Here is a 59,348-nt window from a genome sequence, read left to right on the forward strand (position 1 = left end):
ATGTCCACAAGTCAGTAGCCTTTGTATACACCAATAACAGTCAAGATGAGAAGCTAATTAAGGACACAACTCCCTTCACCATAGTTTCAAAGAAAATGAAATACCTAGGAATATACCTAACGAAGGAGGTGAAGGACCTCTATAAAGAAAACTATGAACTCCTCAGAAAGGAAATAGCAGAGGATATTAACAAATGGAAGAACATACCATGCTCATGGATGGGAAGAATCAACATTGTTAAAATGTCTATACTTCCCAAAGCTATCTACCTATTCAATGCCATTCCTATCAAAGTACCTACATCGTACTTTCAAGATTTGGAAAAAATGATTCTGCGTTTTGTATGGAATCGGAAAAAACCCCGTATAGCTAAGGCAGTTCTTAGTAACAAAAATAAAGCTGGGGGTGTCAGCATACCAGATTTTAGTCTGTACTACAAAGCCATAGTGCTCAAGACAGCATGGTACTGGCACAAAAACAGAGACATAGACACTTGGAATCGAATTGAACACCAAGATATGAAACTAACATCTTACAACCACCTAATCTTTGATAAACCAAACAAGAACTTACCTTGGGGGAAAGACTCCCTATTCAATAAATGGTGTTGGGAGAACTGGATGTCTACATGTAAAAGACTGAAACTGGACCCACACCTTTCCCCACTCACAAAAATTGATTCAAGATGGATAAAGGACTTAAATTTAAGGCATGAAACAATAAAAATCCTCCAAGAAAGCATAGGAAAAACACTGGAAGATATTGGCCTGGGGGAAGACTTCATGAAGAAGACTGCCATGGCAATTGCAACAACATCAAAAATAAACAAATGGGACTTCATTAAACTGAAAAGCTTCTGTACAGCTAAGGACACAATAACCAAAGCAAAGAGACAACCTACACAATGGGAAAGGATATTTGCATATTTTCAATCAGACAAAAGCTTGATAACCAGGATCTATAGAGAACTCAAATTAATCCACATGAAAAAAGCCAACAATCCCTTATATCAATGGGCAAGAGACATGAATAGAACTTTCTCTAAAGATGACAGACGAATGGCTAACAAACATATGAAAAAATGTTCATCATCTCTATATATTAGAGAAATGCAAATCAAAACAACCCTGAGATATCATCTAACCCCAGTGAGAATGGCCCACATCACAAAATCTCAAAACTGCAGATGCTGGCGTGGATGTGGAGAGAAGGGAACACTTTTACACTGCTGGTGGGACTGCAAACTAGTACAACCTTTCTGGAAGGAAGTATGGAGAAACCTCAAAGCACTCAACCTAGACCTCCCATTCTATCCTGCAATCCCATTACTGGGCATCTACCCAGAAGGAAAAAAATCCTTTTATCATAAGGACACTTGTACTAGACTGTTTATGGCAGCTCAATTTACCATTGCCAAAATGTGGAAACAGCCTAAATGCCCACCAACCCAGGAATGGATTAACAAGCTGTGGTATATGTATACCATGGAATACTATTCAGCTATTAAAAAAAATGGAGACTTTACATCCTTCGTATTAACCTGGATGGACGTGGAAGACATTATTCTTAGTAAAGCATCACAAAAATGGAGAAGCATGAATCCTATGTACTCAATCTTGATATGAGGACAATTAATGACAATTAAGTTTATGTGGGGGGGAAGCAGAAAGAGGGATGGAGGGAGGAGGGTGGGGCCTTAGTGTGTGTCACACTTTATGGGGGCAAGACATGATTGCAAGAGGGACTTTACCTAACAATTGCAATCAGTGTAACTGGCTTATTGTACCCTCAATGAATCCCCAACAATAAAAAAAAAAAAAAAAAAAAAAGAAAAAAAAATAAAAATAAAAATACTGAGGTATTTCACAATGTTGAAATGTTTTGCCTTTGGGCTTTTTACCTAATGCGGAGTCCTAGAAGAGGAGGAATTGTGACATAAACTACCTTTAAGTGTAGTTTAAATGGAAATTTTAAACTGATGCCAAAAATTTTTTTTAATTTAGAATTAACAAGTAAAGAAAAAAAAGTAATTACAAGTAATCCAGATGATTAGAAGTATACAGAAGGATTTGACCCTGCATGCACCTCCCCCAATCCTTTCCAGGTTGTGCCCGAATCTCCCTGTGGAGCTATGGGAGTTAGTTGGCTTTAAGAATTAAATAATTTTTAAATTTACATTAGAATGTAAAATAAATGTAAAGAAAACTGGCTCGGCACTGTTGCGCAGTGGTTACATTGCCGGCCACAGTCTCTCAGGTTCAAACCTGGCCCAGGCCAGCTAAACAACGACAATTGCAACAAGAACAACAACAAAAAATAGCTGGGTGTTGTGGCGGGTGCCTGTAGTCCCAGCTACTTGGGAGGCTGAGGCAAGAGAATCGCTTAAGCCCAAGAGTTTGAGGTTGCTGTGAACTGTGATGCCACAGCATTCTACCCAGGCCTCAAAAAAAAAAAAAGTAAAGAAAACTAACAGAGTTGCTCTTCTCTGGGTTTGAACTCTGTGTGTGTGTATTTCCTTGCTCTCTTGAAGGACTTCCTGTTTCTGCAGATTTTCCTCCCACCTTGCTTGCTCTGGAAGTCACTGGGCACTCACGCAAACCTCTCAGTTACCACAGAGCATTCTTTGTTTTGCTCTCTACTTTTTCTTCCTCAAGGCATCCTCCACTAAGGCTGTGTGTCCTCTTGGCACAGCCCTTCTTATGAGCTCAGCTGCCGAATCTGCTGGGTATGGCCAAGTCTTTAGGTGTCAAGCAGAGAAGATATAGGCGATTCCACGGTGGTTTGTTGGACAAGCCTTGGAATATACAATCTCTACAATAACAATCCATTGTATTATTCTTCTTTATTTTGAGACAGAGTCTCACTTTGTCACCCTGGGTAGAGTGCCATGGCGTCATAGCTCACAGCAACCTCAAACTCTTGGGCTCAAGTGATTCTCTTGCCTCACCCTCCCAAGAAGCTGAGACTACAGGTGCCTGCCACAACATCTAGCTATTTTTAGAGATGAAGTCTCACTCTGGCTCAGGCTGGTCTTGAACCTGTGAGCTCAGGCAATGTACCCGCTTTGGCAGGTGCTAGGATTACAGGCATGAACCACCATGGCCAGCCAATCCATTGTATTTTTAAGCATCAACAAATTTTCCCAAGCATGTTCACACATATTTCACAAGTCACATCTCTCATGGAAACTTTATTTTCACTTTACACGGGAAGATCCTAACTCCTTGTCAAAATGTGACCCATAGACGAGCCACACTGAGGTCACCTGAAAGCTTCTTAAACATGGACAGCCTCAGTCCCAGACCAATAAATCATAATCTGCAGCTTACTAGGATTCCCAGGTGATTGGTATGAACATAAAAGTCTGAGAAGCACTGGACTAAAACTCAGAAAGGTTTAGTGATTTTTCCGGCATTCAGCAAGGAAAGCAAGATGATAGTCCAGCTGGGACAAGGCTCTGAATGTCCCAGAGAAATGCTTTCTGATGATAATGCTTCACTTCTTGCTCAAAGGCACACCTGTCCTTTAAGGTCAGCTCCCACATCCCTTCCACACTCTACTCAGACAGAATCAGGCATCTTTCTTTTATTCCATAGACATGGGCCCTCAAGGCCTTTAGATTATTAGGCACTATGGGCAGAATTTTATGTATAATCCCTGGCAGGAAAGGCCACTACGTGATACACATATATCTCCCTGTCCAACTGTGGGGGAGTTATGTCCACGAATATATGATACACAGCAATCCAGCCCCACAAAGGGGCGATATTAGTACCAGTTCTTATGAAGCAATTTTGTTTTTCTGTCCAGTTGGATGTCCATATTCTGACAGTGTGGGTATATGCTGCAGGTGGCAGTCGCCCCATCAGCTGGGAGTGAGTGGAGGAATGTGCACTATGATTGTGTTTTTGTTTATATACATAGAGGCACCTTTTGGTAGAAGAGCCCAAATTCAGATATCACCTATGTTAACCCATCCCAAACTGTTGTGTGTTGTCTGCATGTGTGTGTAATGATTATACTTTGTTTCAATAATGTAAAGACATAATCTTTTAGTTTTACAGGTAGGAAGCATTCTGAGGTGTAGGTAGCTGCCAGTGACAAATGATGGAGCTGACGGTGCCCGCATAGGTAGAGTTGCTGCTCCCCAGAGAGTTCATCCAGCCACTCCACTCTTTGTAACGTTAAGGGCAGCACATCCATGGCATCCTGTTCCCATTGGACAAAGACAGATATCTGCAAATCCAAAAGTCAGACTGCCCGTTGGCCACTGCTATTGTCACAGCCCAGTCTAAAAAGACACTGCTATTTGCCACGAATGGCAGGAAAGATAGACTACGGGCACAAACAGGTGTTTAGAAAGAATTCTCAAGGACAAATCTGTTTCTCGTAACATTATTATTGATGTGTTTTCTTCCATATGCCCTGTTAGGTAGCCTGCTATAGACTTAGAGCCTGGTTTATAACACCACATGTCTCCCCTCCCCTGGAGCAGGCATAGTAGCTAATTAGTAAGTTTTTATTTAGCCTTGCCTGTGCCACCCATGTAATGACAGCTCCATCTAGTATACATATCTTTTCATGGTCATATCACAAGGCTTTCAGACCTCCATCAAGGAACACAATTGGGGTTATCTCATCTTTGGCTGCGTTCATGTAATCCTCTGGCATCATGAAGCCCATCTATTGTGGGGGCACCCTCCAACTCAATTTTTAGGTCCACATAGCCATCATTGCTCATCAAATCTGTTGGTGTTTTCAGAAGCATGGTTTGGTTACCTGCTTCAGGAACATGGCTCGCTATCTTGAAGTAATTCAGAAAGTTTATAGGTTGCCAATAATCATAAGAAGCAATGCCATGTGTGGTAGAGTGGGTGATCCATTTATGATAAAACCTGTATAGCTTCTGAAAGATTCTTTGTCCAGAACCTTAAGAAGCTGTCCTTAGTGCACAAATTTGAGTTTTTAACAGACCATTTTTTCTGTGTATTAGACCTGCTTCTGTTGGATTATATGCCAGGTAAAATCTCTAGTCTATGTTTTGTTTTGTTGCCCATTGCTGAATGTCATGTCCTGTGAAATGGGACCCTTGATCACTCTCAATGCTTTAAAACCCCTTAGGTAACATAAGAGCAAATATCAAACTACCAGAGCCAAGGTTAAAAAATTAATGTATAAAGATTGAGAATCTTTATTTGCAGACTTCAAGGAATTTTGTTATACAAAACATAACCATTTAAGCCTATGGATTTAAAGACTTTTGAATCACAATTTTTTGTGCTTTTTTTTTTTTAAAGAATTAACTATGTTTTAAACAAAATGTTAGGGCCAGGGCAGAGGCTCAAGCCTGTAATCCTAGCACTCGAGGGGGCCATGGCAAGAGGAGCACGAGCTCAGGATATGAACAAGAGCAAGACCTGGCGTCTACTAAGAATAAATAAAAAGTTTATAAATCATGTCTGTTTCTGATAATGACAGAAAAGGAAAGCTTCTGAGTAGCTAAACATTTAAATTATCTAATAACAACTTTATATTAATGTAGACAGAAACAAAATTGTTAAATAAGTCTTAGTATCTCTGAATACAGGCTTGGTCCTTTGTTTCATGAAAGCAATTTATTTTAATTGTTATCTTTTTTGGGGTCTGAAAATGAGACTTTGACTAACTTGAGTTTCCTGTTAAGTACCCAGAAGTCAAGGCATGGCTACCTAACTTAACAGCACAAGGTTTAGTTAACAATATTTGATATAGCTTTGATTTAGAAGATGTTTGTCAAAAATGTCAAAAGCCTTAAAACATCTGATCAAAACAGGATTACAGGTCAATTAGCAGTTTATTAAGAGAAAAATCAATGTTTTAAGAAAACCTCATTGTGATTTTTTTTTCCCTTTCAATTATATCCAACGTGATAACATACAAATTTTCTTAATGGGCCAGGTGCGGTGGATCATGCCTGTAATCCTAGCACTTTGGGAGGCCAAGTAAGGTGAATTGCTTGAGCGCAGGAGTTCAAGACCAGCCTGAGCAAGAGTGAGACCCTGTCTGTACTAAAAAGTAGAAAAATTGAGGCAAGAGAATCTCTTGAGCCCAAGAGTTTGAGGTTGCTGTGAGCTATAACAACACTGTGACACTCTACCCAGGACGACAGAGTAAGATTCTATCTCAAAAAAACTTTTTTTCTTCATAAATTCTCTTTCACAAATCTTACCCGGAAAAATCTATAACATACACAGATTTTTTCTGATTTGTCTTAATTTTTTCTTGAATAACTGTCATTTTATTTTAGGATAAAAATTTACCATACAAAATCCTTTCTCAACATTCTTTTCTTTTTAACCTCCCTTATCAAAAAATACATCTTATATCTTTAACTTTTCTTCATCACTCTCTCTCCTACTTACTGGTTCATTTTTACCTTTTTTCATATATATCATATGTGTTTATACACATCTAAACACATATACATATATAATAGTTGTTAACTTCAAATTTTAACCATCAGATAACAATACAAGCTTACCAGTTTGCAAAAGATAGGTGGATCCAAACTGTTTTTGACAAAATTGGAACTTGGTCACATGGCTAAACTTTGGTGATAGAATGGTAATATAACTAAAGCTATGAACCAAAGTTTTGGGTAAAGCAGCTTTCATGGCAATTTGAGTTTTTAAAAAGGCTTTTGTTTACCTGTCTTTCCTTCAGTTTCAAATGAGTTTTCCATGTTTACATTACAGCTAAAACTGGCTGTCCCAAGTGATTTTTTTGTTAGTGATACAATAGATAATGATTTATGTCAACATCAGTAATTTAGCAACTTTAGATTCAAAGTAGGCAGAAAAGAAAATAAATCTAGAGATCTTCATGACTCTACATTTGCACTCCATAGTAGTGGATTGGCCATTTGTGCTCTGAAGAGTTTTTAAACAGCACAAATTCTTTTCTAAATCAGTTAATTTAGCGGCAGCGTGTTGGGACTGCTGGGGTTCCATTTACAATACCGTAATGTGCATCAGGCTGCATTTGTGTTTAGCTTTTCACTGAATGAAGGGTTTCACTTGGGATCTCCCCCCCAACCCCATTCTTCTATGACTTTTATGGTATTTCATTATCTACCCTCTTCCAAGGGTTTCATGCCTTAGAGTTGGGGGTCATTTAGCACCAGGTCAACCCTGACCTGGTTTGAAAGCCAACTGGGAAAGCAACGCTGAGGTTATACACAAGTTTAAGACAAAGCCTGAAATGCCTGGAGAAGGCTTACATTAACTCAGGCTGAGCAGTAAGACTGAGAAAATGCAGCCCCACTCTGGTCTCTTCAGAAGGCTTTTATTGATTTTTCTTTTCATTGTTTGGGATTTATTGAGGGTACAGAGAGTTAGGTTACAGTGATTGCAGTTGTTAGGTAAAGTCCCTCTTAGAATTCTGTGTGCCCCCAAGAGATGTGCCATATCCTGTGACCCTACATGCTCCTCTCTCCTCCCCTCTCCCTGCTCCCTCTTTACCCTACCCTCCACCCTGTATTAGTATTAGATCACCTACTGCCCCAGTATTAGATCGCCTACTGCCTTCATATTAGAATGCGTACATTGGATTCTTGCTTCTCCATTCTTGTGATGCTTTACTAAAAAGAATGCGTTCCACCCCAGTCCAGGTTAATACAACAGATGTAAAGTCTCCATCTTTTCTTTTTTTTTTTGTAGAGACAGAGTCTCACTTTATGGCCCTCGGTAAAGTGCCGTGGCATCACAGCTCACAGCAACCTCCAACTCCTGGGCTTAAGCGATTCTCTTTTCTAATGACTGAATACTATTCCATGGTACACATATGCCACAGCTTGTTAATGCATTCCTGGGTTGATGGGCATTTAGGTTGGTTTTTTGTTTGTTTGTTTGTTTATAATTAAGATTATTTAAGAATAATATTGTATATCTTATATCTTGATGAAGAACACACACAAAAAATTGGCCATATATGTCCCAGAGGGCATTCAAAACTTGATTTTGTTACATAATTCACATTATTTTTCTTCTCAACTGAAAATAGAAAATTTGTGACAATATACTTCTTTTTTTTTTATTGTTTGGGATTCATTGAGAGTACAAAGAATTAGGTCATATTGATTGCAGTTGTTAAAGTCCTCTTGTAATTATGTCCCACCTCCGAGAGGTGTGCCATACACTGTGACCTCCCTGGTGTGTGTGTGTGTGTGTGTGTGTGTGTGTGTGTGTGTGTGGTGTATCACAGCTTGTTAATCAATTCCTGGGTTGGCAAGCATTTAGGTTGTTTCTGTATTTTGTCAATTGTAAACTGAGCTGAGATAAACAGTCTAGTGAAAATGTCCTTATGATAAAATGCTTTTTTTTCTTCTGGGTGGATATCTGGTAATAGGATTGCTGAATGAAATGGGAGGTCTAATTTGAGTTCTTTGAGAATTCTCCATACTTCCTTCCAGAAAGGTCGTATTACTTTGCAGTCCCAGCAGCAGTGTAAAAGTGTTCTCTTCACAACCATGCCAGCATCAGCAGCTTTGAGACTATGATGTGGGCCATTCTCATTGGGGTTAGGTGATATCTCAGGGTGGTTTTGATTTGCATTTTTCTGATGATCAGTGATGATGAGCATTTTTTCGTATCTTTGTTAGCCCATTCATCTGTCTTCTTTAGAGAAGGTTCTATTCATCTCTCTTCCCCAGTGATATATGGGATTGTTGGGTCTTTTTTTGTTGATTAATTTGAGTTCTCTGGAGATCCCAAGCTTTTGTTCGATTAATAATATGCAAATATCTTTTCCCATTCTGAAGGTTGTCTGTTTGCTTTGGTTGTTTCCTTAGCTTTACAGAAGTTATTCAGTTTAATTAACTCTGATTCATGTATTTTTGTTGTTGTTGCAATCGCCTCAGAAGTCTTCTTCATAAAGTTTTTCTCCAGGCTGACATCTTCAGTGGTTTCCTTAAACTTTCTTTGAGGATTTTTATTGTTTCATGCCTTAGATTTAAATTTTTTATTCACCTTGAATCAATTTTTGTAAGTGGTAAAAAGTGTGGGTCCAGTTTCAGTCTTTTATGTGTGATTATCCCGCTATCCCAATACCATTTATTGAATAGGGATTCTTTTCCTCAAGGTATGGTTTTTGTTTGGTTTATCAAGGATCAAGTGGCTATAAGATGTTAGTTTCATTTCCTCATTTTCTATTCAGTTCCAAATGTCTATGTCTCTATTTTTGTGCCAATACCATGCTGTTTTGATCACTATGGCCTAAAGTATAGCCTAAAGTCTGGTAGGGTGATACCCCTGAATTTGTTTTATTACTAAGAATTGCCTTGGCTATACAGAGTTTTTTCTGGTTCCACAAAAAACAAAGAATTATTTTTTCCATATCTTGAAAGTATGATGTTGGCATTTTAATGGGGGATTGTATTGAATACATAGATTGCTTTGGGAAATATAGACATTTTTAACAATGTAGATTCTTCCCAGCCATGAGCATGGTATGTTCTTTCATTTGTATAAATAGCAGAAATATCTTCTGCAATTTTTTTCTTATGGTTTTGTAATTTTCTTTATAGAGGTCCTTCACCTCTTTTATTAGGTATATTCCTAAGTATTTCTTTTTTCTTTCTTTCTTTATTTTTTTTGAAGCTACTGTGAAAGGAATTGTGTCCTTGATTAGCTTCTGATTTTGGCTGTTATTGGTGTACACAAAGGCTACTGATTTGTGGACATTGATTTTATATCCTGAGACATTGCCGTATTTTTTTGATCACTTCCAGGAGTCTTGTGGCTGAGTCTTTGGAGTTCTCTAAGTATAAGATCAAATCATTTGCAAAGACCGAGAGTTTGACCTCCTCTGCCCCCATTTGGATGCCCTTTATTTTCTTCTCTTGTCTGATTGTATTGGCTAGAACTTCCAGCACTGTGTTGAAGAGTAATGGCAATATAGGACAACCTTGTCTGGTTTCAGTTCTAAGTGGAAAAGCTTTCAGTTTTGCTCCATTCAGTAAACTATTAGCTGTGGGTTTGTCATAGATAGCTTTGATCAGTTTAAGAAATGTGCCACCTATGGCTATATTCTTAAGTGTTCTAATTAGGAAAGGATGCTGAATTTTATCAAATGCTTTTTCTGTATCTATTGAGAGGATCATATGATCTTTGTTTTTGCTTCTGTTGATATGGTGAATTACATTTATAGACTTGCATGTGTTATAAACCAGCCTTGCATCGCTGGGATGAAACCTACTTGATCGTGCTGAATGATATTTTTTTAACGTGTAGCTGTAGTCTGTTGGCTAGGATTTTATTTTTTGCACCTGTATTCATTGGTGAAATTGGTCTGAAGTTTTTCTTTTTAGTTGGGTCCTTTTCTGATTTTGGTATCAGGGTGATTTTTCGCTTCATAGAATGTGTTGAGGAAGATTCCTTCCTTCTCAATTTATTGCAATAATTTCTTCAGTATAAGTATAAGCTCTTCTTTGAAGGTTTGATAGAATTCTGGACCAATATCTGGAATCACACCCTCTCCCTAGACTTAACCAAGAAGAAATAGATCTCTTGAACAGACCGATTTCAAGCACTGAGATCGAAAAACAATAAAAAATCTTTTATTGGGTGGTGCCTGTGAATCAGTGAGTAGGGCACCGGCCCCATATACCGAGGGTGGCAGGTTCAAACCTGGCCCTGGCCAAACTGCGACAACAACAAAAAAATAGCCGGGTGCTGTGGCGGGCGCCTGTAGTCCCAGCTACTCAGGAGGCTGAGGCAAGAGAATCCCCTAAGCCCAGAAGTTGGAGGTTGCTGTGAGCTGTGACACCACAGCACTCTTCCGAGGGTGATAAAGTGAGACTCTGTCTCTAAAAAAAAAAAAAAAAAAAAAACTTTTATTGATTTCTAACAAAAGTACATATGCAAAATGTAAAAATGCCAAAAGATAGGGTTGAAAGAATACCAAATCCCCAGGAAGATCTGATAGTGTGAGAGGCTAGGTAAAAGGTAGGGGGTTGCTACAAGACCAGACTGCAGAGGCAATGGCATATTTAGAAAGGGGGAGGGAAAAACTAGTTTCAGTCTGGAAGGGGAAGTAAACCAGGTTTCCTAATCTAACTAAATATCTGAAGTTCAAAGAGCTTAACACCTCCCACCTATTGACACAGGCCCAGCTGGCCTATTCTGCACGGCCTCTGGACTCTTTTCATCTTCTGTGGTTTTGATGGGCCCCTAGGGATTGCATGTCTGCAACTTTCCCCTGGTTACACCAGGATGGAGGGAGCGGGCAGCTGAGAACCCCTCAGCCTATCTATCTCCCACACCTTAGTGTCCACCAACCTCAGGCCAAAATAGCCATGCCATTTGTGGGCACACTTCTTCCTTCCTCCTAGCCTCAGAAACTGACAAACAAGCTTCTCATATATCCCTTTTCCTTATCTATTTTCTCAGCCAAGTCTCCCATTAGATCCAAAAGTGAATATTCTCATATCCCGCTCCCACATTCTTTCGGTGGCCACGCTTACTGCTCAAAGCAACACCAGTCCACCGCAGTTATTGCCCATTTGCTATCTTTACCATAATTAAGCATTTTCATTTCTTCTTTCTTTCTTTTTTTCTTTTCTTTTTTGAGACAGAGTTTCTCTATGTTGCCCTAGGTAGAGTGCTGTGGCATCACGACTCACAGCAACCTCAAACTCTTGGGCTTAAGCGATTCTCTTGCTTTAGCCTCCCAAGTAGCTGGGACTACAGGTGCCCACCACAACACCTGGCTATTTTTTGGTTATAGTTGTCATTATTGTTTGGCAGGCCAGGGCTGGATTTAAACCGGCCAGCTCCCATGTATGTGGCTGGCGCCCTACCCGCTGAGCTACAGGCACCGAGCCATTTTCTTTCTTTCTTTTTTTTTTTTTTGTAGAGACAGAGTCTCACTTTACCACCTTTGGTAGAGTGTCCTGATGTCACAGGACTCACAGCAACCTCTAGCTCTTGGGCTTCCGCGATTCTCCTGCCTCAGCCTCCCGAGCAGCTGGGACTACAGGCACCTGCCACAACGCCCAGCTATTTTTTGGTTGCAGTTCAGCCGGGGCTGGGTTTGAACCCGCCACCCTCGGTATATGGGGCCAGCGCCCCACTCACTGAGCCACAGGCGCCATTTTCATTTTTTGTAGCAAACAATTTCTGATGGTGTTTTTGACCACCCAAGGATTGCCCCTGGAGAAGACAGGACTGCCCCCACCATCAGGATTGTCCCTGGAGAAGATGGGATTACCACTGCAGGTGCCCTCTCTTTATTTATCATTTAGTTTCTTGAATCTTGCCAACTATGCCAACTGTTCCCAGAAAAATCCCTGAACAGTATAGGAAACCACCCCTCAAACTAAGAAGGTGCTGAGAGACACAGAATGACTCAGACAAGTCCAGCTTGATGTCCTAGATGCATTCATTAGAGGTTACTTTCAAGGGCGCTTGCTCCTGGACGGCCGGTACAGGAATTTCTTCCATAGGAGCTTTTTTGAATGCAAAAATCCACATCTGCCAACCCTGTGATGTTGCCTTAAATCTCCTCCATAGAGTTTTTACATTGTACCTTTGTTTATTTACAGTAAAGCAAATCACACCCATGCAGTGCCATCATCATACACTGTCATGTAACCTACATTATGTTGATGACATTACCATTTTCCACTGGGCAAGAATTTTAGTATTGTGATTAAGTAAAGGGAACTACAGGACAACCAAAGCAGCTCAAAAGCAGGCAAGGCCACTTTGAGCCAGCTAGTGCAGGGCATGAAAGTGCTGAGTACTTTTCCAAGACAGAGTAGGTATCTTGATACCTGGCTAGACTACTTTGTAACAATGTTGCCAAGTACTGCAGGCTGGCACAGTGTTTCTGTTCTGCCCTGGGAATCTATACTTTCCCCTCTAAGGAATAATGGCTGTGCAGAAGAAGGAATTTGCATTGACTCCAAGAACTGCTCTCTCCTCCAAGGTGGAGAGATAAGAAGAGAGGAGACTAAGAACCTTGTGAGAAGTAGTGCAGTAGGCTCTAAATTCTTGCTGGAAGTAGATTGCTTTTTGCTGTGTTTTGCTTTTTGGCAGAAACTGTTGAAGAGGCTGCATTTTGTACAAAGTGAAGGCTTTTGGTGCCATAGAGGTGAAAACCCTCAGCAGGCCCTGGGACTGCATGGTTATTGGTATTCCAGGTTGTAGCTGGTTCTTCTTGGAATTTCCAGGACTTAGCATAATGCTCCCAAAAATAGTTCCTGTAGAAAGGTAGGAAGGGAGGAAGAAGAAAGTAAGGTAGAAAGAAAGGGGGGAAGGAAGATAGATAGAAAGGAAGGGAGGTAGGGAGGGATGGAAAGAGGAAAAGACATCGGAGGCTTAACACCATGTGGGGAGGATGGAAAACTGACATTCTTTTGATATTTAGTCTCCCAAAACTGAAAATGACATATTTCTATACCTATTTAGTTCTTATAATGTCTTTAAATAAAAATTTATAATTTTCTCAATAAAGTTCTTTCTTATTTTATCTTTATATCTACATACTTCATAGGTATTGATGGCATTTCAAAAAAAATCTTTTATTTTAAAAAAATTACATTATAAAGTTATTTTTTTTTTACTGAGTTATAGAAATGAATTATAGAAATGCATCTTAATTCAGTGAACATTTGTGTATTATTGACTTTTTGTTAAACAATCTTAATATATTCTCTTGGTAGAATATATTTTATCTGTACATTTCAGGGGGTTCTACATTTGTCCATCTACATTTGTAGATCCTTTTGGGATTTTTCCCTAGATCATCTGTAAATAATGACATTTTCATTTCTTCTTTTTTAGTCTTTATGCCATTTTTTTCTTCTTGACTTACTCTACAGTTAGAAACTATAGTACCAGGTAGCAGTGGAATAAGAGTAAGTATATTTTTCCTATTCTTAATTTTAAAGGAATTCCTTTCAACATTTCCTTGTTGATAACATTTGCTATACGTTTTTATACTGTATTTTCAAAGAAGCTAAAGAAGTTCTATCTTTAGACGGCACCTGTAGCTCAGTGGGCAGAGCGCTGGCCACATACACCTGGGGTGAAAGGTTTGAACCCAGCCCAGGCCTGCTAAGCAACAATGACAACTGCAACCAAAATTAGCTGGGTGTTGCGGTGGGTGCCTGTAGTCCCAGCTACTTGGGAGGCTGAGGCAAGAGAATCACTTATGCCCAAGAGTTTGAGGTTGCTGTGAGCTGTGATGTCACAGCACTCTACCCAGGGCAACAGCTTGAGACTCTGTCTCAAAAAAAAATAAAAAAAGAAGTTCCATCTTTACAATTTTTTTTCATGAAGAGATGTTGAATTTTTTCTCTTAAAATTTCTAATGAAGTATATTATATATATATACAATGCTTTTATCATAAATGCATGAATTTCCACAAACTGAATCCACCTGTATGACCAGCACCTAGATAAAGAGATAGAATATTATCAATCCCTGAGAAACCCACTTCTCATGTCATCGCTCAGCCCATAGAAGTAATCAATTTTTTGACTTCTGACATCACACCTGTTTTACCTATTTTTTTGTTCCTTATATAAGTGAAATCATATGGTATGCTTGTCCTTGTGGCTGGCTTCTTTCATGCACCATTAGGTTTGTAAGAGTTCCCCCTCCTGCCAAAGCTTCCTGAAAACACCCCTCAGGGTTTAACAGGGAATGGGATATTTACATGGTCTCAAAGACTGTCCCACAGATGGCTTACTAATTACAAAGGCAAAAGTAGTAAGTTTGCTACTGGTGGATATCCTAACCAAGTGAACAAGATTAATACGAACAACTTTGGGACTAATCAACATCATGTATTCCCTGAGAAGGACATATGAGTTTTTTAGTGTTTTTACCAAAAATGTTAAACCTAGACTGAATCACAAGGAAACCTTAGGCAAATCTAGATTGAGGAACATTGAAAACAGAGAGGTAGGGACACAGTTTCAGATTAAAGGCAAGTAAAGGGACTTAATTAAATGCAATGTATGACTGTGGATTGAATCCTGGACCAGGCAAAAGAAATTCTATAAAAGACATTACAGAAACAATTGGTGTGATTGTAAAATGAACTTTTTAAGGCGGCATTATTGTGTCAAATAATGTTCAATTTCTTAATTTTGATAATAGTGCCATGTTTACATAAGAGAGCATCCTTTTTTAGAATATTCATGCAGAAGTGCTTAGAGATAAAAGAACATGATGTCTGTAATTTTTCTCAAATTATTCAGAAAATGAACTACACATGTCACATAACGAGTGAGAAAATGATGAGGCAAGTACAGTTACGCGCCACCTAATGACATTTCAGTTAACGGACCACATATATGTCAGTAGTTTCATAAGATTACAATGCAGCTAAAAAATTCCTATCACCTAGTGATATTACATCTGTCATAATCTCAAGCCAGAACACATTTCTCATGTTTTTGCGATGAGGCTGGTGCTTTTTTATGACTGGGCTGTCAGTTATATAAAAGCATAGCACATACAGTTATATACAGTACATAATACTTGGTAATAAATGCCTATTTGACTGGTTTATGTATTTACTACACTATACCTTTTATATTTATTTTAGAGCATACTTCTAAATTATTAAAAAAAACTTTAACACTAAAGTGGCCTCATTCTGGTCCTTCAGGCCTCCAAAAGAAGGCATTGTTATCACAGGAGATGACAGTATGTTATTGCCCTTTAGACTTTCTAGTAGGACAAGATGTAGAGGTGGAAGACAGTGATGTTCATGATCCTGACTCTGTGTAGGCCTAGACTAATGTGTTTGTTTTTTAGTGAAACAAATAATTAATCAAAAAGTTTTAAAAAGTAAAACAAAAACTTTTTTTAATAGAAAAAAACTTACAAAAGTTTTTTAAGGCCTATGGAATAGAATATGTAGAAAGAAACTGTTTGATATAATTGTACAGTCTTAGTATTTTAAGCTGTGTTATTACAAAAGAATCAAAAAGTTAAAAAAATTAAAAAGTTTATAAACCAGGCTTGGCACCCGTAGCTCAGTGGTTAGGGCGCTGGCCACATGCACCAGGGCTGGTGGGTCGGAACCTGGCCAGGGCCTGCTAGACAACAGTGACAACAATAAAAAAAAAAAAAATAAACAAAAAACCGCCTAGTATTGTGGCTGGTACCTGCAGTCCCAGCTACTGGGAAGCTGATGCAAGATAATCGCTTAAGCCCAAGAGTTGGAGGTTACTGTGAGCTATGATGCCACAAACTGAGGGCAACATAGTGAGACTAGTCTCAAAAAAAAGAAAAGTTTGTAAACCAAAATGTTACAGTAGGCTTATTATTAAGTAAATGTATTTTTTATAAATCTAGTGTAGCTTAAGTGTACAGTGTTTATAAAGTCTACAGACATGTACAGTAAGGTCCTAGGTCCTTCACGTTCACTGAAAATTCATTGATTCACCCACAGTGATTTCAGTCCAGCAAGCTCCATTTATGATAAGTGCCCTATACAGGTGTACCATTTTTTATGTGGGTCATTATGAAAGTTTTCAGATAGCCAAAAATCAAGAAATGTAAAATCCACGCAGATGGACACAAATGAAGCCTTCCCAGCAACACCGGTAAGTGCACCAACTGGGAACTTGCACAGGTGAATCAGAAAGAACACTGACAACTGTGTTCCTTGGAAGTGAAATAAGGGACCATAACACAGTCTGTCTCAAAACTTTTGTAGTGACCCATGTATATTTTATACTGTATTTTCTTTGTACCTTTTCTATATTTAGATATGTTTAGATAAAAAAATACCATAGTGATACAATTGCCTACCCTATTCAGTATAATAACAAGCTGTATAGGTATGCAGCCCAGGAGTGACAGGCTATACAATTTAGTGTAAGTGTGTGGTAGGCTGTATCATCCAGGTTTGTGTAAGTACAATCTATGAGTATGATGGTCACACAACAATAAAATCATCTAGCGGTGAATTTCTCAGAAAGCATCCCTGTCATTCAGTGACTTACAACTGTATGTCAACATGTCAATGCTTGATGAACTTGGGAGAATATACCAGATTTCTTTGTACATTCTTGCATTTTTTTCTTTTCTTGGTATTATTTCAAAATAATAAGTTAAAAAAGATTTTCACGTCTAGCAAATGAAGACAACAGAGGTAAAAGACTAAGAGTCACTTTGGTGGTTAGGAATATGAAGTGTGGTTCTGAATCTCTTGAGGGGAGACTTTCTTAGCACCTCCTTAAGGCAAAAGTCATCACTGCCTTGTACAGATGAGAATGAGGAGAGTTAGTGAGGTGAAATAAGTCACCCGACAGCTTAACAAAGAAGACGTAAATGTCACATCCTCTTCTAATCCAGATCTCACCCCCACGGAATTCGGGGCAACTGAAGGCTTTAGAGTCACACAAACTCGTGTTAAGTGCATTTTCTGAGACCTTCCTCTTGCCAGGTACTCTACTGAGCATAGTGAGCAGAGACGATAAAAGAGCAAGATGAGATTACAGTCTGGTGGTGGAGATTGTCCAACAAATTCAAGGGTGACCATGGGCAAGATCTATATACAGCGAGGAACAAGAATTTCTGGCAGCCCAAATGGAAAAGAAGTTACTTCTGACTGACCCAATGGCTTTGGGTGGCTTTAAGTAGCTCACTTTGTGCCTGGTGAGGATTGATAGAAGGAAGAGAAAGGGCATTTGTATCTAAGTGGATGTTGTTCTAACCAGGACTAATGCCAGGTCTGCCCCTTAGGAGCCATGGAGATTTGGGGAAAGTTATCTAAAATATCTGCAGCAGTATTCTAAGGACTGGAGTTAGTGTAGGTGAATGGCCACGTGGCTGGTCCAGGATCTCTTTTATTTTTTATTTTTTCTTGAAATGTGAAACTTTTTTTTTTTTTTTTTTTTCACTATGTCACCTTTGGTAGAGTACTGTGGCATGACAGTTTACAGCAATCTCAAACTCTTGAGCTTAAGCAATTCTCTTGCCTCAGCCTCCCAAATAGCTGGGACTACAGGCACCCGCCACAACACCCAGCTATTTTTTTTGCTATATTTGTCATTGTTGTTTAGCAGGCCCCAAGCCAGGTTTAGACCCTCCAGCCCTGGTGTATGTGGCCAGTCCCCTAACTACTGAGCTACAGGCACCAAGCCCCAGGATCTCTTTTAGGAGCTGTGGTCCTTGGGTTTCCTGTGGATAGGGTAAAAGTGCAAAGAAGTTGATAGAAATCATATTGATGTAACCATGTCATCAAGAAAATCAGGACAGAAGTGACCCCAGCCTGGTTCCAAAATGAACATTACAGGGAATCAGAATACACCACCCAAATGTGCTGCTCTGGCATAAGGATTATTTTGAGCTAAATGCAGTTGTGAAAAATCAGATACAGAATTAGCTCCCTGCCCTCTTCTTATCTACCCGGAAGCTAAACATAAATTCCCCTTGTAAAATGGGTGCCTCTAGCTTCCCATACCAGGTAGAGGAGAGCAACCTTATCACTGGAGACTAGAGGGACCCAAGGAGCCTATGTAAATAAATCTTTTTTTTTTTTTTTTTTTTGAGACAGAGTCTCAAGCTGTGGCTCTGGGTAGAGTGCTGTGGCGTCACAGCTCACAGTAACCTGAAACTCCTGGGCTTAAGGTATTCTCTTGCCTCTACTTCCCAGGTTGCTGGACTATAGGCACCCGCCACAATGCCCGACTATTTTTTTTGTTGTTGCAATTGTCATTGTTGCTTTAGCTGGCCTGGGCAGGGTTCAAACCCTCTGGCCTTGGTGTATGTGGCTGGTGCCCTACCCACTAAGCCACGGGGGCTGCCATAAATAAACCTTTCTTAATAATCTTTTTCTACCATCACTGTCCCCCATATATTTACCCTCCCACAAGTTTACTGCTGCTAAAAAGCCTAGAAGCCCCTTCCCTTTGTCTTGTGATTTCTTTGCAAATTTGTCATCTTTTATGTGAATGGTATAAAAGCCTCCAAGTCGGGATGCTTCTTTGGGAATTTTTTTCTTCTTATATGAACACCCTCCCTCACATACCACATAAAACTTTTAAAAACATTTTTGCTCTTAGCCATGATCAATCAAGATACTTGAGACTTTTAACATCAAATAAAATGTGTATGTTTTTCTCCTGTTAATTATTCTTTTTCTTTGTTTAGTTATTTTGCAGGCCTAGCTGCTAAAGCTAAAAAGGTGGAGAAAAATTTTCCCCTCCCTTATAACACTCTGAATCAAGCTTAAATAACATAGACAAAGAGGAGGAATAAAACAATATTTCACAAACCCTTCTCTGAGGAAACAGGATGAATATTATCAGAAGAGAAGCATCTTGACTCGACTCTTATTCTTAACTTGGGAGAGTTTTTTTCTGGGGCAAGGGTAGACTTCTTCTAGATTATACTTAAGAGTTCTTGATGTGGTTCAGGATCTGAGCATAAGACAGTAGAGGAAAAGTTTTTCTCCCCAATATACGTTTTTATTATGCCTGTAATCCCAGCGCTTGGGACGCTGAGGTGGGTGAACTGCCTAAGCTATCAGGTCTGAGACCAGCCTGAGCCAGAGCAAGACCTCATCTCTAAACTCATCTCTGAAAACAGCCGGGTGTTGTGGCGGGCGCCTGTAGTCCCAGTTACTTGGAAGGCTGAGGCAGGAGAATCACTTAAGCCCAGAAGGTTGAGGTTGCTGTGAGCTGTGATGCCATAGCACTCTACCAAGTGTCACAGTCTTTGGGACAGTAAGACTCTGTCTCAAAAAAATAAAGTTTTTATTTTAATTTAAAATTTAAAAACAATTTTGTAGAGACAGAATCTTGCTTGTTATGTTGCCCAGGCTAGTCTTGAACACCTGACCTCAAGGGATTCTCCCACCTCGGTCTCCCAGCATACTAGGATTACAGGTACGAGCCACTGTGGCCAGTCAAAATTTCTCTGCTTTGAATTAGTTGATAGCAATTTTCTGTTTCCTAAATGCTTACTGAAAAAGAACATGTATTTATTTTTAAAAAAAAACTTTAAGAATAAAGAGGAATACACTAACACAGACAGGTTTCATTTCTGCCTATTTCATTCTGGAACGTGCCCACCTACATCCGTGTTTGGCATACAGATACTCATAGTATCCATACCACTTTTTTCTACTTTTTTGATCATAAAGATGTCTGTGGGTTTCTGCATAGTTTCATAATGATATTTTTTCCTTTCATTATTCATCATTCTTCAGAGACACATCACCTCGTGAGGCTCTTGTGATGAAAAGATTGCTAAGCTGCTTAGGGGGAATCATGTAATTTCATCTTTTTATCCCTTCAAATGTAAGCAATGGGATATGATATTTAATAAGTGTCTGTAGGCTTGAAAAAAAGATGGTTTTTGCAGAAGATAAATTCTTGGAATAAAGGACCATCAAAGGGAGACTGAAAGATCTAATCAGTTCATGTATGCAGTGTGTCATAGGTTTCCTGAAAATGCAATGAAAACTATTATAGACTATCAGGCTATTGACCACATCTTTCTCCATATTCAATCTTTGAAGTGATATTGTGGTTATATCTTTTTTTTTTTCTTTTTGAGACAGAGTCTCACTCCATCACCCCAGGTATAGTGCCATAGTGTTATATCCCCAGCAACCTCAAACTCCTGGGTGTTAAAGATCCTCCTGCTTCAGCCTCCCAAGTAGTAAGGACTACAGGCACGTACCACAACTCTCGGCTAGTTTGTCTATTGTTAGTAGAGATGGACTCTCACACTTGGTCAGGCTGGTTTCGAGCAAGTGGCCTCAAGCGATTTATCCACCTCAGTCTCCCAGAGTGCTAGGATTACAGTGTGAACCACCACACCTGGCCTTTCTCTTCATTTTAGAGAAAAGGAGGTAGGATGTGTGCTAATCTCTTTTTCTTTCTGACCAACTGAAAGCTGGTCTTCTGACCCCTTTGAGGGACCCAGGAGGATTGAAGTTGGATGGGATGCTCCTCACAGAGCCAGTCCAGCATTCTAGAACCCACTGCACAAACGCCTATGCAAGGCGGACTTGGAGAGGCCACTAGTTCTGAAGGCCTCCAAACTTTGGCTTTGCAGTTTTCTTTCTGCTGCCTTTTCATCGAGTGCCTGGATTCTTGATGTAAGCCCAAAGGTGAGGAAACAAGCCTTTTTATTTTTAACTATGTCACAGTCTGCTTGTCTTCAGAGCCAGGTTGTAGTAGGTTAAATAATAGCCACCTAAAGATATCACCTGGAACTCATAAATGTTACTTTATTTGGGAGAAAAGCTTCTGCAGATGTGATTAAGTCAAAGATCTTGAAAGGGGGGAGATTATGGTGGATTATCTGGTGAACCCTAAATGCTATCTCAAATGTCCTTATAAACTAGAGGTGGAGGGAGATTTGACACAGACAGGGTAGAAGGAGATATGAAGACAGAGGCAGAGGTTGGACTGATGTGGCCACCGGGGAGGACTGCTGGGGCAGCTGCCGAGAGCTGCAAGAGGGAAAGAGGGATTCTCCCTTAGGGCCTCCAGAGGAAGGGCAGCCCTGCTGGATTTTGGCCATCTGGGCTCCATAACTGTGAGAGAACAAATGTCTCATTGTTCTAAAATGCTGGGTTTGTGGTAATTTGTTGTAGCAGCCCAGGAAATTGACACACAGGAGAAGGGCAGGTGGGTGCCCAGTCCTACCAGGGCCCAGAAGTCACAGAAGGAGGTTCATGCTTTAGTCCTGGCTGTGCAGTTCTCCCTCCACCCCAACTCCCCATCTGATTCCACATCATCATCTTGCCTCCTTCTCCATTTAACCACTTTTAAAGAAGTTGCTGTGCACCAGGCATTGTGCCTAGTATGGAGGAACAGCAGATAAAAAATTCTTAGGCATTCATAATAAGGACTCTCTGGGGTTTAAATAGGCCCAACCTGGAAATTGGGCTTGGGGAAATTTCATATTAGTCCTTTGGGCCTTGCTTAGTTGGTCTGCGGAGGGGAAAGTGGCTTTCCCTGTCCCTGCCCCATTACTGATGAGGTACGTTCTTACTTTCCACCCTCATAGCATGGATCAGCAATACTTGAGAGCCTTTAGGTCAGGGCTCTTTGCTTATAGGTGGATGGAGGGAGGGTGATTGGTGGGATTACACCTGAGGTACATCTTACAAGGGTACATGTGAAACTTAGTAAATGTAGAATGTAAATGTCTTAACACAATAACTAAGAAAATGCCAGGAAGGCTATGTTAACCAGTGTGATGAAAATGTGTCAAACAGTCTATAAAGCCAGTGTATGGTGCCCCAGGATCGCATTAATATATACACCTATGATTTAATAATAAAAAAAAAAGAGTCACAAAAAAAACCACAGTCTGGTTTTCCCCAGACTGTGTCAGAACATGATGAAATTGCTGAGGGGAGTTACCCAGATATTAATTCATGTACTAGGAGATATTTCTGAGAGAAGAAATTATTAGGCAAAAGGAATTGGATTCAGGGGCTTCAATGCAATGCCATCTTCCAATTGCATGATGCATAATTAATTTCAGTAATTTATCTTGGCTCAGGCTGGTCTCAAACCTGTGAGCTCAGGCTATGGGCCACTGCGCTCCGCCCTTCTCTCTGCTCTTTATCTGCTCTGGAGGACACCTCCAGAGGAGCTACTGAACTTCACATACACACCAAGGTACCGACTCTGAGAAGAAGGAATTTGAAGCACTGAAATCTCCAGAACAAAGGCTCTAAACCAGGTATGTGTTATAAACATGTTTGGGGAAAGAGTAGGCAGGGATATTTTCATATTTTTGAGGGTAGGCAAAGGAAAGAGGAATATTTCAGAGGTCCTGGCTCTATTGCTTCACCTTCAGTGTGACTTTGGACACTGAACTCTGAGATTCAGATGTAATCATAACTCCAGAAATAAAAAGATGATATTGGTATCTGCTTCACAGGAATTCTTGAGGAATAAGTGATACATTGAAAATTTCTGGTCCCCACCCAGCCTGACTTAAAGTGAGACTCTGTCTCTAAAAATAGGGTGTTGTGGCAGGCAGCTATAGTCCCAGCTACTTGAGAGACTGCGGCAAGAGGATCACTTGTGCCCAAGACTTTGAGGTTGCCACGAGCTATGATGCCACAGCACTCTACCAAGGGAGACAAACTGAGACTATCTAAAAAAAAAAAAAATCTGGTCCCCCTTAATAAATGGTAGGAAGCATTATTAATACTTTCCATGGATTTTAATAATAAAAGAGCTGGGTTGAGCATCTAATATTATTCTAGTATGTTAAGGAGCAGAACAGAAGAAAGGTAAACTAAAAATTGTTTTAAAAAATAACGGAAGGCCAAGTGTGGCAGCTCATTCCTGTAATCCCAGCCGTTTGGGAAGGCAGGGTGGGAGGAGTTCAAGAACAGCCTGGGAAATGTAGTGAGATCACCATCTCCACAAAAAATAAAAAAAATTTAACCAGACATGATGGCACATACCTATAGTCCTAGTTACATGGGAGGCTGAGGCAGGAAAATCACTTGAGTTCAGGAGGTGAAGGCTACAATGAGCTGTGATCACACTACCGCAGTCCAGCCTGAACAACAGAGCTAGATCCTATCTCAAAATAAATGAATTAATTAAAAAGAACTGTAAAAGACAAATAGCAAGGCAGATATAAGGGAAACTATTGTTTCTAGAGATAATTGGCAAAAAAAAAGGACCCAACTGTATACTTGAGAAATTATGTTATTTAAATTTACTTTGGATATATACCTAAATAAAATTATTATCTTTAAAAATCAGCTGGGTGTATTGACCCGTACCTGTAGTCCCAGCTACTCAGGAGACTGAGACAGAAGATAGTTTGAGCTCAGGACTTGGAGATTATAGTGCTCTGTGGTCAAGTCCATTCATAGCCAGTGTACTCCAGCCTGGACAACATAGTGAGACCTTCACACACACACACACACACACACACACACACACACACACACACACAGACGCTGCTTGCTTGTTTAACATTATAGAGATGTGGTGCAGCAGACAGGCACTTGAATGTAACGCAAACAAATGTCTTGGAAAAATAATATATTTGGATTGAAATTGCATTAACTATGTATAACAATTTGAGAAGAATAGTCACATTTTACATGTTGAATCTTCCCTTTCATGAATGTAGTATATATTTCCTGTCCTTTGTTTTTGTTGTTGTTGTTGTTGTTGTTGTTGTTTTTGAGAGTTGGAGGGACTGGTTCTTTATTTCAAAAACACACACAGCAATATTCAGTATCAAAACAGTTGCATTATTGGTTTTCTCTTTCTCCCCATGGGCCCCAGAGAGACCACACCAAAGGAGAGTACATGTTAAGCCAGTAAGCTGCAGGATGTACACCTAACAGGCCTCACTCACAGAAACCTCACCAAAAGGTGGGGACTGGGCAGGGAAACAAACTTTAAAAGATTTGTAGTACACTGCCAGCCTAAAGACTATAGAGAGCTCTCACAGCCAGATGGGGTGGCCAGGTTGGCCCAAAGCCAAAACAGCAACATTTCAAAATAATATATAATTTTCAAAGTCTTTTATATATGCTATTCAAGATTTCTCCAGCCCGGACTGATGCAAAGGATAATAGGATGGCACTTTTGGAGACAGCAGCTTCAGACCCAGAAAAGGGTAATGAGATGAGTTCCATATGGCTAAATTAGTGGCAAAATCATAATTTTCTTTGTTTCAAAAAGGCAGGAGAGCAATTATGTGGTCAACTCAACGTAAGGAGCATGTGATCCATTCTGTGAGTGGTTGCAAGAGGGTAGAGACAGGGTAAAAATCTGGTCTCAGTACAGGCGAGGTGGCTCATGCCTATAATCCTAGCACTCTGGGAGGCCAAGGCCGATGGATTGCTTGAGCTCAGGAGTTTGAGACCAGCCTGAGCAAAAGTGAGACCCCATCTCTACTAAAAGTAGAAAAACTCAGGCAAGAGGATCACTTGAGCCCCAGCTGGAGGTTACCATGAGCTACGGCACCACAGCTCTCTACCCAGGGTGACAGCTTGAGATTCTGTCTCCAAAAAAAATAAATAAATAAAAAATCTGGTCTCAGAGGTCTTTGCATCTTAATTTGGTCACTTCAAATAAAAAAGAAAAAATAAAGTTGTCCAAAGATACCTTAAAGCTGAAAACCTGAACAGCATTTTTTGTTGGGATTTTTTTGGGGGAGCGGGAGTGTGCCAACTCTTCCTGGGATCACCTTTCTGGTTTAGCTGGTATTTTGTGCAGAATGATGAGGTTTCCATAGAGGAGTCTTTTCCTGGGCTGGTTTTGGTTCTAAGTGAGGCAGGCCCATATCTTTTTCCCTCCTCTAAGAAGATATGCTTTAAGCTGAAAAGTCACCTTCCAAAAGTGAGAAAGGGATTAGATTGATGCTTCAGAGCTGAGGAAGTATTTGGAATGTTTTACAAATAGTTGCTACAACAAAAAAGTAGTTACAAAATGTGTACATCACAACATGCATTGTGCTCGCATTCTCTTAATTGTTGTTCCCAAAGCTTCTCAGGCTCCAGCCCAGCTGGAATCTCTGGGAAGAGGCAGAGACAATTTGGCTAGAAAGACATGTTGGTGGAGTGGGCAGGGAGAGGGATGAAGCGGGCGGCAAAAGGAGAAAGCAGCCTTCCAGTTAAAGATCAGCCCTCCGTTTGAAGGTCAGCTTGGGGCAGGCTGGCCTCAGGCGGAGTCAGGGTCAGAGGGAGAAGCAGCAGCAGGGCAGGACTGGGGTGCTCTACGTCTCAGTGGGGTCGAGCAGAGTCTGGCCCAGCATCCCTTGTGTACAGAGGTGCTCCTCTTTGGTACATTTCAGTTTATCTTCCAAATCTTCCAAATCATCAATTGTCTTTTCCAGCCTGGCTACCGATCTCTCAGCAAACTCATCACAGGTCTCATGAAACCTCCTTGAGTTTCTCAGTAAGAATCTTTTTTTTAATTTTTTTTTTTTTTTTTTTTGAGACAGAGTCTCACTATGTCACTCTCGGTAGGGTAGAGTCGCAGCTCACAGCAACCTCAAACTCTTGGGCGTAAGCTATTCTCTTGCCTCAGCCTCCCACATAGCTGGGACTCAGCCTGCCACAACCGCCTGGCTATTTCTTGGTTGCAGTTGTCATTGTTATTTAGCTGGGCTGGGCCGGATTAGAACCTGCCAGCCTAGGTGTATGTGGCCTGCACCCTAACCACTGGGCTACGAGCACTGAGCCTGGCAGTAAGAATCTTTCTCTCTTCCTCATGTTTTTCTTCTTTTTGAGAATGCTTTTCTTCAGCAGCGCTCAGACACTTCAGGTTCTGGTCCATCATCTGACCTGCTCATCCATCTCTCCCCAGCCGGACTCTGCCAGCTTGGCGCATTCCTCTGTGCATTCCAAGTCTCCTTCAATAACCACCAGCTTGCGAGCCACTTCTTCGTACTTCCTATCTGCCTCTTCTGCAATATGCTTAGCTTCTTTGAGCTGGATTTCCTGCAGTTGCATCTTTCCTTCATCTTTTAAGGCCCGGTTTTCAATAACCTTCTGCTATATATATATCTCGTTAGCAGCTTTTTCCGCTTCCTCCAGCTTTTGCAGAGCAGTGGCCAGGCGCTCCTGGGCCCGGTCCAGCTCCTCTTCAACCAGCTGGATCCTGCAGTTCAAGGAGGCCACCTCAGCCTCGGCCGGCTCCCAGGCCGCCTTTCTCCCTCCACTTGCCACTGGAGACGCTCGGCTCTCTCCTCTGCATCAACAGCCTGCTGCTGCGGAGCCTGGATCTTGCGCTCCGTCGCCTCTTTGGAGCGGATCGTCCATGGTACCTACCCGGATCGGGTTCGGCTCCAGCTCGGATTCCTGCCTCCTCCGCGCCGAGTTGCAGCGGCTCCTCGCCCCACTTCTGCCACATTATTATTTCCTTTCAATCATGCCTTCTTTTATGTTCTTCAAGAAAATATTATAAGCTTTTACAGAATTAAATCGCGTTTTTTATTAAGTATATTCTAGTAATTTTTATTGCTAATATAACTGGGATCAATTGCATTTTTAAAAAATTAGTTATTTCTGAAGTTTAGGGAAGTAATTAAAAGAATGAATTAAATTTATGAGTATCATGCACATTTATCTCTAAATTAATAAGGAAAATGTAAAATGAAAAACATGATATATCATTTATGTCCATTAAAAAGTAAATACAAAATATACATGTTGCTTCATAAATATGTAAAAGTACAGGGGTAATCTGGTTTAGAATGATACATACCAAATTGGTTTTAGCAGTTGTTTTTGACACATGGGAATTAGTTTGTGCAGTTAAAGGGAACTTTGGCTTCATCTCTTACTGCCAAAAAAAGGAAGAAAGGAGGGAAGGGGGGAAGGAGGGAAGGAAGGGAGGGAGGGAGGGAGGAAGGAAAAGCTCAAAGCGAATATGATAATCTGTTAGCAGTTGGTAATTCTGGAAGATGAAATTGTAAGTAATTAATATTTACATTTGCTTTGGAAATTTTGGCTTTTCTCATCCCACCTAACTCGATTGCACTAGCTGGGGCTGCCATAACAAAATATCATAGATGGGGTGGCTTAAACAACAGAAATATATTTTCTCAGAGCTGTGAAGGCTGTAAGTCCAAGACCAAGGTGCCAACAAGGGTAGTTTCTGGGGAGGCCTCTCTTTCTGGCTTGCATATTGCCACCTTCTCACTGTGTCCTCAGATGGTCTTTTCTCTGTGCACAATGAAAAAGAAAGAAATTTCTGTTCTTTCTCTTCTTGTAAGGGCATGAGTTCTATGTAATGAAGACCCCGCTTTTCTAATTGTATTTAACCTCAGTTATCTCCTTAAAGGACCTACTGCAAACTGTCACACTGTGGAGGAGAGCATCAGCGTATAAATTTGGAGGGGACATGATTCACTAACTTTTTAAAAATCAAGTTATTTTTAAGGAATGAATCTCTTTTATGTGTCTCTGTGACCAGGTCCCCCGCCTCGATGGATTATACACTTGAACCCAATGTGACAACAGTGACTGATGACTACTATCCTGATCTCTTCTCAAGCCCCTGTGATGGGGAACTTATCCAGAGGAACAGCAAGCTGCTTCTTGCCATCTTTTATTGCCTCCTGTTTGTATTCGGTCTTCTGGGAAACATCCTGATCATCCTGGTCCTTGTGGCCTGCAAGAAACTGAGGAGCATCACAGACGTGTACCTCTTGAACCTGGCCCTGTCTGACCTGCTTTTTGTTTTCTCCTTCCCCTTTCAGACCCACTATCAGCTGGACCAGTGGGTGTTTGGGACTGTAATGTGCAAGGTCATCTCTGGCTTGTATTACATTGGCTTCTTCAGCAGCATGTTCTTCATCACCCTTATGAGTGTGGACAGGTACCTGGCTATTGTCCATGCTGTGTATGCCATAAAAGTGAGAACGGCCAGAATGGGCACAGCCCTGAGCCTGGCAGTATGGCTGACTGCCATTCTAGCCACCAGCCCATTGCTAAAATTTTACCAAGTGGACTCTGAAGATGGTATTCTACAGTGTTATTCATCTTACAATCAACAGACTTTGAAGTGGAAGATCTTTATCCACTTTGAAATGAACATCTTAGGCCTGTTGATACCATTCACTATTCTTCTGTTCTGCTACATTAGCATCCTGCACCAGCTGAAGCGGTGCCAAAATCGGAACAAGACTAAGGCCATCAAGTTGGTGCTCATTGTGGTCATTGCGTCTTTACTCTTCTGGGTCCCATTCAACCTGGTCCTCTTCCTCACCTCCCTGCACAACATGCACATCTTGGATGGGTGTGCCATGAACCAGCAGCTGATTTATGCCACCCATGTCACAGAAACCATTTCCTTCACTCACTGTTGTGTGAACCCTATTATCTATGCTTTCATGGGTGAGAAGTTCAAGAAACACCTCTTGGAAATATTTCAGAAAAGTTGCAGCTACATCTTCTTCTCCATAGGAAGACAAATTCCCAGGGAGGGCTGGGAAATATCATCATCCGTCCATCAGTACTCCTCCCGTTCCTCCAGCACAGACTACATTTTGTGAGGATTGGTGAAAAGGAAATAAAAAACACTTTCTTGAGCTAGCAGCAGTGGACAGAGGGGTAGATGTGGGAGGTTTTCAAAAACAGCTTAGCACGAGGGTGTTGTCTGTGTTGTTGCAAACATTTGGAACAGTGACTAAAGACACAGCTGTGTGTGCCTGTCATAAATCTCTGGTCTGTGACTATGTTTAGTGATGATGGACAATGTGATGTCTTTAAAGGATTCTGTATGTCAAGTGAGAAAAAGTGATGTCTGACCTCCTTATATTTATAAAAAATATACCTTCAGAGCCCGTCAGTATCTTGGAAGAAGGGGATATTGAAAAATTTTTAATATCAAACTCTGCCTCTGGGTTAGGTGGCTAACCTAACATGTAATTACAGTGGCTCACACCTATAATTCCAGCACTCTGGGAGGCTGAGGTGGGTAGACTGCTTGAACTCAAGAGTTAGAAGACCAGCCTGAGCAAGCGCAAGACCTCATCTCTAAAAATAGCCAGATGTTGTGGCGGGTGCCTGTAGTCCCAGCTACTAGGAGGCTGAGGCAAGAGACTCACTTAAGCTCAAGAGTGTAAGGTTGCTGTGAGCTGTGATGCCACAGCACTCTACCAAGGGTGACAAAGGGAGACTCTGTCTCAGAAAAAGCCTCTAAGTGTGCAATAATCGATTTGACAGGGAAGCAGCCAAAATGGTTCTGGATCAAGGTGATCATAGTAATAGTGGCACTGAAGATGACATTGTTTACGCTGCAGAAAACATGCCCACAGATGACATGGTTGGAACTGTGTGATGGGTTTATTGAGGGACTAGGGCAGTATACATTCATAAACAGAACAAGAAACCATGTCAGTTCATAAAATCAAAGAGAGACTTCTAAGATAAAAACTGTTGATGAGGCCGATAGCTCCAGAGGAAATGTTTTAAAAGTCATCCAACAAAACGCCTTTTCATCCCTGGAGGACCCACTTCCTGGTCTCTCAATTGTGTCTGATGTTGCTTCTCATCTAAAAAAAAATAAAATACCATATAGTAGCCTTTTCATCAAAACATGGCATCAGAGGTGGAGACTGAAAACCTGCCATTGTTTGTTGTTGCTGCTTACCAGCTGAGACAGATACCCTGCTGAAGCTACTGCGCTGCTTAATTGCCCTGAACACACCATTTTCCCCTGTATTAATGGTATGTCATATTTTTTACTGCTGAGTACTTATGTGTGAATAATTGTAAGAAAATGAATGTTTATCAGATGTGTATTTATTCAGAGTTGGAAATGATGGTAATGTCAGACAATGAAGATATTCACATGGGTGTCTGAGATAATGGCCCCTTTGCTTTCTGGTGGTTCACTATTCATAAACTTTGTTTCATGTGCAAAATTATAAAAAATGTTCTGTACTGTTCAGCTTATGTGTAAATAAAACAAATGAATTTCATGTTTAGACTGGGGTCCCATCCCAAGGTATCTCATATGCAATTATTCCAAAATCTGAAACATTTCTGGACCCAAGCATTTCAGATAAGGGATACTCAGTCTGTACCTTAAAATCGTTGTGATTGTGGGTTTGTCTATTTTTCATTTTAATTTGTGAAGTATAAATATAAAAAATGCACACTAACTTTATAGACATCTTGTATCTTTTTCTTTTCTTTTTTTTAGACAGAGTCTCAAGCTGTTGCCCTGGGTAGAGTGCTGTGGCATCACAGCTCACAGCAACCTCCAACTCTTGGGCTCAAGCAATCCTCTTGCCTCAGTTTTTCTATTTTTAGTAGAGATGACAGAGGTCTTGCTTATGTTCAGGCTGGTCTTGAACTCGTGAACTCAAGCAATCCACCCACCTCGGCCTCCCAGAGTGCTAGGATTATAGGTGTGAGCCACTGCCCCCGGCCAGACACCCTATATCTTGTTATTAAGTGTGTACATATATAGGATTACTATGCATTTTTATTGAATTGACTCTTTTATCATTATGAAATGCTTCTTTTTCCCCAGTAATACTTCTTATCTTAAGGTCTCCTGTGCTCATCCTTAACATAGCCACATCAGCTTTTGGGGGATTAGTGTATGCATTGGGTATCTCTATATGCTTTTACTTTAAACCAAATTGTTCTCCTGTATTTAAAATGTCTCTTTTGTAAGCAGAATTTAGTTGGGGGTTTTTATCCCCAGGGGGAGGTGTTTTATTACCATGAGGATACATACATGACTCTTTATAAGCAGGTCTCACGTTTGCAATCTAGGCTTCCCCAGGAAAATACCTGGGCCCACTGGAATCCAGCTGCTGGTGCTGAAAGGTGCTTGGCCTCTGTCTCATGAGTCACTTCCTCCAGTCACTTCCTGACTGCCACACACATTTACCCAGCACATCAAGCCAGGGCACACTCCTAGCACAGACCATCTCCTGAGCTTGGTGGGGAAGGTGGGAGAGTGACATAGAACTCTACTTCCCAGCACATAAACCCCCACGTTCACATAATATTTCAGGGTCCTTACATTCCTGCACGTATTGTCACAGTTGCTTCTAAGCAGTCTCTACACTTAGAGTTGGTTTATTATAAGCAGAAGCCAAAGAGTACCACTACCTGTATTTTAAAAATCCAGTCTAATAATCTTCATTTTTTAATTGGAATGTTTAGTCCATATATTTAATAAAAAAAATAAAGAAACAGAATAAAAGGCAATAAAGGATAAATGGAGAAGTAAATGACGTTAAACATTTAAATAGTGCTTGCAATCAAAAAGTATTAAAATCCTAATTTAAGATTGACCATAGTAGGTTAGAAATGAGTACTAAAATTTCTAGAGCAAGCAATAAAAAAGTACAAGAAAACATAAATAAAAAGCTAATAGAGAAAAATAATTAGAATAATACTTGATTAACACAAAAGAAACCAAGAAAGGAGCAGGAAATAGGTGTAACCAATAGAAAACAAGGGCGGCCACCTGTGGCTCAAGGAGTAGGGTGCCAGCCCCATATACCGGAGGTGGTGGGTTGAGTGACAAAACTGAGGCTGTCATGTTGATCCATGCACCAGTAAGAATCACAGGGAGAACATTTGGTACATTTACTTTTGGAATCAGTCATAGAGGAAGTTTTCTTTTTTAATCCATCACTAGGGTTGTTGAAGTAATATTTTCATATCAGGGAGGACTGTTTGCAAACGTATTCCCCATTTTCACAGAGGACTCTGCTTCAAATTAGGACTTAACTGTCAAATACTTGCTCTTGCTCCTTGTCATCTGCAATAGGATGGACATTTTGTGGGAAATTGTGCCCACAAAGAAGGTGGTGGCAAGGATGGCAGGGTGGATGTTGGTGGACAGCAGCTGCAGCCCACCATCTGCATTGACAGCTGGCACCTCTCAGGATGCAGCTGGGCTTCTCCATCCTGAGGCACAAGGACTCCTTCAGGTTTGCCTCCGGACCTTCTCACATCCCATATCCTAGCTGGCCTGGGCCTCTATTGCTTCCCTGGGCCTCATGCACTGCCCTCAGATGAGCCACCTGGTTGGTGGAGATTTTTGCAATATAGAAAGCATGAAAGAGCTCAAATTTTACCCTACTTGAAAGCTAAAGAGCCAGTCTGCCACAGTTTCCTGGATGCTGGCAGAAGACATGCAACTACTGGGTCAGAGACAAAGGACTTTATCATCTACATCAGGCGTCCTCAAACTTTTTAAAGAGGGGGCCAATTCACTCTCCCTCAGACCATTGGAGGGTCGGACTATAGTTTAAAAAAACAAACTATGAAAAAATTCCTAAGCACACTGCATATATCTTATTTTGAAGTAAAAAACAAAATGGGAACAAATACAATTCACAGTGCTGCATGTGGCCTGCGGACCGTAGTTTGAGGACCCCTGATCTACATCATAGCAGACAATATGAGCTTGATGGTTTTTGACCACCCCACCCAACATGCTGTAAGCAGTGATGCAGAGTGGTCTACTTAGATGTGCATTTAGTGGTTTAGTGGTATACTACAACAGAGAAACCTCATGCTTTCAAAATGCAATTCTTTAAAGGAATGGCTAGCAAACCTGCCCCATCTTTGCCTTGGAGAAAGACATTACCTTTTTTTCCCCAGATAGATAACATACAAATCTATCCTCCAAAAGGAGGCAGTATGCTGTATGAAGGTCATTTGCTGTATGAAGATTCTTGAAAAGTTGATTCAGATCAAAAGCTGTCAATGCCATTGTTCAGAAGATTGTAGAAATTTAAACACTCATTGAGAATCAGCTGCCAGGTGGCATACATGTCTAGACCAAATAAAAACCTCCTCCATATCAATAGAAAAAGAAAAGCTTTTTACAGTGGCAGTATCGTAGTCAGTGAGGTTAATCTGAGGCACAACCATTGCTAATTAAAATCCCACCACAATGACTTGAAATATAGTCAGCACTGGCAATTTTTGACAGTCTCTATGGAGAATAAAAGAGAAAATTGAAGGCAGACAGGGAACATCAACAGATAATTCTTGAAATAAGGTGTGCAAAAGGTAAAAAAAATAAATGAACACACGCTTAGCTTTGCTATTAACCTATAGCTTTGCTTTAAACCTTGCAGAATGGCTAAAATTAAGAAGTATGACAGTATTAAGTATTGAAAATGGAACACTTACACTGCTGGTAACATTGTAAAAATGTTCTGCCACTTTGGGAAACTATTAGGTATTATCTATAAAAGTTGATGATGATACACATATCCTATGACCCAGCAATTTCAATCTTAGATACAAATCCAGTGAAAACGCATTCAAGTGTGCATCAAGAATGATTGTGGAAGTACATTTGCACTCTGATGCTTATAGCAGCTCAATTCACAATTTCTAAGATATGGAAACAACCCAAGGGCCCATCAATCCATGGATGGATTAATAAACTGTGGTATATATATGCCATGGAATACTATTCAACCATTAAAAAAGATAGAGACTTTACATCTTTTGGATCAACCTGGATGGAATTAAAGAACATTCTCCTTAGTAAAGTATTTTAAGAATGGAAAAGCAAACACCCTATTTACTTAATACTAATTTGAAACTAGTAAATGAACAACTACAGGCCCATATGAAAGAAAAACACAATTAAATTTGGGTAGGGAGGAATAAAGGGAGGGAACTCAGTAAGCTCCCACCTAATGTGTACAATGTAAGGGCATATGGCACACCTCCTGGGTGAAGGACTCAACTACAACTTGAATGCTACCTAATAAATGCAAACAATGTAACCCAGTCATATGTACCCTTACATTAATCCCCCTCCCCCCCCAAAAGATGGGCATGGTGGCCCACACCTGTTATCTTAGCTCTAGGGAAGGCGGAAGTAGGTAGATCACTTGAGCTCAGGAGTTTGAGACCAGCCCAAGCAAGATCAAGACCCCATCTCTACTAAAACTAGCCAGGCATTGTGGTGGGCACCTGTAGTCCCAACTGTTCAGGAGTCTGAGGTAAGAGGATCCCTAAAGCCCCATAGTTTGAGGTTGCTGTGAGCTATGACACCCTTGGCACTCTACCCAGGGTGACAGAGTGAGACTCCATCTCAAAAAAAAAAAAAGAATGTTTATAGGAGTATAATTTATATATTTCTTCTATGGGTGCTATGGCTTGAATTGTGTCCCTCAAAAGAAAATATGTTAAAGTCTTAATCTCTAGTATTTCAGAATGTGACCTTATTTGGAAGTAGGATCTTTGCACATTTAACCAGGTTAAAATGAGGTCATTAGGGTAGGCCCTAGTTCAATATGACTAGTCTTCTTACAAAAATGAGAAATCTGGACACAGACACATGGGGACAATACTTGTAACAAGGGAGACAGAGATTGGAATTATGCAGTTGCCAGCCAAAGAACACTACACATTGTCAGCAGCCAGGTACAGTGATTCACTCCTGTAAGCCTAGCACTCTGGAAGGCTGAAGCAGGGGATTGCTTGAGCTCAGGAGTTCAAGACAAGCCTGAGCAAAAGTGAGACCCCATCTCTACTAAAAATAGAAAAACCAATGACCGCATCCCCATGAGAGACGTACCCTCCAGATTCAGGCGTGCACAAAGAGTGGAATCCCATCTCCTCCCTACATGGAACATCAGCATTCCTGTGGGCGAACAGGAGTGTCTTTCAAATCTGAACATCTGGAACACCGGGGCAGGGGCATGATGGGAGGCAGATTGCTTTCCTGCTGGCCTAGTAGTATAGCTGAGGCATCTCCCCTACTTGCCACTGCAAAGTCCTCAGTGAGGTCTTCCACTCCCACCACCTCTATCAGGAACAGGGCTTTTGCTGCCCTTGGGATATCAATCATAGACACCTGCTTCTACCACAGTCAGTTGTTGCCCATGCGCCACCTACTGGTCTGAGGGGGAACTGCTCAACCCAGTGAAAAGCACTGGAGGGTGAAAAAATCACACGACTGGAAAAAGACCTAAGCTTTCAGAGACTACCATTCTGACTTGCAAGAGATGGTGAACCCGTCACTCACACAGCACATTGCTACAAGCTGCATTTGATAAAAACACCACACAGATTTACTACAACAAAAGAACTCATGCAGAGTCTTTGCTACTGAGAACACCCAGAGCCAAAGCTAGATGATCATTAATTATACACATTATAGCATTGTTTTTCAATCTTTTTTATCTCATGCACGCTTGAACCTATCATTAAACTTCTGCAGCACTCTTAAATTATGTTGATCAAAAAAGAGAGTGGAAAAAAAAGAATATACCTACTGTGCTTTTAACTCCTTTTGAAAATAATTTAATTAAGATAAGAATAGGAAGAGAAAAAGGTTTTAAGATGGCGGCCAAATAACAGCTTCCTTGCAACTGGGTACAGTGAGACTGGGGAAAGAAGACTTCAGGCATCTCTGGCAGGTGGGATCTGCCCAGAAACATCCCTTTGGGAACACAGGGAGTTGGCAAGAGACTTCTGGACCTCATGAGGAGGACAAAAGCAGTGGAGAACTGGCAAGTGGTTGAGTGTGTTTGCTCGGTCCAATCCCACCAGCAGCTGTAAGTACAGCAGCAGTGAGATTGCAAACTGGAAAGGCCTTCCCTGTGAGATGTCTTGGTTTTTTGGACTTGGGGACTCATTTGAACTACTTTGGGAGAGCTTGGGAGAGAGTGCAGAGGACTTTAAGCATCGTCTAGGGCCCCAGATTGAGCCCAGACAGAGCTAATAGTGTTGGGCTGTGGGCCACATGGAGCCATTGTGGGAGAACTGCCTCAGCAAGCTCCACCCTCAGAGTAGCAGAGCAAGGATCAGGTGGGAGACCTTGGGCAAGTAATCTAGTGACTGAGCAGCCTAAAGGCGGAGACCAGCCTTGAGATGCCTTACAGCCTTGGCCCTCAGAGGCATAGAGTGAGAACGGTTTTGGCACACTGGGTAAGTGAGCAGCCACTTCAGGAGTGATCCCAGTGACAAGTGCTTTTCCGGGAAAGCTTCTGCTTAGCCAAGGTTAACAGTTAAAAGTACCTTTTAAGTGGGCTGAGGAGAGATTTAGGCTCTCAACCCTGTAGGGGTTGGGAAATCAGCAGAGGCCTCCAGTCTTCATCTTGTATTGCTGTATCAGCATTGTGATTAACATCTTATACCCCAGAAGATTACCTGTTGCCCAGACAATATTCAGCAATATACATATATATAGTGCTTTGTTTTTGCTTTTGGTTTTTTTCTTTTCATTTGTTTTGTTTTTCTTTTTTTTTTAATTTCAACATTTTCTCTCTAGCCTTTTCTTTTTTCTTTCTTTCTTTTCTTTCTTCATTTATTTATTCATTTATTTATTTTATTAAATCATAGCTGTGTACATTAAAGCAATCATGTGGTACAATATGTTGGGGTTTATTTATTTATTGTTGGCGATTAATTGAGGGTACAAGAAACCAGGTTACACTGATTGCATTTGTTAGACAAAGTCCCTCTTGCAATCATGTCTTGCCCCCAAAAGGTGTGGCACACACCAAGGTCCCACCCACCTCCTCCTTCCCTCTCTCTACTCTTCTTTTCCCCACCCCTCCCACCTTCTATCTCTCTTTGCTCTCCTTTTCCCCCACCCCACCATGACATTAATTGCCATTGATTGTCTTCATATCAAAATTGAGTACATAGGATTCATGCTTCTCCATTCTTTTTTTTTTTTTTTTTTGGTATTTTTTTTTTATTAAATCATAACTGTATACAATGATATGATTATGGGGCATCATACACTCACTTCATAAACCATTTGACACATTTTTATCACAGTGGTTAACATAGCCTTTCCGGCGTTATCTCAGTTACTGTGCCAAAACATTTACATTCTACATTTACCAAGTTTCTCAAATACCCCTGTAATATGCACCACAGGTGTGATCCCACCGATTCCCCTCCCTCTACCCACCCACCCCCCCTTTCCCACTTCCCCCTATTGTTAAGTTGTAGCTGGGTTATAGCTTTCATGTGAGAGTCCCAAATTAGTTTCATAGTAGGGCTGTGTACATTGGGTATTTTTTCTTCCATTCTTGGGATACTTTACTAAGAAGAATATGTTCCAGCTCCATCCATGTAAACATGAAAGAGGTAAAGTCTCCATCTTTCTTTAAGGCTGCATAGTATTCCATGGTATACATATACCACAATTTATTAATCCATTCGTGGATCGATGGGCACTTGGGCTTTTTCCATGACTTAGCTATTATGAATTGGGCTGCAATAAACATTCTGGTACAAATATCTTTGTTATGGTGTGATTTTTGGTCTTCTGGGTATATGCCCAGCAGAGGAATTACAGGATTGAATGGCAGATCTATTTTTAGATCTCTGAGTGTTCTCCATATATCTTTCCAAAAGGAATGTATTAATTTGCATTCCCACCAGCAGTGCAGAAGTGTTCCCTTTTCTCCGCATCCACGCCAACATCTCTGGTCTTGAGATTTTGTGATATAGGCTAGTCTCATTGGAATTAGATGATATCTCAAAGTAGTTTTGATTTGCATTTCTCTGATGATTAAAGATGATGAGCATTTTTTCATATGTCTGAAGGCCGTGCGCCTGTCTTCTTCAGAGAAGTTTCTCTTCAAATCCCTTGCCCAGCCTGCGATGGGATCCCTTGTTTTTTTCTTGCTGATGCGTTTGAGTTCTCTGTGGATTCTGGTTATTAAACCTTTGTCAGAGTTATACCCTGCAAATATCTTCTCCCATTCTGAGGGCTGTCTGCTTGCTCTGCTTACTGTGTTCTTAGCTGTGCAGAAGCTTTTTAGTTTGATCAAGTCCCAGTAGTGTATTTTTGAAGCTGCTTCAATTGCCCGGGGGGTTCTCCTCATGAAATACTCACCCAGACCAATTTCTTCAAGGGTTTTCCCTGCATTCTCCTCTAGTATTTTTATAGTTTCATGTCTTAAGTTTAAATCTTTAATCCAATGAGAGTCTATCTTAGTTAATGGTGAAAGGTGTGGGTCCAATTTCAGTCTTCTGCAGGTTGCCAGCCAGTTCACCCAGCACCATTTGTTAAATAGGGAATCTTTTCCCCACTGAATGTTTTTAATTGGCTTGTCAAAAATCAAATAGTGGTAAGTAGCTGGATTCATCTCTTGGTTCTCTATTCTATTCCAGATATCTACTTCTCTGTTTTTGTGCCAATACCATGCTGTTTTGATCACTATCGATTTGTAGTAAAGTCTGAGGTCTGGTAGTGTGATTCCTCCTGTTTTGTTTTTATTTCTGAGTAATGTCTTGGATATTCGAGGTTTTTTCTGATTCCATATAAAACGAAGTAATGTTTTTTCAAGATCTTTAAAATATGACAGTGGAGCTTTAATAGGGAGTGCGTTGAAATTATATATTGCTTTGGGTAGTATGGACATTTTGATAATGTTGATTCTTCCTAGCCATGAGCATGGTATGTTTTTCCATTTGTTAACATTTTCAGCTATTTCTTTTCTTAGAGTTTCATAGTTCTCTTTATAGAGATCTTTCACGTCTTTTGTTAGGTAAATTCCCAAATATTTCATCTTCTTTGGCACTACTGTGAATGGGATAGAGTCCTTAACTGCTTTTTCAATTTGACTGTTGTTGGTGTATATAAAGGCTACCGATTTATGAATGTTGATTTTGTAACCTGAGACGCTGCTGTATTCCTTGATCACTTCTAGGAGTTTTGTAGTAGAGTCCCTAGTGTTTTCCAGATACACAATCATATCATCTGCGAAGAGCGAGAGTTTGATCTCTTCTGACCCTATATGGATACCCTTGATCGCCTTTTCTTCCCTAATTGCGGTGGCTAAAACTTCCATTACAATGTTGAAAAGCAATGGAGACAATGGGCAGCCTTGTCTGGTTCCTGATCTGAGTGGAAATGATTCCAATTTAACTCCATTCAATATGATATTGGCTGTGGGTTTGCTGTAGATAGCCTCTATCAGTTTAAGAAAAGTCCCTTCTAGACCAATTTTCTTGAGTGTTCTGATCATGAAGGGATGCTGGATATTATCAAAAGCTTTTTCTGCATCAATTGAGAGAATCATATGGTCTTTGTTTTTTAATTTGTTTATGTGCTGAATTACATTTATAGATTTACGTATATTGAACCAGCCTTGAGACCCTGGGATAAAACCAACTTGGTCATGATGTATAATTTGTTTGATGTGTTGCTGGATTCTGTTTGTTAGGATCTTGTTGAATATTTTTGCATCTATATTCATTAGTGATATTGGTCTATAATTTTCTTTTCTTGTTGGGTCTGTTCCTGGTTTGGGGATCAGGGTGATGTTTGCTTCATAGAACGTGTTGGGTAGTCTTCCTTCTTTTTCTACATTTTGGAACAGGTTGAGTAATATAGGTACTAATTCCTCTTTAAAGGTTTGGTAGAATTCTGACGTGAAACCTTCTGGTCCCGGGCTTTTCTTTTTAGGGAGGTTTTGTATAGTTGATGCTATTTCTGAACTTGATATGGGTCTGTTCAACATTTCCACTTGATTCTGGTTAAGTCTTGGAAGGTGGCATGCTTCCAAGTATCGGTCTATTTCCTTCAGATTTTCATATTTCTGAGAATAAAGTTTCTTGTAATATTCATTAAGGATTTTTTGGATTTCTGATGAGTCTGTGGTTATTTCATCTTTGTTGTTTCTGATTGATGATATCAGAGATTTTACTCTTTTTTTCCTGATTAGGTTGGCCAGAGGTTTATCTATTTTATTGACCTTTTTGAAAAACCAGCTTTTTGATTTATTGATCTGTTGTATTATTCTTTTGTTTTCAATTTCATTTAATTCTGCTCTAATTTTGGTTATTTCTTTTCTTCTACTTGGTTTGGGGTTGGAATGTTCTTCCTTTTCCAGTTGCGTGAGATGTCCCATTAAGTTGTTAACTTCCTCTCTTTCCGTTCTCTTGAGGAAGGCTTGCAGTGCTATAAATTTCCCTCTTAGAACTGCCTTTGCAGTGTCCCAGAGGTTCTGATAGTTTGTGTCTTCATTGTCGTTTTGTTCCAAAAAAATTGGTGATTTCTTTCTTAATCTCATCTCTGACCCAGCTATCATTCAGCATAAGGTTATTTAACTTCCATGTTTTTGTATGGGTATGCAGATTCCTGTTGTTACTCAATTCAAGTTTTATTCCATGATGGTCCGAGAAGATGCATGGAATAATTTCTATTCCTTTAAATTTACTGAGGTTAGACTTGTGACCTAAAATGTGATCAATTTTGGAGTAAGTTCCGTGCGCTGATGAGAAGTATGTGTATTCAGTTCTGTTGGGATGAAATGTTCTGTAGATGTCTGCTAAATCTAAATATTGGATGGTTAGGTTTAAATCTAAGATTTCTTTGCTCAGCTTCTTTCTGGAGGATCGATCCAACACTGCCAAGGGAGTGTTGAAATCTCCAACGATTATGGAGCTGGAGGAAATCAAGTTACTCATGTCTGTTAGAGTTTCTCTTATAAATTGAGGTGCATTCTGGTTGGGTGCATAGATATTAATAATTGAGATCTCGTCATATTGAGTATTACCCTTAACAAATATGAAGTGACCATTCTTGTCCTTCCTTACTTTTGATGGTTTAAAGCCTACTGTATCTGCAAATAAAATTGCAACACCTGCTTTTTTCTGATTACCATTTGCCTGAAATATGGATGACCATCCTTTCACCCTGAGTCTGTATTTGTCTTTTAAGTTGAGATGTGACTCTTGTATGCAACAAATATCTGGCTTGAGTTTTTGTATCCAGTCAGCTAACCTATGCCTCTTTAGAGGACAGTTTAAGCCATTCACATTGATGGAGAGTATTGATAAGTCTGGTGGAATTTTGGGTATCGAGTTTTTCAAAGGTCCAGTGGACATTTTTAATCCTTTCGCCAGTGTGGAAGTTGGAGTTTGATCCGAAGTTTCTGAGTGAGTTTACTTTTGTGGTATAGGATTGGGTTGGTCATTGTGGAGGATAGGTCGGAGAACATCCTGAAGAGCTGGTTTACTTATGGCAAATTTTTTCAACATATGAATGTCATTGAAGTATTTAATTTCTCCATCATAGATGAAACTCAGTTTAGCTGGATACAAGATCCTGGGTTGAAAGTTTTTTTGCTTTAGGAGATTAAAAGTTGATGACCAGCCTCTTCTTGCTTGAAAAGTTTCAGCAGAGAGATCTGCAGTTATTCTAATATTCTTACCTTTGTACGTTATAGTTTTCTTTCGCCGGGCTGCTTTGAGAATCTTCTCTTTCATGTTAACTTTAGTGAAGCTAATTATGATATGTCTGGGAGATGGCTTATTGGGGTTGAATCGTGCTGGGGTTCTGAAGCTGTCTGCTATCTGAATTTCAGATTCTCTAGGCATGTCTGGAAAATTTTCTTTCATAATTTCATGTAGAAGGGCCTCTGTGCCCTTGGCAGCCACTTCGTCGTTCTCCGAAATTCCTATAACCCTTATGTTGTTTTTTTTTTAATTATCTGAGAGTTCTCTGAGTGAGTGATCCGTTTTTGCTCTCCATTTCTCTTCCTCTTTGAGAGATTGGGAGCGTTCGAAGACTTTATCTTCAATGTCAGAAATCCTTTCTTCTGCTTGCTCCATTCTGTTACTGAGGGATTCTACTGTATTTTTCATATCTTTGAGGGCTGTAAGTTCTTGTTTCAGTGTGTCTAAGTCTTTGGTGGTTTTGTCTTTAAACTCGTTAAATTCTTGAGACAATTTTTGAATTTCTCCTCGAATTCCTAATTCCATTTTATTAATCTTGTCTGCAAACCAAATTCTGAATTCGACTTCTGACATCTCAGCCAGTTGTTTATGAATGGGATCTTCAATCACATCTGCTGTATCTTTTCTTGGGGGGGGTTGATCTATTCTGGTTATTCATGTTACCAGAGTTTTTCCGCTGATTCCGCCCCATGGTTTACTCCCTTTGGTTTTTCCCCTGGGGTTTTATCAAGGGCCCGTACAGTGTTGTGGCCTGAGAAACTGGGGCCCTGTCTGGTGTGGTGGAGCAAAGTGGTTCTGTCTTGTTTTCAGCTGGTTTCTGTTCGATCCTATTGCAACTTCTACTCTGGCCTGAAGTCTCAGCTGTGTGGAAAAATCAGCAATTAAGTCACCCCGCCTGCCCACCTCTGGCCCCAGTTGGAAAAGGAGAATCAAACCTTCCTACAATCGCACACCCAGGGCACCGCCTGAAAAGTCCTCAGTCTATTAGCCCAGTTCAAAAGGTCCGAATCAACTGTCTCAATCGGCACTTGTCTCGGGTGGAAGGGTTCAAGAGGTCTCTGGGAACTGGATCACAGGGGCCTGGTGACTCCTCTGACACAGCTCACCCCAGTGCAGCGTGGAGTCAGGAGGAGCCACCCAGCAAACAGAGCAGTCTGGGAAGGTTGACGTCTCCTTCCCCACTTTGCCCCTCCGTCGGACCCAGTCACTGGTATCTCTGCAGATGGCTAACCCAGTTGCCTGCAGTGAACAGACACTCCAGGGGTTTGCACCTGCCTGAATCACAAGGAAGTCTGCCAGGCCCCCGCAGACTGCCGCTATCTAGCAGGAGGAGATGGGGCCTGACATCTTTGAGTGTTTGATGCAGGTGATGGGAAGGAGGTGTTCACTCAGGCTTAGCCCCGTCCCTGATGGATGCTGCTAACAGAACAGAACAGAACAGAACAGACAACTTTGTGAGGTTCTGTCTCTGTTCCTGTCGTCGCCTACAGAAGACAGGCTGTTTTGAGTTCAAACGTCTTTGCTGCTGGAGAATTGCGTCTGAACACCTCTCTGGGTTGCCCCGCCCTGGAAGCTTCCCGGGTTTGTAAGCCGTCACCGGTGGCCTCCTCTGGTTGCCCAGGGAGACAGGGGGTGTGGCCTCAGAATATCCAGAAGTGAGCATTCTGCCGTTAAAGAAAAAACGGCTGTTGATCTACCTCCAGGGAACTGCTGCTCTGGTGTGGGCAGATGAGTCAGCACTGAGCGGCCGCAGTTTGTGCTGGGTCCACACCCCTTAAGAGATCCCCCAAGAATCAGAAGTCTTGGGGGATGGGCCCCCAGACCCCGATTGGGAGTGGGGGGGGGAAGCTAGAGTTTCATTCAGTTTCACGCAATACTACGGTCCGGGGAGGGCTCCTGCACTGCACCGCAGGGAAGTGCCGCCAAGGCTTGATTTCCCCTCAGCAGAGTGCCCTCTCCTCGCTCACGTATCCCAGAGTCAGCGCTGACCTGACGCAGCTCAGGCACTGTGCACTCCCCTCGAGAAATCACCCAAGGAGCCGAACTCCTGGGGGATAGGCCCTCAGACCCCGAGTGAGAGTAGGGGTTCTCAGCTCTCAGCGGGGAAGCTAGAGTCTTATTCAGTCTTGTGCCCCGTAATGTTGCCCGGGGAGGGTTGGTGCACTGCACCGCAGGGAAGTGCCGCGAGGCGTGACTCCCCCTCAGCCCGGTGCCCTCTCCTCACTTGCGCACCTCAGAGTCAATGCTGACCAGTCGCAACTCGGGGACTGTCCACTCCCCTGAGAAATCACCCAAGGATCCGAAGTCCTGGGGGACAGGCCTCCAGACGTCAGTGGGCAGGAGGGGAGCGCCGGGGATTCAGGGTTGCCGGCAAAGGATTCCCAAAGTTTTATTCAGCCCTATGTCCGGCAGGAGAACGCCACGGCACCCCAGTAGGGGAGGTAGGTCCAGTTTTTAGAAGGTCTCTCCCTGGAGTGTAGTGGGAGGGCCTTTAATTTCTGCCCGCTTGTTCAATTGTGGGGCTCATGAGCCGGTCTCATGGGGGAGGGGGACTCCCGTCCACTTGGTGGTGGATTTTGTACCTTTTGTTTGCGTCCTTGTGATCACAACTTGCCTCAGCGGTGTTGATGTGCGTTCTTCAGCCTTCTCTCTTGGTGAGGCTCAAGTCCACCAGGATACTTACTAAATTCCTGTCCCTTAACTCTCCTTCTGGACGGGAGCCTTTGTTGAAAGCTGGCTTCAGTCCGCCATCTTGTCTCCAATTCCTGCATATTTTGAATCAGACAAAAGCTTGGTAACTAGGATCTATATAGAACTCAAATTAATCCACATGAAAAAAGCCAACAATCCCATATATCAATGGGCAAGAGACATGAATAGAACCTTCTCTAAAGAAGAGAGATGAATGGCTAGCAAACATATGAAAAAATGCTCATCATCCCTAATTATTAGAGAAATGCAAATCAAAACCACCCTGAGTCCCTCAATGAATCCCCAATAATAAAAAATAAAAAATGATTAAAAAAAAAAAACACCCTGAGAGACCATCTAACCCCCAGCAAGAATGGCCCACATCACGAAATCTCAAAACTGCAAGATGCTGGTGTGGGTGTGGAGAGAAGGGAACACTTTTACACTACTGGTGGGACTGAAAACTAATACAACCTTTTTGGAAGGAAGTATGGAGAAACCTCAAAACACTCAATCTAGATCTCCCATTTGATCCTGCAATTCCATTACTGGGCATCTATCCAGAAGGAAAAAAAATCCTTTTATCATAAGGACACTTGCACTAGACTGTTTATTGCAGCTCAACTTACAATTGCCAAAATGTGGAAACACCCTAAATGCCCACCAACCCAGGAATAGATTAAAAAGCTGTGGTATATGTACACTATGTAATACTATTCAGCCATTAAAAAAATGGAGACTTTACAGCCTTTGTATTAACATGGATGGAAATGGAACACATTATTCTTAGTAAAGCATCACAAGAATGGAGAAGCATGAATCCTATGTACTCAATTTTGATATGAGGACAATGACAATATCGTGGTGGGGGAAGGGGAGAGCAGAGAGAGAAAAAAGGAGGGAGGGGTGGGGAAAGGAAGAGCAGAGAGAGGGAAGGAGGGAGTGGGGTAGGGTCTTGGTGTATGACACACCTTTTGGGGTCAGGATTACAATTGTAAGAGAGACTTTACCTAACAAATGTAATCAGTGTAAACTGGTTTCTTGTACCCTCAATGAACCCCCAACAACTACAAAAAAACCAAAAAAAAACAAAAAAAAAAGAAAGAAAATAATTTAATTAATGATCTTTAAAATTTTTTGTGCCACTCTTAAGATCCTCTCACAGCACACCAGTGTGCCATGGTACACCAGTTGAAAATCACTGCATTATGGTTACATCCTCAAGTGAGAGGAAACACCTAGTCCAATTGAAAATAACTTAAAAAATAGGAAAAAGAAACAGTCTAACTAGATGAGAAGGAACCAGAGAAAAAAATTTGGTAATATGAAACACAATTTCACACCTCTCCCAAAGGATCACACTAATCCTCCAGAAATAGATCAAACCAAAATTACATGTTTGGTATACCAGTTAAAGAATTAAAAATATTGGTGTTAAGATTCTCAATGAGATCCAAGGGAAAGTTTAAAATCAACAAGAAGAAATTTTTTAAAAATAAGACTATGAATGAAAAATTTTCTAAAGAAAATAAAAAACAGGCTCAGCACCCATAGCACAGTGGTTACGGTGCCCGCCACATACACCAAGGTTGGTGGGTTCAACCCAGCCCAGGCCTGCTAAACAACAATGACAACTGCAACAACAACAAAAAATAGCCAGGTGTTGTGGCAGGCATCTGTATTCCCAGCTACTCAGGAGGCTGAGGCAAGAGAATCACTTAAGTCCAAGAGTTTGAGGTTGCTGTGAGCTGTGATGCCATGGCACTCTACCTAGGGTGACATAGTAAGACTCTGTCTCAAAGCAAACAACAACAACAAAAAACCCAAACAGCTCTTTTCCTCCCCGCCTGCTTAAGGATTGCCTGCCATCATGAATGATACAGTAACTATCCAGACCAAGAAATTCATGATCAACCAACTACTTCAGAGGAAACAAATGGTCATTGATGTTCTTCACCCTGGGAAGGCAACAGTACCAAAGACAGAAATTTGGGGAAACCTAGACAAAATATACATGACCAAATCTGATACCATGTTTGTATTTGGATTTCGAAGTCACTTTGGTGGGGGCGAAACAACTGACTTTGGCATGATTTATGATTCCTTGGATTATGCAAAGAAAAATGAACTCAAACATAGCATGGCCTGAATGAGAAGAAAAAGACGTCAACAAAGCAGCGAGAGGAACACAAGAACAGAATGAAGAAAGTCAGAGGGACTGCAAAGGCCAAGGCCAAGGTTGTCGCTGTCAAAAAGTGAGCTGGAGATTGGATAATAGCCAAAGGAGTAAAGACTCTACAGTGACGTTATCTGCAGTCAATGTGTGGATTTTTCACAAGAGGATTAATAAACTAAAGCCTTTAAAAAACAACAACGAACAAACAGAACTTCTGGAAATGAAAGACTAATTTAGGGAATTACGAAATGCAGTGGGAACTTTTAACAATAGACTAGGTTGAGTAGGAAGAAAGAATTTCAGAGGTTGAAGGCAAGGTTTATGAATTAACTCAGACAGAAATAAAGAAAAAACAATGAAAAGAAATGAACATCTCTAAAAACTATGAGATTATATAAAATATACAAATCTAAGAATCACTTCTATGATGAAAACTATTTATATAACATAAGATTCTTTAAACCTTTTTATATCTATTTTTTAGTAAGATGGTAATAATTTTTTTTTTGAGACAGAGTCTCACTTTGTCGCCCTCAGTAGAGTTCTATAGTGTCATAGCTCACAGTAACCTCAAGCTCTTGGGCTCAGGCGATTCTCTTGCCTCAGCCTCCTGAGTATCTGGGACTATAGGTGCCTGCCACAGTGCCTGGCTATTTTTAGAAACAGGGTCTTGCTTTTGCTCAGGCTGTTCTTGAACCTGTGAGCTCGGGCAATCCACCTGCCTCATCCTCCCAGAGTGCTAGGATTGCAGGCATGAGCCACCATGCCCGGCAAGATGGTAATAATTTAAAGTAACTACATACACCTTAACACATTGGATTTGAATTCTATTAAACACAACTGTATGTTGACATACATTTGAAAGATGATAACTTAAATCACACTTACATGTGGAAGGCTTCAAAATAACAAGAAGGCTCTATGGAATAGGAATAAATATGGAAATAATGTCTTAGTACTTTTTTTTTTTTTTTTTTGTAGAGAAAGAGTTTCACTTTATGGACCTAGGTAGAGTGCCATGGCATCACACAGCTCACAGCAACCTCCAACTCCTGGGCTTAAGCGATTCTCTTGCCTCAGCCTCCCAAGTAGCTGGGACTACAGGTGCCCACCACAACACCCGGCTATTTTTTTGTTGCAGTTCGGCCGGGGCCGGGTTTGAACCCTCCACCCTCGGTATATGGGGCCGGCACCTTACCGACTGAGCCACAGGTGCCGCCCTGTCTTAGTACTTTTTATACATAAAGCTGTATAATTGTAGAGTTTTGGTATAGTTCACAAAAACTACTAAAACTCCTGTATGTTTAAGGGTAGTTAGTTATGAGCACAGGCAGTAGTCCCCATAGATGGCAACTTTACACCTCACACATTATCTATTTTTACAATTAATATTATGAAAATCAAGATGATCTAAGTCTCTAATAACTTGGTAATAAAATTATTCATTTATATAAGCATATGTCTAATAATTAATGAGCTCAATGATAGCAGAGCCCTCAATAAATATATAAATAAACAAAAATTTGTCATGCTTTTATATTTGGTCTTCCGTGGATGAGGGGATTAAATGATAAATTTTCTCAATAAAATCTTTTATATGCTTAAAGTTAACCAATAAGTCTGTTCACACAGTGAACATGTTCCCTGTTTGCCTGACAGTTCTAATGTGGGTCTGTTGTCTGGCAACATGTATAATAGCTACTCTTCTTTCTCTCTAAAGTTTTCTAGACTTAAAAGTCTGGAAATTTTGTGGTTAAACTATCAATCTTCTCTCATTCAGGTCTAATAATCCAATATTTAAGCCCATCTTTTTAGTACCACCTTCATTGATTATGATGAATCATCCCTGGTGATTATGAAGCAGATTGTAACTTTCAGCCCATAACAGTAGAAAGACATTTTGAAGCTACAAAAGTATCTGTTTTCAAAGAAGATAGTATCAGACACAATACTGAAATCTGTAAATAAGGGGTAATTGCAAGAGTGGAAGTGGTTTTCAGAGTGGTAGTACTGGACAGAGAGCATGCTGCTGCAAAGTTTATGACAAGCAAATGAATTCTTGTTTAAAAAGTCAAATACTGCCCATTTCAGTTCCCCGCAGAGGTTCAATCAGAAATAGAATTCTTCTTTGCAGTGCTGTTGCTGTCACGTTATGGGCCATGCACTGTTTAAACAGGGGCAGTTTCATCTCAGGGGTAACTACATTGCACGGGTGATGTTGAACTCAGTATAGAGCTAAAACTTAGAAGAAACTTGATCATTTGCAGAATGACTTAGAAACTAGGGGTAAGGTGATGCTGTCTGTTTGATGATGATGAGTTAGGTAAGTCTAGAGAATATGGACTCCTAGTACCATTTTGCTCAGTAAACTTAATGTTGGATTTTCTCTTTTCAGTACAAACCAAGAATGAAAAGCAGCATAGACACAAATGTACAAATAGTAAATTTTCAGAAGAAGTTAAAATATGAACACTAAAACTCATATTTGAGTCTCTGGTATGACGAAGTGGAAAGATGTCACTTGCTTATTCTCTTTTTCTGCAGTTTTTCACTTTTCTAACCCTGCCTCTATTATAAGCTAAAAGCCTATATGCTCTGTGCTCAAGCGGCCTGAGGAAAACAGTTTAGATTTCTCGCTGCCCTAGGTTTCCTTGTAGGCTTGGCAACCTCAGAATGTGGCTGTTAAGCCTGGGGTCATTGGAGCACAAACTCCACTCCCAGAGATACCCCCCAAAGGCTGATGCATGCAAATCATGTAATCAATACACTGTACAGCCTCCAGATCCTGGTTAAGCGAACTACCAAATTTCTGCCCCTCAGGTTGTTGTGGGTTTCCAGAGATTTTAAAGAACAATCTACTCTTTCTTTTTTGTGGTCTTGTGGCTTATCAGCTCACGAGCAGAACAGCTAACGTATAACTCATGTGGCAGTTTTTTGGGGTTAAAAAAATGTATATTAGTTAATCAATACACACCAAGAAAAAGTTAATCAGATTTTACCATATGCTTTGTAAAGCTATTGTGTAATTATAGATCAACAGTGTGTACGTAACTAACTGGCTATTTAAACTAGCTAAAAATAAAGAATATTACTACTTACTATCATGGACTTGTAGCCATTTCTTGCTTTCATACAGTTTCAGGAGCGGGCTTTACACCTGTGACACCAGTCACTCCACAGTCCCTCGCGCAACACTCTATTCATGTTATAAACCAGTACACTTGTGAGTGAGCAGACGCCTGCTCTTCATATTCAGGTGTTCCTTTAGTCCTGTGGTTCTCAAACTTCACCGTGCATGACAATCACCTAGAGAGCTTATTGAAATACAGATTGCAGGGCCCAGCTCCTAGGATTTTTGATTCCTCAGGCCTGGAGTAGAGGCCCAGAATTTGCATGTGTAACATTTCCAGGAAATACTGATTTTGTTGGTCTAAGCAACCAGTTAGGAAACCAATGGTTGAGCAATTCAGTGACCTATTGAAAACCACCTGCAAACGTGAACTATTGAGGCAGGTGCAGTGGCTCACCCCTATAATCCTGAGAAGCCCAGGTAGGTAGATTGCTTGAGTTCATGAATTCAAGATCAGCCTGAGGAAGGGTGAGACCCTATTGCTAAAAAACAATAGCCAGGTGTTGTGATGGGCACCTGTAGTCCCAGCTATTTGGGAGGCTGAGGCAAGAGAATCCCTTAAGCCCAAGAGTTTGAGGTTGCTGTGAGCTGTGATGCCACGCCATTCTACCCAGGGTGACAGCTTGAAACTCTGTCTCAAAAAAAAAAAAAAAAAAAAAAATGTATATATATATATATTGCCTGTCTCAAGGCCAGTGCTTGTTTAGCTGCTAGAGAAAAAGAAAAAATCCTGTGGCAATTGAACATAGCTTATTCTTTAAGTGTAGGGGAGAGTAACTTAACCCTTGTTAGGATGCCCTGCTTTTAGGTTTTGTTTATAATTTGGTATTTTATTCCCACAAAGAGTCTGTTCTGTCAGTCTTATGATCTCTATTTTAACATTAATGCTTGGCTCAGCACCTGTAGTTCAAGCTGCTAAGATGCCAGCCACATACACCAGAGCTGGAGGGTTCGAATCCAGGCCAGGCCTGCCAACCAATAACAACTACAACCAAAAAATGGCCGGGTGTTGTGGTGGGTGCCTATAGTCCCAGATACTTGGGAGGTTGAGGCAAGAGAATCGCTTAAGACCAGGAGTTGGAGGTTGAGCTGTGATGCCATAGCACTCTACCCAGGGCAAAAACTTGAGGCTCTGTCTTAAAAAAAAAAAAAAAAAAATTAATGCTGGTGAGTTTTGTATCTAAATCCCAAAAAGGAAGGGGCATAGTGGTGTGTCTGCCCTTCCCTTCCATTATGGCCTGGACCTCAGTTTTCTAAGGTTTTTCTGATATCACCCTAGCCAAGAAGGAGGTCTGTCAGTGGGTTGGGAGGCTTAAGATTTTATTTTTAACTCTTGGGAGGAATAAGACCCAGTGGTCAACAGATCAGTAGGGTGACTACAGTTAACATTAATTGATTATACATTTCAAAATATCTAGAAGAGAATAATTCGAATGTTCCTAGCACAAAGAAAAAATAGACATTTAAGATGATGGGTATATCCCAATTACCTTGATGATTATATTAATATATCGAGTTATCACTTGTATCCTGAAAAATGCGTGCTTTTTTTTTTGGTGAGAATCTCACTTTGCCACCCTCAGTGGACTGTCATGGCATTATAGCTCACAGCAACCTCAAACTTGCGGGCTTAAGTGATTCTCTTGCCTCAGCCTCCCAAGTAGCTGGCACTACAGGTGCCTGCCACAATTTCCAACTATTTTTAGAGACAGGGTCAGCCTCTTATTGCTCAGGCTGGTCTCGAACTCATGAGCTCAGGCAATCCACCCACCTCGGCCTCCCAGAATGCTAGGATTATAGGCATGAGCCACTGTGCCCATCCTATACACTTATTATACATCAATAAAAAATAATCATGAGAGCAGGATGAATGTGAATATGGGGAAAGGCAGAGAGGAACACTCACATTTTTAGGCACCTACTCTGAGCTAGGCTTTTACCCAGCATCTCTCACTTAATCTTGAAAAAGTCCTTCACGATGATTGCCCTTAATGCAAGAAGCTACCAAACTGGAGCATCAGGGAGCATGTCTCCACAACAATGGGCTCTTCCCACACTACCTCCTGCATTGGTCAGCCAGTCCACTGCTTTACTTGCACATGTCCTGTGCCTCTTGGCTTGGCTGCCCATTGTCCGGCCTAGAGCAAAGACTGGAAACCTCATTGCTGAGTGCAGACAGCCTGGTGGTAGGGGCCACGGTGCTGAGCACAGCAGGATTGCAGCACCTCTGCGGTTGGTGTGAAATTTGTAGAGAGGTCCCTGCTGCTTCTGCCAGATGGCTGCCGGCCAGGACTCCTCTCTTTCTGGCCCCAGCAAAAAATGATTTGGAATGGCCAACACTTGTGAAGAGGGTCTCAAACTAAGCTTCCTTGCCAGGTATATATTGTAAGACATGTCCCGAGCCCTGCTCCTTCATTTACAAGCCTGAACTAACCTCTCTGAGCGTCAAGGCAGTCATTGGTAAGACAGGGATGATGAAGATGGTGATGATAATGCTATCTGTTCTGTCTGTTCCACACAACTGCCTGATGTCCAGTCTGGAAACTGTAAACCTCTTTGTATATATGGAAAGGTTAATTATTATTATTATAATAAAATGATAAAAGAATTAATATAATAATTATTATAGGTGCCCTCTACCAGCTGTGCACCTCTAGACAACTCATTTTAATGCTTCTGTGCTTCAGGTTCCATATATGTCAAATGGAGACGGCAACAGTGCATACCTCTGGTTTACCGGAGAGTGTCACAAAGGGTTACGGAGTTGATTTCCAATACCACCTTCCATTCTCTGGCTAGCAGCGTTACTAGCCACCTACAGCAGGAGAAAAAGAAGTGGAGCTCACTCCTGTGTCTAGCTGCGTGGCATGTTAAGGATATGTCTGTCAAGGAAAGGCTGGAGAGCTGTTCCAGACTAAAGGAGACCACTGAGACAACTCACAAAAATATATGATCCTAAATTGGATCCTAGATTGCAGAGAAAAATGCTAAGAAGGAAAGTTGGGGGACAATAGATGAAATTTGAATTTGGACGACATAGGAGATGATATAAGGATTAAAAGAGACAAAACAGAGAAACATATAAAACAGTGTCTGGCATGTTAAAAGCATGACAATGTTCCCTGTCATTAAATACAAGCCCCCATCGGTTTTATTCGCTGCCACATCCCCAGAGTCTAGAATACATAATGTGTGCTTAATCGTTATTTATTAAATGAATAAATAAACTGGACTCCTATAACGAGACGGAGCTAAGAACTAGGGTGAGGTATCCAGAGACAACTGTCTTCACATGCATTCTGTTTCCCAGCCATAGTTGGTTACCGTAGTGACCCTTGGCCTAGAAAACATTCTAAGATTGATCCAATTGTTCCAGGCACCTGGTTAACGCAACCAAAATCCCTCTGGTAGCTCTAAAAGTCAAATATGTTTATAAATTACTAACTCACAATTACTTAACATCCCTTCTAGTTCTGCTTCTTGCTGCTTTGCCTAGCAAGAGGGAGTGGACTGGGCTCCTAGTCTCTCCTGCCCCAAGGGACAAAAACAGGCTGTGATTGGTTGAGGCAGAGCCCCAGGCCAATGCTCATCTACTAGGAGGAAGGCTAGCCTTTGTGAGAAGGTTTAGTTGGAAGTTCTCAGCTGGACATCATGCTGCAGAGAGGTCTCAGATGGCTTGTGGGACACCAACAGAAAGCATCCCTTCTCCAAAGGCTGGCTGGCTGGCACCTGCCACCCGGGTCAGCCTGGATGCCAGCCTACCCCATCACTGTGAGTATCCTCATTGCTTTCCAGATGCTGGGCACCAGAGGCTGGTCATAGAGTCTCAGAACAAGAAAGCTGAAAGAGACCTTAGATATGTATCATCCATTCTACTGCTCTCCTGTGACAGATGAGGAAACCAAGGCCTGGGGATGCAAGCTGGCCTGCCTAAGGCCAGAGAAGTTATCACCAGAATGGAGACGTAGGCCCCTGGCTCCTGATTTTTAGAAGATGCTCCTTCCACTTGCCTCTATTAGCCTATACTGAGGGATGGGGCTCTTAAAATAAAGCTGCCCAGGCCTTAGAGACAGTACCTAGAGGTCTCTCACCCCTACAGACCATGGGCTACTCTGTAGTTTCTCCTGAACCTTTCAGATGTGAAAAAGTTAGGTTTCTAATCTTCAGAGTGAGCAGAATCGGGGAAAGAAAATATGAATAGTGGCATCTCAAGAAATAGCAGTAATTACATTTTAATGATATATTTTCTGGATTAAGAAAACAGTAGCCAGGCTAGCTGCAATGCTTCATGCCTATAATCCTAGCACTTTAGGAGGCCAAGGCAGGAGGATCCCTTGAGATCAGGAGTTTAAGACCAGCCTGAACAAAAATGAGACCCTGTCTCTACTAAAAATAGAAAAAATTAGCCAGGCATTATTGCAGTCCCTGCTGCTTGGGAGGCTGAGGCAGGAGAGGATTTCTTGAACCCAGGAGTCTGAGATTGCTATGCGATAGGCTGAGGCCATGGTACTATAGCCTGGGCAACAGAGTGAGACTCTGTCCCAAAAAGAAAATTAGCTAAAATTAAAAATAAATTGTGGGCTTGGCGTCCATAGCTCAGTGGTTAGGGTGCCAGCCACATACACCAGGGCTGAAGGGTTCGAACCTGGCTGGGGCCTGTTAAACAACAACTGCAACAACAAAAAAATTAGCTGGGCATTGTGGCAGGCTACTTGGGAGGCTGAGCCAAGAGAATCGCTTAAGCCCAAGAGTTTGAGGTTGCTATGGGCTGTGACACTACAGCCACAATACTGAGGGCAACATAGTGAGTCTCTGTTTCAAAATAAATAAATAAATAAAAATAAACTGTGTGCAAATTAAGTGCCAATAAGCATCATCAATTAGATGATGCCTCTTTCATATTTTCATGAGTAACCACATCCCTAAAATGATTTGGGTCCAGACTTTGTTTAATACGATCAGTGCTAGAAAAAATTCTTTGGGACCAAACTAGAGGAGAGGAGATTTTTTGTTCTGTTGGATTCAGGTGAACTAAGATATTGGAATCCTTACTCTAGCAGATAGATACCGGTGCACTGATACATCATCATATTGTGTAGACCCCACAGCAACCTGCAAGGTGGGTGGTGGTATCATCATATTACAGATTACGATTAAGCCATAAGCAGCAGAAAGTTGAAGCGAATTAATGGAGAGGAGTTTGGGAGACTGCATTTTTAAGCCACCTACCATCAACTAGCTCACAAAAGAAAAGACCCCTGCAGGAGGGTAGTAACAACTGTTGATCTTTTCTGGGTGTTAGGCTATCCCCACCCCACCCACCCACATATTCCCCCACCACGCTTAAGAGACTGTCTTTTTATAAATAATTTAAGAATCTTTATATCTCTCCATCTGTTTAAGTAGGGAAGGGCATATCCAGGCAACTGTAAGCCAGATAAATGCACTAGAAAAAGTAGACACTGTACCAAAAATAGGAAGGGCTAATTGGCACCAGTGAATATAAACAATAACCAGGTAATAGGTGTAAGAAGGTGTTGCAAGGCTGGGTGTGGTGGCTCACGCCTATAATCTCAGCACTCTGGGAGTCCAAGGTGGGGAGATTGCTTGAGTTCACAAGTCTGAGACCAGCCTAAGCAATAGCAAGATTCCCCCCACTCACTAAAAAATAGCCGGGTGTTGTGGCAGTTGCCTGTAGTCCCAGCTACTTGAGAGGCTGAGGCAAGAGATCACTTGAGTCTAAGAGTTTGAGGTTGCTGTGATCTGTAACTCCACGGCACTCTACCAAGGGTCACAAAGTGAAATTTTGTCTCAAAAAAAAAAAAGGAAGAAGGTGTTACATGTGATGAATTATCCAAAATTTTTGGAAGAAGGGCTGGCTACCTGACCCAGTCATCTCCGTCTTCCAGGAAAAGAAGTCTCTCTGGTTGAAGCTTCCAATTATAACAGGCAGCAGGGAGAGATAATAAAAATGAAATAGTCAGCCAAGGTGAAACATCCTGGAAGCAGAGCCTGGAGGACGTGGGGAGTAAGAGAGGGAGGCACAGTAGAGTTGGAAATGAGAGGAAAGAAGCAGGGAAAAGGCTCGGCGCCCGTAGCACAGTGGTTACAGCGCCAGACACATACACTGAGGCTGGTGGGTTCGAACCCAGCCCAGGCCAGCTAAACAACAACGACAACTGCAACAAAAAATAGCAGGGCGTTGTGGCGGGCGCCTGTAGTCCCAGCTACCTGGGAGCTGAGGCAAGAGAATCGCTTAAGCCCAAGAGTTTGAGGTTGCTGTGAGCTGTGATGCTACACTCTACCGAGGGTGACATAGTGAAACTCTGTCTTAAAAAAAAAAAAAAAAAAGGCAAGGAAAAACTGTGTCTTTGAATTGTGTATCAGCTAGACTGTCACTGTCAGCTAGGGTTGACCAGTTTTTAAGTTCCCATGTGCGTAAAGGGGGCCTTCCAACACGCAAATCTGACCATTTCATTCCCTTGCCTACAGCACTTCAGGATAAAGCTGACATTCTCTAACACAGCTGCTCGGGCTTTCTCTCTGGTATCCTCCTTCCATTCCTTCTCTCCCATTAGACATTTTCACTTATACAATTCTGGGACTCTGGCATACTCTCTCCTACCTCCAGGCATTTTCACATGTTTTGCCTGGTGAAATCAGACCTTTGTATGATCTATGTATTATATAAGTGTTTGAAGGAATTTGTCAAATTTGAATTGTATAAGCACAGTCTGATGCCTCTTTTGCACTCTTCAGGTCTCGAGCAGCAGCCACCTCCAGTCTGATATAAAGGATCATTCCCTCCCCAATGCCAGCTGGAGCCCCGTCATGGTACAGATGTATAATGAGCTCATGGAGAAGACTGCGGATGGGTTGTGGAAAAAACTTCCAGGTTGTCGGCGCTCTGCACAGTTCCTTAAAGAAGAAGACCTGACAAAGATTGCTAAAGCTGTTCCTAGTATGTTCAAACCCCTTGCATCAAGAACATTTAACATGGGCTTGAGGGAGACTGTAACTAATACAGAACTCTTGGCAAAACCTTGCTTGCACATGCACATTTTCCTCAAGGCCACCTGTGCCCCAGCCCATCTCCGTATCTCCCATGTGGCTCGCATTAGCCTGAGAGCCGGGACCAAAGGAGTCTGGACATTGTAGTCTGAATCATGTAATAGGTATTAGGCCAGAAAGGAACTGGAGGCCACTTAATTCAACACCCTTATGGTACCAGTGAGAAAGCGGAGGCCTGGAGAGCTGACCCAGTTTGGGGACCAGCATCAGGAACTCCTGACTCTTGAAGGTTCAGTGCTCTCTCCATTCCTGTCCAAATTCAGTCCTGGCATTTCCTTGTACTTGCCCATCCCACCTGGTCTCCTGTGTAGAAAGGTGAAGTATGAGTGAAGAATTGGAAAGGGGAGGTGCTTGGGATTAAGGGCCCCTACCTTCACCCTGGTATACCCCAAGCAGGATGGTCAGGGGTCTCGCTAACCCTTGAGGCCAGGAGCCAGAACTACCTGGGGATGGGACGCATGCTCCCTCTAGTGGTCAGTTTGAACTGAGCACCTGACTAGGGGAAGGAGAATGGATGAGAAAGAATGCCAGAAGATAGGGTACAGGATGTACAAGACAAGAGGGTCAGATGGAAGACTCCTAACTTACATACCTAATCTGTCATTAGAAATATTGCTTTGAGACTTCTGGTAAATATTCAGATAATTCAGATATTTGATAAGTATTTGGATTTTACATACTGGAAGTTTTGCTCTAATTAGGGCCCATAAACCTTGGAAGTATACTGTATAGAAAAATCTCACTTAAACAAATCTCATACCTGTGAGAGGACATATTCGATTGTATTTCAGAAAGGGATTTCTCCTGATATTCCTTGGTGTGCCAAAATGGGCACATTTCAGATTAGCATTTCTTATCCAGCTGATAGAAATAACTGTATCCTAATTTCATGAGTGGGTTACTCCTCCTCCCCAACCCTCACATTGGGCATCTCTTCCCCTTCCTGGGAGCTGCTCTTCTTTTCCATCAGGAGACAATGTGTGGCCATTTCAGAGGTGCAGAGGGGATACTGAGGCCAGTGGGTTTTCCCGAGGACTTCCTCTGGCCAGGTGCCTTCTCCTCTGGAGAGCTGCACCACTCAAGGGTCAGACCCCAGCCAGAGGTCCCTCAAACTGATTCGACTCTTCTCTCTAGTCCAAATGATAGAAGACGCTCGCCTCTTTCTCAGGATCACAGAAGTGGAGAGACTTGGCTTTGAGTATGTCATCTTCCACAATGACTCAGAGAAGACATGCGTCTGCTTATTCCAGCCCGGGCCCTTCCTGGAGGGTCTGCCTGGGTAAGGCAAGGAGGGTCATCCTAGCAACACTTTAAGTGGGCTTGGATGTAGTCAAAGAGCAGGCAAGGGGCTGAGAGGCCAGGTGGCAGGCCTGCTTCTTGGTTACTGAAGTGCGGAGGAGCAGATGTCTCACCTTAGTGGCTCCTGGGCAAGGAGGCTCCTCCTGCCACCCATCCAAGGTGTGGCCTCTTGGCCTCTCCGGATTAGGGAATTCTTCTGCATTCATTTTCAACTGCCTAAACTGCAAGGAAGTAAGCAATAGGCATCCAAACAAAAAGGGGGAAAAGCTATTCTTGTTCACTGGCTGGCATATGCCAGACCTTGTATGGTTAAAAATGAGTGAGGTCATATGGTTAAAAATGTGGGATTCAGAGTTAGGTCTCTCTGCCTGCAAAGCCCATGCCATTTTCTTTCTTTTCTTTTCCTTTCTTTCTTTCTTTCTTTCTTTCTTTCTTTCTTTCTTTCTTTCTTTCTTTCTTTCTTTCTTTCTTTCTTTCTTTCTTTCTTTCTTTTTGTTGCCAAGACAGAGTCCCACCCTATGCCCTGAGCAGAGAGCAATGGCATCATAGCTCACTGCAACCTCAGACTCGGGCTGTAGGCATCCTGCTGCCTCAGCCTCTAGAAGCCGCTGGGATTACATGCACTTGCCATGGTGCCTGGCTGGGTTTTTCCATTTTTTTCATGAGTCAGGGTCTCACTCTCACTCAGGTGAGTCATGAACTCCTGAGCTCAAGCAATTCTCCCTCCTCAGCCTCCCACAGTGCTGGGATTACAGGCATGAGCCACCATGCCCTACAGCTCATGCTATTTTCATGGACCATTCTATTCCCATCTGAGATGAACCCCAGAGGCAACATAAGACTCATCAGAATTTGAGGCTGAGGTTGGTGATGGGGTGGAGGGCTACGTCTGCCACTTTGAATAGTTTACCCACTTCTGAGGAGGTAGAACTTGCATTAGACGACCTTGCTTGTCTTTCCCTTATATTTGTTTGGTTCTCTCTCCTCTGCTTTCCCTTCAGTGATGCTAGACTCTGGTCCTGGTTTGCAGGGAACTTGTCAGCATTTCACCTCCCCAGCAACGTGTGGAGTGGAGTGACTTGTATTTTCCTTTTCTCCCCTCCATTCAGGATTCTCCATGGAGGTGCACTGGTGACCATGATAGACACCATATTTTTTCTGACAGCATATAACAGTGCAAATGCAGTCTTCACAGGGACAATGACCATCATCTTCAAGAGGTCTGTTTCTCTGCCTGGGTTTCAGTTAGGAGTAAGCTGGTTTGGGGTTATTCCATGTGCTATGATGGAAAGTATAGGTTCTTGCAG

At 41.5% G+C, this 59,348-nt stretch overlaps 1 protein-coding gene and 3 pseudogenes across 1 annotated transcript; 3 read left to right on the forward strand and 1 right to left on the reverse strand.

Moving 5' to 3' along the window:
- The first annotated feature begins 22,631 nt into the window (after nucleotides 1-22,631).
- Nucleotides 22,632-29,282, forward strand: CCR8 (C-C motif chemokine receptor 8). The gene is made up of 2 exons (XM_053599737.1): nucleotides 22,632-22,716; nucleotides 27,936-29,282. Exon 2 carries the CDS (start codon nucleotides 27,949-27,951, stop codon nucleotides 29,014-29,016), a length of 1,068 nt encoding a protein of 355 aa, XP_053455712.1. The 5' UTR covers nucleotides 22,632-22,716; nucleotides 27,936-27,948; the 3' UTR covers nucleotides 29,017-29,282.
- LOC128591379 (tropomyosin alpha-3 chain-like) lies at nucleotides 25,732-27,296 on the reverse strand (annotated as a pseudogene).
- Nucleotides 29,283-33,318: 4,036 nt separating the features above from the next.
- On the forward strand, nucleotides 33,319-33,446 carry LOC128592790 (uncharacterized; annotated as a pseudogene).
- A 12,789-nt stretch (nucleotides 33,447-46,235) lies between these two features.
- LOC128592764 (40S ribosomal protein S24-like) lies at nucleotides 46,236-46,624 on the forward strand (annotated as a pseudogene).
- The last annotated feature ends 12,724 nt before the right edge of the window (nucleotides 46,625-59,348 follow it).

The sequence above is a fragment of the Nycticebus coucang genome, chromosome 8, assembly GCF_027406575.1.
Source record: "Nycticebus coucang isolate mNycCou1 chromosome 8, mNycCou1.pri, whole genome shotgun sequence".
Classification (NCBI taxonomy): Eukaryota; Metazoa; Chordata; class Mammalia; order Primates; family Lorisidae; genus Nycticebus; species Nycticebus coucang.

What these genes read in the sequence shown, in the direction of transcription:
- CCR8 (XM_053599737.1), top strand. Translation starts at nt 27,949, where the DNA reads ATGGATTATACACTTGAACCCAATGTGACAACAGTGACTGATGACTAC.